This window comes from Castanea sativa, chromosome 3, assembly GCF_040712315.1.
Source record: "Castanea sativa cultivar Marrone di Chiusa Pesio chromosome 3, ASM4071231v1".
In the NCBI taxonomy this organism is placed as follows: Eukaryota; Viridiplantae; Streptophyta; class Magnoliopsida; order Fagales; family Fagaceae; genus Castanea; species Castanea sativa.
In genome coordinates, this window is record NC_134015.1 from 46,067,360 (window position 1) to 46,138,406 (window position 71,047).

The 71,047-nt window shown below is 36.0% G+C and overlaps 6 protein-coding genes across 9 annotated transcripts in view; 3 read left to right on the plus strand and 3 right to left on the minus strand.

The window, feature by feature from the left end:
• Positions 1–4,610, plus strand: part of LOC142626885 (inorganic phosphate transporter 2-1, chloroplastic) — a 4,811-nt gene extending 201 nt beyond the window's left edge. Inside the window, exons 1-3 of the mRNA XM_075800591.1 lie at positions 1–828; positions 2,671–2,862; positions 3,720–4,610. The exon at positions 1–828 is cut by the window's left edge and continues 201 nt beyond it. Coding sequence (XP_075656706.1) covers positions 58–828; positions 2,671–2,862; positions 3,720–4,544 — 1,788 coding nt within the window. The 5' untranslated portion in view covers positions 1–57 and the 3' untranslated portion in view covers positions 4,545–4,610. The remainder of the gene's footprint in view (positions 829–2,670; positions 2,863–3,719) is intronic.
• Positions 4,611–6,374: 1,764 nt separating this feature from the next.
• On the minus strand, positions 6,375–11,909 carry LOC142630013 (beta-arabinofuranosyltransferase RAY1). Of its 2 annotated transcripts, XR_012843187.1 has the most exons (7): positions 11,669–11,909; positions 11,239–11,570; positions 10,158–10,410; positions 9,305–10,078; positions 8,512–8,758; positions 6,739–8,165; positions 6,375–6,601 (listed from the first exon to the last, which is right to left on the minus strand). XR_012843187.1 is itself a non-coding variant. In XM_075804068.1 (6 exons), exons 1-6 carry the CDS (start codon positions 11,672–11,674, stop codon positions 7,726–7,728), a joined length of 2,052 nt encoding a protein of 683 aa, XP_075660183.1. In that variant the 5' UTR covers positions 11,675–11,909; the 3' UTR covers positions 6,375–7,725. The 2 variants fall into 2 exon arrangements, 1 of the variants encoding a protein (XP_075660183.1); XM_075804068.1 differs by having other exon boundaries at positions 6,375–8,165.
• Positions 11,910–13,340: 1,431 nt separating this feature from the next.
• LOC142627225 (uncharacterized) lies at positions 13,341–24,923 on the minus strand. Of its 2 annotated transcripts, none has more exons than XM_075801043.1 (13): positions 24,358–24,923; positions 23,960–24,008; positions 22,744–22,965; positions 22,528–22,665; positions 20,254–20,606; positions 19,956–20,156; positions 19,679–19,867; positions 19,425–19,499; positions 19,281–19,347; positions 18,073–19,153; positions 17,935–17,991; positions 13,963–14,037; positions 13,341–13,812 (listed from the first exon to the last, which is right to left on the minus strand). In XM_075801043.1, the coding sequence occupies exons 1-13, from the start codon at positions 24,763–24,765 to the stop codon at positions 13,767–13,769; spliced, it is 2,961 nt and encodes a 986-aa protein (XP_075657158.1). In that variant the 5' UTR covers positions 24,766–24,923; the 3' UTR covers positions 13,341–13,766. The 2 variants fall into 2 exon arrangements, with proteins under 2 accessions (XP_075657158.1, XP_075657157.1); XM_075801042.1 differs by having other exon boundaries at positions 19,956–20,159.
• Positions 24,924–29,902: 4,979 nt separating this feature from the next.
• LOC142628273 (ABC transporter B family member 26, chloroplastic) lies at positions 29,903–40,665 on the minus strand. Of its 2 annotated transcripts, none has more exons than XM_075802351.1 (18): positions 39,901–40,665; positions 39,661–39,788; positions 38,204–38,246; positions 37,921–37,965; positions 37,703–37,825; positions 37,510–37,613; positions 37,043–37,097; positions 36,881–36,951; positions 36,616–36,718; positions 35,860–36,070; positions 34,605–34,678; positions 33,962–34,018; positions 33,796–33,870; positions 31,704–31,778; positions 31,348–31,629; positions 31,134–31,198; positions 31,000–31,060; positions 29,903–30,545 (listed from the first exon to the last, which is right to left on the minus strand). In XM_075802351.1, the coding sequence occupies exons 1-18, from the start codon at positions 40,348–40,350 to the stop codon at positions 30,465–30,467; spliced, it is 2,103 nt and encodes a 700-aa protein (XP_075658466.1). In that variant the 5' UTR covers positions 40,351–40,665; the 3' UTR covers positions 29,903–30,464. The 2 variants fall into 2 exon arrangements, with proteins under 2 accessions (XP_075658466.1, XP_075658467.1); XM_075802352.1 differs by having other exon boundaries at positions 39,650–39,788; positions 39,901–39,921.
• Positions 40,666–49,259: 8,594 nt separating this feature from the next.
• LOC142628240 (uncharacterized) lies at positions 49,260–55,594 on the plus strand. Its single transcript, XM_075802300.1, has 4 exons — positions 49,260–49,967; positions 50,098–50,250; positions 50,404–50,609; positions 55,230–55,594. The coding sequence occupies exons 1-4, from the start codon at positions 49,491–49,493 to the stop codon at positions 55,435–55,437; spliced, it is 1,044 nt and encodes a 347-aa protein (XP_075658415.1). The 5' UTR covers positions 49,260–49,490; the 3' UTR covers positions 55,438–55,594.
• A 1,386-nt stretch (positions 55,595–56,980) lies between these two features.
• LOC142629667 (protein CHLORORESPIRATORY REDUCTION 42, chloroplastic) lies at positions 56,981–57,915 on the plus strand. Its single transcript, XM_075803695.1, has 2 exons — positions 56,981–57,337; positions 57,526–57,915. The coding sequence occupies exons 1-2, from the start codon at positions 57,039–57,041 to the stop codon at positions 57,626–57,628; spliced, it is 402 nt and encodes a 133-aa protein (XP_075659810.1). The 5' UTR covers positions 56,981–57,038; the 3' UTR covers positions 57,629–57,915.
• Positions 57,916–71,047: the final 13,132 nt, after the last annotated feature.

A 71,047-nucleotide genomic window follows, 5' to 3' on the forward strand; every position in this document is an offset into this window, starting at 1 on the left:
CTGAATAATAAAACCTTCCATAAAATTCCACTCTCTCATCCACTTATCTTTTGAGAAATGACTCCCTCTTATTGCTTATCTTCAACTAGAAACACTACTACATCTGGAGGAGCAGCATTCTTTCTGCATAATTCTCATCTCTACCTTCCCAAACATCGGTCTCTCTTGGTTCCCAATCATGAAACCCAACTCCCCAAGAGGGAGACTTTATTTCTCAAGCCTCAAGTACTATCACCCAAGTCTTGTTTTCCCACCTTGAGGCTAAAAAACTCTAAATTCATACACCCTTTTGCAAGCATATCGTCTTTTGCTGAAGCTGAAGGAGAAGAAGAACAAAAAGAAGAAATCAAAGTTAATGAACATCGTCATGAAGTTGAGAAAAGTGAAAAGGAAGATGAGGAATACTTGCCCGGAATGGCTCAGGCCTTTCATATATCTTCAAGCACTGCTTCTGCTATAGGTATATGCATAGCATTTATGGCTCTAAGTCTTCCACTGTTCATGAAGTCTTTGGGGCAGGGTTTGTCCCTGAAGACCAAGCTGTTATCCTATGTAACCCTGCTATCTGGGTTTTACATGGCTTGGAACATTGGAGCCAATGATGTGGCCAATGCTATGGGGACCTCGGTGGGTTCAGGGGCGTTGACACTTCGGCAGGCTGTGTTGACAGCTGCGGTGTTGGAGTTCTCTGGGGCATTGTCGATGGGCACACATGTGACAAGTACAATGCAGAAAGGTATTCTTGTTGCTACTATGTTTCAAGGAAAGGATACTCTACTTTTCGCTGGCTTGCTGTCTTCTTTGGCTGCTGCTGGTACTTGGTTACAGGTACATCGATATAATTGTGGTTTTTAAAGTATGTTACTATGTTTTGCAATTTAGTTTTGAAGTTCTGTTGGTTGGTAATTACTTTCTTTCTGGGATGATACATGGCTATCACCAACCAAACATGGCAATGGAAATTAAGTTAATCCAATGCTTATCACCAACCAAACATGGCAATGGAAATTAAGTTAATCCAATGCTATATTTTCAGGCTATAAATACTTATAAACGATTATGGGAGTCTAATGTCTACAGTATATGATTGTAAACACATAACTACATTGAATTTAATTTTTATTGGAAATGTAGTACTTTTCATGTTTCATTGGTCAATGCAACTATATTTGAATTTAACTGAAAAATCTAATGTATGAACCTAAATTTTATCCTAGTAATCAGATTATATTTGTCGAAATCATTGATAGTGCTTGCAATCGTGCAGTCATGCTATATCATATTAGTATCTTGTTCAAATAAGTATGATATATGGTATTAGGTGGTTGAAATTCTATCGTATATTAGTATTTTGTTCATTACAATTCCCTGGATTGTTGTTGTTTATGTTAATCGTTAGATGCTTATTAACAGTTTGGTTAGGTTGATTCTGTCTTTGGCCATTTCGTTTGCTCTTAACTTAATGGAACTAATCACTCAACGAGACAGAAAGTGAATATAATAATATAATATCAATAAGTCTTTGTGGATATGGCACAGATCTAAATGGGGACAAAAGCTATGCGTGACTAAGAACATTTTGTAATAAAAAAACTGTTCTCTATGGGATTAAACACAGTAGTTGAATACTAGGAATCCGTTTCTATTTATGTGTGCGCACAGGAGTTTATTATACTGAAGGTAGAATGTGGTGCTAGTCTTCCAGCTATGTCTGAAATTCCTTAAATGAGCATTTGCTTTCAATTTCCATATATAAATATATAAAAAAAATGTATCTACCTTCAAAGATATTTGGATCTTAAGAATATAAAGTTTCTTTAGTAACAGACTAAAATAGTTTACAATTTCTTTCGTCTGAGGGCATTGCATTTATTTTTAGTGTACTATTTATAGGCAAAGACCATAGAAAGAAGCATCCTGATACTAAGATGCATTTTTCTTCCCTTGAAATCATCAGCATGAAAAATTCCTTGAGATCTACATCTGAAGATAGACGGGAATAACAATGAAATTTGGTTAAATGATCTAAACAAGTTGCTTAGTACAGCTTGTTTTTCTTAGCAAGATATGTCCCTATTCAAAATTTTTCCAAGAGTACTAGGAGTTTCATAATCTCATCGTGGCCTTGCAAGTCACTATTTTGGATATGATTGCATGTATGATATCTCCAAAGCTGCATGTATGATATCTCCAAAGCTGCATGTATGATATCTTTAAGAAATGGAGAAAAAAGAAAATATATCTTTTAACTTTATGAAATAGAATATAATTTTCAACATTCAACACTGGCATTTGTACCAGAGACTACGGCTTTGAATAACATTCTACTAAATTCTTGATTAAACTTGTATTTCCTTTCTATAGTTCCTTTTCCATAGAATATCCAGAACTAATGGTACCGAAGGAGGATGAATATCCTAAAATTTCATGATAAATAGTTATTGGAACTGCAATAATAGTCAATCGCTTCCTGACTCACAAAACATTCAAAAATTTGTACATTTCAGCATTACTCACTAGATCAACATAGAGACTTCTCTAAATTAGAAAATTTACTCTTAGGTGTACTTGCTTGTCAGGTCACATGGGATATGCTAGATACGGCTTCTCTTTAGTTTTACAGTTGAACTATAGTCTTTGATTTATAATTATTTATCGGGTGTTATGCAGGTTGCATCATATTACGGATGGCCGGTCTCAACCACGCATTGTATAGTAGGATCGATGGTCGGATTTGGACTTGCATATGGAGGAGTTGGTGCCGTTTTCTGGAGTTCACTGGCAAGGGTGATTTCTTCATGGGTGATCTCACCGATAATGGGAGCACTGGTGTCATTTCTTGTCTACAAATGCATCCGTAGGGTATGTTCTCAATCTCTGGGACTTTAATAATAAGAAAGCTCACAGCCTTACATCCTATGTGGATTTACCTTGACTAACCTGCTTACAGCGCTTTTGTAAGGCAGCATAAATCCTGCTCCTTAGTTTGCTGACTTTGAAACCTTGAGTCATTTTAGGCATTGTATGGAGATACTTTGTCAACAACAAAAAAATTATATATCAAATGACAAGAGGCTTGAATCTTAAGACTCCTAAAAAAAATCATAATCCATAAGCATTGTGGGTGACTTGTTGTACCTTATGCTTCCTCGTTATTACTTTCAACAAGCGGCACAAGCCAAACATAAAGAAGCTACTGCTTAATCATAAAGTATGTATAAGCAGCTATTAGCTTTCATTGAAACATGAGTAATTGACAAATGGCCTGTTTGGATGTTTAAAAAAGGAGGGGGAGTAGAGTAGAGGGAAGGGGAGTAATTCAATTACCTTATTTGGGAGTTTTTTAAGGAAGGAGGGGGAGGGGTTTGGAAGGGTTTGAAGGGGTTTCAACTACCTCCAACCCCCTCATTTTTAATTCCCCCAAATTGAAGAGATTTGGAGGGAGAGTAGAGCACATAAAATTATTGATAAAGTAAATTACCTAATTTACCCTTATTATATTTATAAAATTACAATGTTAAAAACAAGAGAAAGGGCTAATTACTCCCTTCCCCCTTACTAATTATAAAAACATCCAAACAAGGTAGAGGGTAATCATTTTCCTCTACTCTCCTCCCCACTACTCCCCTCCCCTCTACTCCCCTCTACTCTCCTCCCTCTCTAAACTCCCAAACAGGCCAAAAATGATTACATTCTTACAATCCTAATTTCTTTTCCAGTTTGTGTACAGTGCTCCAAATCCAGGACAAGCTGCAGCTGCAGCTGCACCAGTTGCTGTGTTTGCTGGTGTAACTGGAATCTCTTTTGCAGCCTTCCCGCTTAGCAAGAGCTTGCCTTTGGCAACGACTCAGGCTTTAGCCTTCGGAACTGCTGGGGCAGTCCTTGTAAACAGGATTATCCGAAAACAGCTAGGCCATCTCCTTCTTCAGCCAACTACATCACTAGCAGAGCCAAAAGAGGGAACCGTCCCCAGCAAAAATATAGGGTTTCTCTCTGATATTGCAGGTCCAAAGGGTACCCAGCTAGAGATAGTATATGGGGTCTTTGGGTACATGCAGATACTATCAGCCTGCTTCATGTCATTTGCCCATGGAGGAAATGATGTCTCCAATGCAATAGGTCCTCTGGCTGCTGCATTATCCATACTTCAAGGAGGTGCCAGTGGAACTGAGATTGTTATTCCACTAGATGTTCTTGCATGGGGAGGATTTGGTATTGTTGCAGGGCTTGCAATGTGGGGGTATAGAGTGATTGCAACAATTGGGAAGAAAATAACAGAACTCACACCAACTAGGGGATTTGCAGCGGAGTTTGCTGCAGCCTCTGTGGTTCTATTTGCATCAAAGCTGGGACTACCCATCTCAGCAACCCATACTCTAGTGGGTGCAGTCATGGGGGTGGGGTTTGCAAGAGGACTTAACAGTGTTAGAACGGAAACAGTGAGAGAGATTGTGGTTTCTTGGGCTGTGACAATTCCAGTTGGTGCTACTCTTTCTGTTCTCTATACATGGATCTTGACCAAGCTTTTGTCTTATATTTTGTGAGTGTACATTCAAAAGATTTTAAGCTACCTGTGTGATTAATTAAATTACAAAAACTTTTTTTTCCCAGTGATTTGTAGAATAATGTCCTTGTCTGAGCTAACATGCTTTCCTCCATATGGAAGTCAAGTGTCGCTATTTATTTGGAACTGAGCAACAAATTTGGTTTTCTTGCATAATGAGTTCAAAAACCGTTTTTAATATCCTACACTGTGTGATATACCTATATATCGAGCACCTCTTAAAGGACCACATATATATATATATATATATATAGACAAAGTTTAGCTACAAAATTGATTGTAGCCTAAGGCTACAACCTTATTCAATAAAATAAACATTATTATGTATTTTGAAAATCTTACCGTTAGATTACATGTTATTTACACTCTTGATACACATATCAAATTTTGTATCAATCAGATATTATTTACTATATGATCTATAAGTTTACATTTTATGCATAATTTTATACTACAAAATCTTGCAATTTAAACACTTTATTGATGACATACCTATTAATCTTCAATTTTTTAGAAATTTTGCAAGTATGGAGTATATATATAAGAAGAAAATATAATCTAATGGTGGATTTTTCAAAATTCACCTCCAATAAAAAGATATTAAGGAAGATTGTAACATTAGGCTACAACCGATTTTATAGCTAAACTTTTATATATATATATATATGAAAGCAACCAATATATAATAGCTATAACTGTCTAAAATTGTCGTTCGAAACAGTACATATGTTGGAAATTAAGGACTAAGAAGATATGACATCCATAAATGTTACATGGTATGTTATCAATCTAGCAAGGAATATGTTCAAGTATCTGATAGGTAAGATGAGGTATCTATTTATTTCAGTTTTAGCTTCCAAATACTGTGTTAAAGTCAAGAGGAATGACTGTCAGACAGCATCTAAGTTTCATTCATTCCTGTTTAGATAATCCTCTTCGTTTTCTCTTCGACTGATGTACAACTATGACCTAGTCACATAAAGGGTTTCAGCAGCAGTATGGTGCTTTGCAGATAATTGTTGTTATCAGAGACAGTAGTAATCTCTAAACTACAAGTTGATTTCAGCAAGCTCATGCTCTATATACAGTACAGAGCAAGCGGGTTCAATGGCCAGTAGAGCTAAGAATGTAGTTTTTGAAGTTTTATTTTGAAGACACTGGGAGCAGTTTTATTAAGTACTATCTCAACATTGTTATCATTGCTAAAACCCTACTTTATTCACAAAGAGAAACCATTGTGATCACTGTTGCTAAGCATCTTTACACTGCATGTCATTAATATCCAGTAAAGCTTGGTATTAAATAATGATCTAAATTCTTAACAAAATTTCCGTATATTTGGACTACTTTTACGTTTCTTGAACTCATATAAATTAATATAGGCAACCTTGGAGCCATGCTGCAGGACCATATTTCAAACTATGGTACAAGAGAACAATTCCTAAATGAGATGAGCTAGTTAGTAGAAGCTAGTACACTAGGAAGCCAAGCCATAGCCACAAGGCTTTCATCCTGGGCAGAAATTTAATTTTACTAGATAAACTACCTCTTGGTCCAAAAATTTAAGCTCCTACTTTAATACTATGATAAAATACCACTAAGCTCAAAAGCTTAAGCTAATAGAAAATGATGAATTTCACTGCATAACAATTTTTGTTAAACACTCCATTTTATATTTTTTGGGACAAGCAGGATAAGTAGACAAGAAATAACACTAGTAATATGTGTTATATAAAAACTACCACAGGAACAAAATGAAACCAAATGGAGGAAAATTAAACAAAAAGAAAAAAGAATAAACACTTAGAGATCCAGTGAAATTTTGGGATACCAGAAGATTTTGACAAAATTTATCCATAGTGTCTAGAAATATAGTAATAAATACTATAAAAAAAAAGTGTTTAGAAATATACTGATGAGTCCTATAATCTAGGGTACAGCACCTTAAGCATATTATAGCACTGAAAATAGTGAACTTTCAATTCACCATAGTGAGTACATTTCCCGTCAGGTTTCTCCATGCATTTTTTTAGAAATCTGTAAAAATAATCAGAATTTTATTCAAAAGAGGAGACTCCTTACGTACACAAAGCTCATATAAAAGCTCTCGTAACTTTCTCCATGCAATCAACACATTTATATTAGCTATTCACTTGCTCGGAAAGACCACGTACCACATGTGGAGAAGCATCTCATAGAACCAAGTCATGGAGAGAGCTCCTGTACAGAAGTTAGGCTGGGCTCCCATGGAAATCCTCTGAATGATTTTGCCTTTGGGAGGGGGGGTACAAAAGGTGTTTTATTTCTTATACCTTTTTCTTTGAATATTTTGACCACCTCTCCCTCGATAGATAAAATTCTTTTGCAGAACAAACAGATTCCTCCATACTTACTTCACCTGCATCAATGATGATCTTTAAATCCCACTCTCCTTCTTCAGAAATTTCTTTGACTTGGGCCTTCTCTGGGTATCTATGCTTCAGTTTCTGTACGGTCCTGGATGGGATTATATAATATTCTGACCAGGCAAGAGATTCTCTTCTGGGTGTAAGAGGGGCTTATGTGGATTTGTGAAAACTTCTGTCCGTGCAACAAACATCCCAGGATATTTTTCCATCAATGGAGATGCAGGAACCGCATCTTGATACCGCTCCTCTCGCCCACCTGCTGAAGTATCCTCACAAAAATATTCTTCGATTGTAGGCTAATGTCCAATGATATGGAAACTCCCGATATTCTTCTAAATTCTGTGTCCTTAGAAGCTCCTTCCAAGTATTTCTTCCTTCTAGTTTCTCTGTTGTGACCCATACCCAGCAACTGAACGCACCCCTTCATCATAGCCAGCAATCAAATGTCATATATCCAAATGTTTCATTATATTCCACTGGCAGGGAATATGGAGCACTTTTATTTGCCAGAGGTATACTAGCACCAATGAGCATTGACAAATGTATATTCAATTTTATTTTTCATGGCCGGCTCTTATAACTAATAATTTCCAATAGGCAGCAGTGATGAAACCAAGGCTCAGCAAAGTCAAAAACATGGAAGAAGGAACGGCTTCATCTGTATCTCTTCTTGGAGTAATTTTTGTCTCTTCTTGGAAGTGAAAACGAAAGTGAGCCTTGTATAAAGGATGATAAATCATCACCTAGGCCCCATTAGCTTGTCAATTTGAAATTGTGCCAACTTTGCAAGCACATCCTTGTACCAGACTCATAATCCCATAAGCCTGACAATACCTGGCGTTCCAGCTTCTTCAGTCTCCCACTAATCCAATTGTTGTGGAGAATAAGACAACCCTTCTTCACACAGGCAGATTTAACATTTTTCTTCCTCCACAGATCTAGGTAAGCACCATTGGGGAAGAGGTCTCTGTCCAAAAAATAAACAGTCAGATTTGTTTCAGGTTCCACACATCTATTGTCACCCACACGATAAGATCCACCTTCCCCGCATAACGTGTCATAGAAGCTTGGCTGCTCAGAGAGGCCAGAAGTTGCAGCATGCTTCACCACCCTCTCCATAGCAGCAATTGTTGAATCATCACAACGAGCAAAGTAGAAACCAGAGTTTAAGCGCCTAGGTAAGTTTATTGGTCCTGCATATTAGCAAAGAGGGATGAGCATGTCACACTAAATATAAATTAATCCTCATAATAGAAGAATCACTAAAAATTGACCCCACTAAAAATATTTCAGACTATGAAGAATAAAAATAAAAATAAATAAATAAAACAACCTCCATCTATTTCTGTAAACCTACCAAACAATAGAAGAAAAAAAATTAAGAAATATGATTTTTAAGTGATCACACCAATGTCAATCAGATATTCAAGTTATCCAATCAATTAATATTTTCCTCCCTTAACAGTATATTTGTATTCTGTACCTTTTACCCATCAAAAAAGGAGTGATTATTTTAAGTTTGAGATGCTTAGAGTATACCTGTTGTTTTGTATTCATCCGACTGTGCCACAAGAAAAGCAGGGCCAAAAGTGTAAAGCAATGGCAATGGATTTTCAAACCAATATACATCCACATCACTAAGCAGTACATTGTAACCAAGCTTCAGTATCGTCAAAACCATTCTGGACTTTACTTTGGTCACCCTTTGAAAGCATTTTGTTCCGAAGTGGCAATCATTGAAGCTGATGTTACTTGGAGCTAATGGATCCTTGAAAACTGGCAGGCCCTATCAGTAAATACCAAGTACTTAAATTTAGATTTCACACACCTTAGGGGCAATCTTCCAACAGCACAATGGAATGCAAGGCACAACTCAGCTTATTCCATTTGGACCCATTAGAAGCTATCCCCCCCCCCCCCCCCAACAAACAAAAAGAAAAAAAGAGCAATTGGTTTTACTACCTGAAGATACAGCACTAAAGTAAGAACAGCTTTAAGATTCTATTAAAAATATGAAGACATATGGAGATTAGTCCCAACAACACAAACAAGCTTCAAGATGTGAGATCAAGCAGAGTGTTCGTAGTAATATAGTACACAAGTTTCCCCAGACTTGGCTCCAACATGTTGTTAACCAAACTCACTCTGCTTGATGAATAAATTAGATTCCTTATTCTATTTGCATGTGCATATGCATGTACATAAACATGTGCAACAAAAGAAGTTGGTTAGATAAAAAAGAAAGTCAATTAGCAAAATAATTAAATTTAATTATCAAAAAAGTGCATAAATAAATAAATAAATAAAAAGAACTGCAGTGAAGCAGAAATACCTGCAAGACAGAGAACTGATAGGTTTCCTGGTCAAGAGCACAAATCATAAAATTTGTAATCAGGAGGCGGCGTAACCTGCACACCCAACTCATTAACATGTCCTTGTAACTATATCCAACAACTGCAAGAACAATTGTCTTGTTCTTGTCTGCAATAAAAGGAAGGAGCGACTCCAAGGAGAATGAAAATTCTAATGGTGCTGAGAGCTTCATATGATCCTTCAGAGAGCAATCCGGTATTTTTTCCAGTGAATTTATACCATCAATACAAGCCATGATCCTCCTTTTCCTCCAGGGATGCAAGATCCTTTCCTTCCATAATCTGAATGAACTCTGGTATCCATATGGATAAACAAAGTTTTCCGTTGGGTTGAAGAAAATATATTTTCTGTCACACTTCAATAGTTTTACAAGGCTAGAATAATTAGCTTCTTGATACAACAAGGATCCATACAGTGCCCCAATATGGGAATTTCCAACGTACTCCCAGCTTCTCATCTCAATACCTGAAACTTTGGAATTTCCAACTACTCCACTAGACCAAGGCTCTGGATCATATAGGTGGAAACTTGAGATGGTCCAACTGGAGTCAAACACAAACCTGAAATCAGATGACATGGCCTCGTTAATAACCCAATTGTTGTGAATCCCTTTCCCATACAAGAAAGGAGGAAGAACTCCAGCATGTAAGGGCAAATCCCCGCTGTTCCATGCCATAAGCATTCTCCCTTTACAATGATTCCACTGCCAACTTTGACATAGTATCTCCTGCAACTGAATGAACAGAGTACAATTAAATGGAGTTGTCTCACATGGCCCAGAAACTTTCAATCTGGAACAGGTTCTTTTGTACCTCCTGGGTTCTCATCCACTTGCCATCCCCTCTTAACCAACGTTTCCCAGCCTCATCCAAGTAGAATGGGAAGTGGGAAATATTTTGTGAAGAAGCAACAAGGAGCCAATCACGGTCAAGTTCATAAGCATAGCTAAGAGTGGAAATGAAGTCATTGAGAAGAATGGTCTCAGGATCGATGAGAACAAAAATATCTGACGTGAATGACTGCGATCTTGCTATCATGGAATGGAAGAATGGAGTACCAAGAAACCTAGATACATACAGGCAGATCATAAGGCAATGTATTCAATGTTTTTCCTTGTAAATAAGGCAAGAAACGGTTCACTAACATGCAAGAGTACAAAATCATAACCATTATCTATCATATCTTCTCATATCTTCTTTAAAATGTTTTTTGTAAAGTTTAATTATAAAAAATAAAAAAATAGAAAAAGTTTTTTGTAAAGAAAATCTCATAGGATGCTGTTCATTATTGTCTATAAGATTGTATAATATAAGCATCTGGACATTCAGTTCATACGCCTGGTAGACTTGCTCACAGGATATATTGTTTTTATATGTTTGATGTATTTGAAATCAAATTAAATCAATAACAAAATCTTCCCTAAAACAATATATATTTGTAGGAAAAAAAAATTTCTTGTATGTGATTTACATAACAGGGGGGAATTTTAGTTCAATATGACACAAGTAAAAAAAAGGTATCCAAAATCTTGTGCTGGAAAACAAATTACTTTCCCGTTTATAAAATACCAATGATCCTAAAAGTGTAAGCTGTTTATAATTAGTAAATGTAATCATTTATAATACTGGAACAAATTACAGATTGTCCCAAAAACTTAAGCGGATGTAGTTTATTTAATCACCATTATTTTAACACTATACTGTTCCCAGTCAGACAGCAGTCTGCTATGTTAGCAACTAGAGGGAACTGCATCCATATATAAATCATCTAGTTGTTCTGAAGCCCAGCACAAGATATCAAATCGAAGCTCTATACATATAGCAATTGCCTTCAAATTAATGCAGTCAATCAACTTAATGGATAAAGAAATCAAAAACTAACTCATTTGCTTACGTGAAATCAATGTTGGATTCAACCAAAACCCGTGAACCGAAATCACCAGCGAAGGAAACAACAGAAGGGTGTTGGCTGAAGAGAACAACAGAAATTTGTGGGGACAGAGCAAGCCATGACCGAATAGCTAGACTCTGCCTAGCCCCAACAGAGCCATTAAATGGGCTAGTAGCTGAGAAAATGGTAATTCTGGGTTTTCCCAGATCACCAAGATTGAGTTTTGACACTTTGATCCGATCATTGAGAGAAGGTAACCTCTGAGTAACATAGAGGGAGAGAGCAATCAACACAAACCCAGATAGCCAAATTGAGCATAGTCCAACTTGAAATGCCTGTGAAACAAAAAAAACAAAAAAAAAAAAAAACAAACTGCTTAGCAGTTAGCAACAATACATATGAACATAGAGAGAGAAGTGAAAAGAGAAAGAACCTTCATTGCTGTATTATGGAGAAGAATGAAATGAAGTTTGTGATGGGTTTGTTTTGTTTAGTTTATTTATGAAGCCGGTGCTGAGTTAGTGGGAGAGAGAGAGAGAGAGATGGAAGTGAAACTTTAACCGAAAGAAACAAAATGTACAAGTAACGAACTTGCCACTACTGTACTATGACTATCAGCGCCACCAAGTCCGGGAAGGCCATTAGCCATGTGAGCGTTTTGTCGTTGTGGACACGTCAGTTTCCACTTTCCATTGAAAAGTGAACCTTTTTTTTTTCCATTTGAATAAGCGAACTGCGTCAACGAAGTTAGAGACAAAGAGATTTGTTTGCCGACGGAAAAATGGTATTACCGTAATAAAATACACAACTTTTATCACTGCTCTTTTATCACAACTCGCGCGCATATAGCAAGTTGTGGCTTGTGTTGTGAGCGGTGAAAAAAAAAATGGGTGGGTTTATAAGTTCACCGTTCACAACTCGTTCCATAGTAAAGTTGTACATTATATTGTGATCCTAGCATTGTTCTTGTTTAGGAGGTAAAGCAGATTAGAAGTTCGGGCTCTTGTTTTTGACAAAATAATGTGTTTGAATCTTCTCTACATAAAAACTAATACTAAATCTTTTTACATAATTCCTCCAAAAAAAAAAAATCTATTTACGCCTTTCTTATTGCACACTGCCTTACACTCACTGTAAAATCATTTGAAAATTGTGAAAGTTTGAACTCGTGTTTTAAAAATATAATTTTAATTGAAACACAGCAGTTTGTGTTCTGTGAATGCTAAAATATGTGCAATTTTGAGACTATCTTCATAGAGGTCATAGAAGAATAGAATGGATAAATTATTGAAGAATGAAATGAGATGATATATTCAATTATGCATGTGTGAGGGAATTTATAAAAGGATATGAAAGTAAATGAGTATATACTTTTACCATTATGCTCATTGTCAATGTGGATGCTCTTTGAAGTAATTGCTCTTTGTATCTGCTCATTGTCCAAGTTTTTAAGGAAGCCGAACTCCAGCACTGCTACAGGGAAGTTCGAGGCTGCTGATGCCCTTGCCAGAATTGGTTTTAGGCAACCAGAATCTTTTATTGCCTATGATCACCCTCCCTTCGTGCTTATGGAGGCTTTACATTTGGATTAAAAAATACAAGGATAAAAGTATATTTTGATTACTTTCTCTCGATTAATGAGGGGGAAACGATTGTTTGCGCTCTTTCAAGAGTAGTGCAAATAAGAGAATAGAATACAATTAACGACTACCACTTTACCCTTCCATTTCATCACACAAAATTCTCATACAATGAAACATATGTAAACTATTCCATAATAATTATTTCTCATTTCATTCCATTCATTTCCCAGTTTCCTCTTTAGGCCTTGTAGCGTTGCAGAGGTGGGTGAGGGGAAGTTGGGTCAGAGGGGTTTTGGGTAAGTCGTGGACCATGGGTCGCAAAAATGGACGTACTAATTGCAATTGAAATTGAATGAAAAGATTTTTTGAAGCCAAAAAAAAAAATGAATGAAAAGATTATCATGATTGTGAATCAAAACAAATTGTGTTTTGTTCTTAAAAAAATTTCCTGCCCTAATCTCTCTCTCTCTCTCTCTCTCTCACATACACACACACAATGTTGGTTTTCTCCTTCAAGAACAATTTTTAAGAACATGACAAATCAAAATCAAAATGGAAATACAATAACCAAAAACCTCTGGGAATGACTTCCACGCTGTAAATACAGTTACAAATGATAAAACACTAAAAAAAAGTGCAATCCTAAAGACCACAAAACTGGAATACAAATTTCTCCAGAAGTAGGAAAGCTAAGAGATAAGATATCTGCCTACCTTGATGCATCATTAACCTGTCTAAAATGTAATTTTCATGCAATTATACTACCAACTAAAGATTACAGGATACCAGGACCCATTCAAGTTCCCTCACACCCACATGATGTCAACCAAGTACATCATTCAACCCCTGATGCGCACCAGATTTACGAGTGCACTCGAGCTTCAAGGCTGATCGAAAATATTTCCACCAGAAATTCCCATCAAAGCCCATAATCTTCCTTTTCTTCAATTATCTATGCCGTCGAACAGGTGATCTGGATCTTGACCTTCTTCCCCTGCATTTAAATTTGTAGCATAAATAGACTAGATGATGTTAAAGAGTTAAAATTCAGAAGCCTAACACTTTCACCTGATTTTCTTATTGTTATGATGATGGGTGTGTGTGTCACAAAATTAACACAATCTTAATTTAAGAGACAACATACCTGGTAGTATCAAGAGAAGAGTAGGGAGAATGCCTGCGCTGAGAATGCTTGCTATGTGGGGACCGCGAAACTTGTCTAGAAATGAAAACACCCATCATACTGATTTGGTGAGTTAAATGTATTCAGAGGAGAAATGTTCAACCTTTTGCATAGTCAAACTTGATAAGCAGCTTCCAGTTAGCATAAAAATATTATGCTTCTAATATAAAACTGGAGAAATATAATTAAAACACCAAAACGAAAAATGGGAGAATGTTGCCAAATCCTGGGCAAGAACTGTAGATCCCACCTACCGAGGATTTTTGGCTTAACAATCAAATGAAAACATGAGAAATTTGCTCCATAGAATCCAGCTTTCACATTTACTAAAAATTGCACTCAGTTGCAACTGTCCATATATTTTAGCCTCAAGCACAAATGACACCTCCTTCTCTTGTAAGAGCAAGGTGAGGGTGACGCCATAGGTTTGAAACTCAAACGTGCGTGTATAGTTACCAATAAAAAAAATTGTCCATTTATTATCAGACAGAATAAACCATATGCACGTGTCAGATGCATCAAAATGAAATGACGTAACTGTAGATATTTGTCCATACCTGACCATATCACTAAATTTATGAAGATCAATTATTAAGTAGAAGAACGCAGTGAAAAGGTAAAACCATAATCAGTAGCACCAAGAGTGGTAGAAATAATAATAATAATAATAATAATAATAATAAGAGATTAATTGATTAGAGAAACACCCCAAATTCACCAAAAAATTAAGAGTGTCCTCTATAATGATGGAGGGGAAACTGGCCTCATGCCTATAATGAGAAATTTTTTTATATTAAGTAAATTATTTCAGTTAAAAGTGCAAAAGGGGCATAACCATGGTTTCGAGGACTGTAACCAGTTTGACCCATTCAACTGTGAACCAGCTAGTATTCCAGTCCAATTATCAATAAAAATCAGAAATATCTCAGAATTGCTGAGAACCAGAGAATTTACGGTTAAACCATCAAAACCGAAAACTGGACCGGTCAAACAGGTTGTCAAGGGAGAGTGATAAGTAAGAAAATATCAGATAATTGGGAATATGCTGAAGCAAGGAGGATTCAGTGGAGAGTCAGCAAAGTCTCACCCCCCCTTATCAAGAAAATCAGTCAATCCCAACTGCATGGACTCTACCATCGCTTGGAGAGTCGATCCAGAGGAGAATTAACTGCTATTACTAGAGATTTCTTGGATCAGTGGTGGCGGCTTACCAGCATGCTTTGTGGAGTGCACCTGTGCACTGTGACATTCAAAGAAACAATGGTGGCATCTCTGGAAATTAAAAAGAAGCTAACCTAAAGTCTTATTGTGGATGGCTTTATATTGGCCATTGTATAGGAGCGAAGTGGGAATGGAGGGTGGAGACTAGGATGGTATTGTATTTGTTTAATATTTTTTAAATATAACCGTTTGTTATATATTTGTTTTTGGTTAAAATAAATGAGGATTTATTGTTTGCCACATTTTCTTTATTTGGACAGTTCGAATTTTTTTTTTTTTTGATAGGTAATAACAAGCTTTATTGATAATAAAAGTACAATGAATCTACGATAGTAAACTCACTGCACTGAAAAGAATTTGGACAGTTCGAATATATGTATTGAATTAAAAATATATATTATTTTTCTAATGATAATTTGGTTATTTATAGTTAGTGTTTTGTTATTTCCACTTTCTTAACTTTAATAAGATTTAAGATTCACTTTTTTGATAAGTAAGAATTATATATAAACGAGCGGCTACTCTATGCCTGAAGAACACAGAGCAACCCAGAAAATACAAGAGGAAAAACAAAGAGAGACAAGAGAGAGAACCAAACAACTAAGAAATTACAAAAGGAAAAGGGAGCATAGAAAAGAAGGGAGGGAGTCACTAGACGTGAGTCCTCACGCCCGAGACCAATCAAAGAGAATTCCACTAAAAGAAGCGAGCAACTGATCATTAGAGCAATCCAAATCCTCAAAAGTCCTCCGATTCCGCTCCTTCCAAATACACCAAAAGAGGCACAACGGGACTAAATTCCAGATCTGAGACGAATGCTTTCCCAGCCAATTCCACCAACCAAAGAGCAAGTCTGAAATCAATCTAGGCATAACCCAAGCCAGGCCGAAAGTTCCGAAAACAAAGCTCCATAACCGATAGGACACCTCACAATAAAGGAGTAAGTGATCTACCGTCTCTCCACAATGACGACACATAATGCACCAATCCACAAAATTCAAACTCCTCAATCTCAGATTGTCTCCCGTTAGGATCTTATTCCAAGCTACACACCAAACGAAAAAAGAAACTCGCCTAGGGGCCTTTACTCTCCAAATCGCTTTCCAAGGAAAGATAGTTGAAGGGGAGTTTCTTAATTTGTAATAGTACGACCGGATGTCAAAAGCCCCATTAGGCTTCAATTTCCATCGCATCCGGTCTCCAACATCCATAGGAGGGGTTAAAGCACCCAAAATACGAAGAAATTGCAGCCCTTCATCCATCTCCCAATCATTAAAGAATCTGCTAAAACGAACATTCCAAGATCTTCTACCCTCCACCCCCTGCCAATGCAGAGAAGCTTCAATAGAAGCCTCCTTATCAATGGCAATGCCATACAGCCTTGGAAAAGCCAATTGAAAAGATTGATCCCCATACCACCCATCCTGCCAGAATCTCACCCTATTCCCCAATCCGGCCACAAACTGACAATTTTTGCTGAAATCCTCCCAACCCATGCCATGCGGATACTTCTCCACAAACCACACCCAATTTAAGATTCACTTACAAATTGTTTTTAAGTTTTTGAATTTTTTGGTAAATATTATTAGTTATTATTTAGTTAATATAGAATAATTTACTAATTATTAACTTAAATTATTTTATTTATGACATCACCGGTTTGATCACCAACCTTGGTTGAACCAGAAAACCGAGGGCCACTCTATTTTCCAGTTCTTTCTCCAGTCCAGATTTTAAAATCAGTCCACTCTATACAAGATACACACCAGAAACTAAGAAAAAAAATAACAAAGAACAAGCATTTCAAGTAAATTGAAGAAGAAAATTTTCCCTGAAGTGTTCATCCACTCAAATAAAGATTTGCATAATGAAAGTTTCAGGTCTATAATTGAACAGCTATAATTAGAATTTCAAGATTAATGTTGAGAGTTTATATATAAACAGAAGGGCATGGGTCACTATTTGCAACCAAATAAAAATAGAGGTAGGGGGAGAGAATATGTATGGGAAAGAGAGAGATTTGACAACACCTTATGCAGAATTAACAAATATATAAGATATAAGCAAATGGTTAAGTCAACTCAACTAGGTTTTATTCATTTAAAACTAGGCATAAAGAAAGTCTTATAGCACAAACCTCACAACTCTCACAAATCAAGTAACAAAAACTTCTTTTTTTATAAGTACAAATCGGATAACAAAAAACTAAAAGACCAATAATTCTGTTTTCATTCTAATGTATCTCTATGCAAGATTGCACCACTAGCTGCCTCCACAGAAAACATGATTGATATCATAAATTAATGATAAATCTGCCTTTAGATAGAATTTAAATGATAAACCTTTACTGAAAATTGAATGTGTATTACCACTAATAAATGTACTGAATCAGTTAACTTCCCAATTTGAAACCACGAAATAATTTGTGCATAAATTAAGTAATATGCTGGATTTAAACATTGAACAGGTGTTGAACTAGACCATTGCATTTCTGGTTCCTTGAAAAATACCAAATAATAAAGCTACTCATCCCTTTTTAAAATTAACTCGGTGACTATGATAATAGCTCCATGTCATACAATCAAGTATTTTGTTTTTAGTGCTACTTATAATATGGGTTCAATTTGATATTCATAGGATGTCCAAACACTCCCTTGATGTTTCACAACGCAAACCTGGATAAAAAGTAAAGAGATCTTAATAAATACATACCTTCTCCTAGACCTGACAGGTGATGGTGACAAGTTACGTTTTCTCGATTGCAGCTTCCTGCAGTATATGATCATGTATAAGGAACATATAACAAAACAGAAAGAAGAGAGGCAGAATCAGAAGATTTTAATGGTGAACCTTTTAGAATTGTCTGAGGCGTCATCGCTTGAATCATTGGCATGACTAACTGAGTTGTCTTTACTGTTTCTACCCTTACTGCTGATGGAAGAAGAACGCCTTCTTTTGTGCCTGCTTGACTCGCTTGCATTTTTATGTCTAGATCTATCTTCCTCCTCATCCGTTCTGCATTCTTGTTTTCTTTTGGTATCTTCTTTAGCACTAGCTCTATGGAGCCTCTCTGTTTCTTTTCTGCCATCCTTGACCTCAAGACGGTCAGACCTTTTTCTTGACTCAGAATCCTTTGTTTTTTCCCCAGGCTTAGAACTTTGATCTTTTTTTCTCTCCTTTGACCCATCATCTTCTTTTCCCCTTCTTGAATGCCTTTCATTTTGTCTCCTGCGCTCATCTCCATTCTCATCTGCCCTTATCTTACTACCATCCTTCCCAGAACTCTTTTTACTCTCGTGTCGATCACTTTTATCTAACTTCCTTCTCGTTTCACTGTGGTGGGGATCATCTGTTGATGATCTCTTAACATTGACATACTCTCCAGAATGTTCAGATTCCATTACTCCTGCAGTGTTCTTCGATCTAGAGGAATTGGTTCCATCTAGCATTTTTCCACCAACATTGATTCTGTCATCAGTATCTTCAGAAACCACCTTGGAAGAATATGAGTGTCCCATATCTCTATCCACCCTATTATTATTCATCTCACTAATAGTATCACCATTGTTGCTCTCCTTTGTTTTCTGACTTCTATTGTCCTCTTTCAGTTCTACCTTGGAAATTCCATTCTCAGTGGCGCCATATGCATCTTCTGAAAGCTTTTCAATGCTTGACTGCTGAAGAACAGGATTAGAATTTGGTACACTGGAGCTCTTGATTTCATCATCTCCATCATCATCATCAGAAGCATAATTTGCAAGACCTAAAATATTTCCTGGGGAACTGGTACTAGATTTTTCACCGACACTTTTAGTGTCAAAATCCTTTGCTAGGGTGGGAATTAGAACTTTTGCAGATGGCTTAGGAACTGGGACTGCTGGGTGAGATGATGGCGATACCTTATGATTGTAAGTGACAGTGTTCTGGTCAACTATAACAACAAAAAATCACATCCTAGTCATTATATTTTTTTAAAATGGCAGAGTTTGAGAACTTCAAATCCAGCATCAAAGATATATAGAAACTGACAGAAAATTTAGAGGTCATGATACAATTACCATCAGCTGTTAGATCATCTTCACTAAGAACCTTAGTTGCAATTTCATCAAACAGCTCGTCAGTAACCTAATAAAAAACACTAAAGTTAGCACTACAGTAGAAAGAAATTAAAAAAGACAAACATCACTCTCAGCAGCTGTAACCTTTAAAAGAACTTCAGTTAGAACACGTTTTATTTCCTGGTTAATTGCTGCCGTTCTTGCTGCTCCCACATAATCCTGCAGAGCAATTATGGCAAATCAATAACAAAAGACTAATGAGTGCAACCAATAACTATATTATAAAGGGAAAAAAAAAAAACCCTAAACCAAAGAGGGGGGGAAGGGGGAAGCAAGGGAGTCTTTTTTAATATAAATAAACATCGGAGAATCACAAGGCAAAACAGGTAAAATAAAACCTCATCATCATCATCTTCTTCGGTTGACCTAGAAGAATCGATGCTTTTACTATCTGCCTGATCAGCCTTCCCAAAAGATTTATCAATGCCTTCATCCTCGTTGGATTGTGTTTCCTCCTTAAGATGGTCTACAGTAGTTGTAATGACTGCTTTCTTTATTTCTTCTTTAATCCAATTAGGCACTGACGGCTGGCAACAATTCCAAAGCATTTTAAATAGTGAGACAAATTCAACAACAGCTATGCTACTTTTAAGGCATTAACACTGACAAAATTACCTTTTTAGGGCGTTCAGGAATAGTTGAAATTCCATATGCATCAGCAGAGAAGGTTGTCGTAGGATGAAGTGCAGTTCCAGCACTTAGGGCAAAGGGTGCACCACCAGATGGAATTGTAGGCTGACCTGGTCCAGGGAATCTTCCAAATGGTGGTGCAGCATGTGCAGGAATGGAGGAATGTATGGCTATGGAAGGATCATGCTGCTACATGAAACAAATGTCAGCAAATTCTTTGATACGAAGGTTCTAGAGTCTAGAGTCTAGAATTGAAGGACAACTCAGAAAGCCAGAATAAGACCTGTGCCCCTGATGCAATATCTGGAGAAATTGAAGGATAAACCAAACCAGGTGTAACAGGGGGATTCCAATTATTTAATTGCCCTGCTGCAACAGGGTCAACACCTCTTACAGGTCCAACTGAATCATGATGAGCATAACTGGATTGCATGTGTGAATCATAATCATGGTTAAACCTAGGTGCAAAATCCAAAGGCTGATCAGCAGGATTAACTGTGGAATCAGCCGACTGATTGCCATACATGAAGGGTGCAGGCAGTGGATGCACATGGTGCTGTCCCTCCTGAGCTGAGGAATTTGGAGGAGGCAACAATTTGTATGACTGCTGATTTTGATCTGCAGTATCTTCTTTACCTGCCAATTAAGTGAGTAGTCAAAAAGCAAACAAGAAAAAGTATCAGTGTGTGCATGTGCCTGTATTGGGTGGAGTCATGGGGGATTGAAGTTCAAACAGCTATCAAGAATCAAAAACTTAAGGGTAATGCAAACAAATCTTGGCTTGTTTAGACTTCAAATTTTGATGTAATTTAAAGACAAGTGAAGTAAACATCCTCTAATGAAATTCTCTGATGTAGACCAATAGAAGCTTACATTGCTTCTCATCATAATTACAGCAAAAGTTGTAAATAAACTTGAAACATAAAAATAATTTCTTTTATAAGTGTAAAGTCAGAATAAAAAAAAGGGGACAGATGGAGTATATTAAATATATACCCAGAAGAGCCCCTTAGTAGTCAAGAGTACAAAAGAGTCAATAAAATCATACAAAGTTGGAGGTCTACCCCCATCCAAAGATATCTAAAAGAAAGAGACCAAACAAACTGAGATTTCAATCTCTCTACAGACAACTCTTGCCCCCTCAAAAATCGTCATTTTCCTCTTCCTCCAAATATGCCACATCAAGCATGATGGCACCACATTGTATACTCGACTACTGAAAGATTTAGGACTACAACAAATCAATGAAGCAATTCACAAACCAGTCTTCAGCATAACCCATTTCACTCCAAAAAAAATACAAAGACAAAGGCTCATAGCTCCCTCGCTATTGAGCAATGCAACAACAAATGATCAACAATCTCACCACATTACTTACACATACAACTATGATTCACTTTTTTTTTTTTTTAAATTATGATTCACTAAAGGCATAACCCATTTGACAAGCTTGTATATAGTTAAAATCTTCCCCAATGAAGCAGTCCACAAAGGAACCTTCATGCACCATATTGCCTTCCATGGAAAATCTAAAAGGGTCAGACCCTCTTAGCACCTCATACTATGATCAAACACTAAAACAGCCAATCTTGCTCAACTTTCACCACATATCTTACCTCTCTATTCTTGCACAAGCTGAATACAACACCTAAAAGAAATTGGCAAAAATCCACTTCCCAATCTTGAGCAGGCCTCACAAACATAAAATAATTATAAAAGAAGGCAGGTCTCTATAATCTGTATAGCCCATTTACATTGCCAAGCATCAAACACAGCAATTTTCCATTTAAAAAAAAAAGAATGCACCATTCTTCCATACATTCATAACTGTTCCTCACTAGCAGAGTCAATTCCACATGGATAATTTTTTCTAGGAACAAAGATCAGTCTTCACAACTTTGGATGTTCTAATATAATGCCAGTTAACATACTCAATGCTTGTTACAAAATAAAAATTGTCAAATTATTAGATTATTGTAACAAAAAGGAATCCACGTATGGGACATAGACCTGCAGAAGAGTATGTCAATGTAAAACATCACAGTGCACTGGCTATCGTGATATCACTGGTATAAATTATTCTACAAGAATTTCCAATTGTAAAACTGCATATAAAGAAGAGGGCATGAATCACACATAGAGCACAAAGAGAACTAAAATCAAGTGTTTAGGACAGTAACAGAGAACTATTATTTCAAACAAACTTTGAGAAAGAAACACTTCATACCACAGCTTAGATATCTGCTAAACAACAACTTGCCAATAACCATATTGAATAAGGGATTGGGTGATAGAAGGAACTATAGCAGGAGAACCAACATCACCCCATCTCCAAAACCCACCAAAAGCAAAGGTGAAAGGAAATTCCAATTAAATATAACATACATGCAGATAAGAGTCTTGAAAGTCAAAAAAATTCATGCACTTCAGTGATTGCTCTATGAAAGTACCCAATTATGGATTAATGACAGAATTGGAATATAGAATTAATTAGTAATAGAAGCATTTCTTCAAAACAAGTTTCGCATGCAAGCTCAATATGCTAGTGAATTATTACCTGTAATAGAGGAATAACTAGAAGGTACCTCCTGCTGATGAACAGATGAACTTGCGGGCATATTTCCTTGTTGGTGAAACATAGCACTTGAATCTCCAGCCAAAGTCCCGTCTCTAACATTGTAAGGCAGGTGTGCATCTGGAACATGAGAAAATGGTTCAGAACTGAATACATTCTCCTGGGTATGAAGTACTGATGGCCAGAGTAGAGGCGCACCTGATACTGGAAACTGTTGATAGCTTGATGCAAGATGAGATTGATTTTGAATATCCGAATAATGAGAATCAACAGATTGTGGATACTGATCATAATAATGACTTTGGTCTTCTATCCTGCCAGCTGGTGTAAATTGAGACTGTGAATGCTGATTCTCCATTGCAGTTTTAGCATCTGCCCATGCTCTAGCCCTAGCAGCCCAATCTTCTTCATTGCTATGGACTGTCATTATAAAAATCATGAAAAGTTAAAGCCAATTTCGTTGACATACAGAAGGGGATGCTCAATTTGAGATAAACTTAATAAAAGTATTACATAAAAGGTAAGATATGGCTCACCCTCAAACCATAAGTAGCAGAACTAGATAACTGTTTCACCTTAAGAGTCTAACAAATTGCAGGTATGTATTGTTTATTGTGATTAGAAATTCTTTTTTGATAAATAGGATTCTCACTGTGAGAACCTATAGAAAGTAACATGTATGATGACCATCACCACTTTAATAATCAAGCCCTCTCTTTTACCTGTCAAAAAACTAAAACCCCACATACTTCCTTCTACCACATAAACATCAAATAACTCATCAAACCACTTATTAATTCCTAACACAACCACAAAAACACAATCTTTCACAATACTAAACTTTAGACCCACAAGTTCTCCTAACCCTAATTCCACCCCAAGCACACAAAGATAAATTTCCCTTTCCCTATTTGTCCTACATCAAATCAGGGACATCTAGAAATTCTGATAACATTGGTGCAGTGCATATGCTCACCATCAACACCTCAAATACATTGCATACCCCTAAAACTTAAGAAAAGAAGGGGTACCAGAATATGTCAATCATTCATTTCTACGTAACCAATTACAAATTTAAAAACCACAGATATCAACCCAACTAAAGAGATGCCAATTTAGCAGTCGCGCATGTTATATACATCACCGATGCTCATCTCAAATGATGCAGCCATCACCTTCTCAATTTCATTTCAAAACATAACAACTATCATTCAGTCATTTCAGAACAAGCTACCGACACGTCAGTCCAGATGCAGATTTAAGACTTGAGACAATCCAATAGCAAAGTTACTCAAAATTTGACACCAAAATTTATGTTATCCATTAACTTGCAAGTTGGTCAAAGGAAAACATGGTGTGAACAATGATAAAGCAATGCATTTCCATGCGAATAAACTTGTATACAAAAACTTACCAGGATAATTATAACTTTGTTGTTGACCCCAATTTGAAGTGCCCCATTCCTACAAAACAAGATTATGAGCTAAAAACCATTCAATAAGCGAAATTAATTACGATTCAACTAAAAGAACTCACAAATCTACCATTAAAGAAACGGCAACTAATCACAGCTCAATAAAGTTCATAATCTAACGTGAAAGTATAGAGATTGATAGATAAAAATGACAGACTCAAGTCAACACCAGAGTCCTTAACATACATAACATTATGAAAAGAAAAGAAAAAAAAAAAAAAAGCTGGTAAAGAAAACTAAAACCCTAGAAAGAGAATCACAAAGGCAAAAAGATTAGAATAAAACAAAAACCAAAGGCTAAACAACAAAAAGACTTTAAAAGAGAAAGCAAGAAGTACCTGATTGGCCTGAGGATAAGACTGAGGAACCTGGGAATGAGGTGGCGGAGGAGGAGGAGGAAGGTGTGGACGAGGAGGAGGAGGAGGAGGAGGGAACTGGTTGTGGTGGACGGGGGGGTGCGTAGGATAAGGGTTAGGTGGAGGAGGAGGATAAGAAGGAGGAGGAGGGAGGTGGTCGGAGTGAGGAGGAGGAGGAGGAGGCGGAGGCCACTGTGGCGGAGGCGACGGGGACTGAGAAGAGTGGTATTGGAATTGGTTAGGGAACCATGGGGCTTGTGGCCTTTGCGGCTGGAATTGTTGGTGTTGGTGGTGGTGGAGGTGGTGGTGGGGATCCGACGTGGACGGCGGAAGTGGTGGCTGTGGTGGCCTCATATTCATGTACATCTGAGACTGTTGGTACGCGTCCATGCGGTTTCGAGTTTTTTTTTTTAGAATAGGATGAGATGGCTTGGAGGGAAAGGGTTTACAGGAGTGGTAGTGCAGGTTGTGAATTAATGGATGAATGAAACAACGAAGATTAAGGCAAAAAAGATTCTAGGTGGTGAGGGAGTAGGGAAGTTTCCAGTAAGGTTTACAGTTTGGAATTACTACCCTTTTACAACTTCTGAGGACTTTCTGGCCTACTAGGTCAATGGACCATTTTTTGGAATCCAATAGTCACCTCTTATTAGGATTGATTGAATTAGTTCATATTACTTTTTTCCGCAATAATCTTTCACTCCTTACCTTAGGGTTTGTTTGATAATGTTATTATAATAACGTTATTTATATTTTTTTAAAATACGTGTAAGTAAAAAAGTACATAGAAATATATATAATATTGTATTAAACATTGAAAACTGTTGTTTAAAATATACTACCAAACAACCCCTTAGGTTGCGTATGGGCTTAGAGATTAAGGTCAGTTTATTTTCTTATGGGAAATGCTAATGAATACCCTCAAGGCAATGATTAATAATTTATTTAAATAAAGTTTTTGTGGAAAAATGAATAAAAACAATTAATATTTTAACAATTTTTTGCATTTCTCATAAAAGTGGTATCAAAATTTTCTTAAAATAGATTGTTAACCATTGCCCTGAGGGCACCCATTAGCATGACATTTTTACTATTTAGCTTTTTTTTTTTTATAAAATGCATATTCATTCAAAAAACTTACAAAGGAAAACAAGAGGGGCTATCTCCTTTACAAACTACCTCAATGGCTGGGGGAGCATACCTTCAGAATAACAAAATGATTAAGAGCAAATCTTGCAGCTACATTGGCTACAGAGTTGCTACTCCTATGCACCCAACCAAAACTACAAGAAGATAAGCTACGGATATTATAGATGAAAGTGTCAATAGACCAATTATGAGCCTGATCAAGGTGGTTCAAAGCGTTGAAGCAAATTTTTTAGTCTCCCTCGAACATGACAAGTTACCAACGGTTTTGGATGGCGAGATGGACAGCCCAAAGAAGTGCCAGAGCTTCTGCTTGTAAAGGAGAGCAGAGTTGGTTCACTTTTCCCCAAACGAAGAGCACCTTCCCAAGGTGATTTCAAGCAACCACAGCTAGAGCAGACTTTGATAAGTTTAGAGCCACATCCACATTAATTTTGATGTAATCTGGTGGAGGAGGTGACCAGTAGGTAGAGCATGAACTCTGGATGGGGAGGCTGGTTGGGACGAAAACTTTCGAGATTTCTTGAAACCTTACTGCACACGATACTTGGCATTGATCAAGTCGGCTTGCTCTTGTTTGAAAAGCTTGCAGTTTCTAGAATTCCAGATTTCATCCATGATGAGTGTCATGTTTAAAGTAACAATCCATTGCTCATTTGTTGGAATTGGTGCATTAGGTGGGTTAATGATAAACTTTAATAAGTCTTCACCTGAGATAAGAGGTGCAGTTTCAATCCTGATGCCTCAACCTGCAACTGCCCAAAGGGCTTAAGCAAACTGACATTCTAAAAAAAGGTGGATGTTGCTCTCAACTTCATTATTGCAAAAAGTGCAGGCCGGATCTATATGTTGCATTCTTCGTTGGAGGTTCTCTTTAGTGGGAATGACATTGGCTCCGATTCTCCATAAAAACATTTTCAATCATTCCGGAAGCCTCGCTTTTCACAAATCCTTCCAATGGGAGTTAACTGGGCTTCCATCACGACCTTGGGTAAAAGCCGCACAGTGAACAGATTTTACAATAAAGGTTCCCTTGGGGTCAGGCAGCCAAATGAGTCTATCTTGCTTAGGGTGGTGTGGGATTGGGATTGAGAGGATTGCCTATGCATCTTCAGCTGAGAAGACTTCTTTTACCATGTCTTCATCCCATGCTTTAGAGGTATGGTCAATGAAATGGTGTGCCTTGATTGGGAGCTGGAGGTAGTCACCTATCCTTGGCTTCGGCTTAAAATCCTCAATCCAAGGCACCCACGGATCGGCCCATGCGTTAATGGATTTCCCATCTCCTACCAGGAAGCAAGCTCCTTTTTCAATCAACTTCTTTGCTCTTTCTATCGCACGCCATGTAGGAGAAGCAGATTTACTTGGCTCTACACTAAGTCAATCCTCCTTAACTTTATACTTTGACCGCTATACTTCCATACATAGGCTTTGTTTGCCAGAAGCCACCATCCAAGCAAACTTGGCTAGAAGTGCTTCGTTAATCTCTCTTGTTTTTTTTGCTTATTTTTGTTACTATTCAACATATTTTTGCTACTATTCATGACTTTCACTACACTTTTTAATACTATTCATGAGTCTCACTATACTATTTCAGCTAGCTTTTACTTTTATCTACAGTACTTTCAGCAAAAAAAAATTAATTTCAACTAAATAAGTTATTCCTAAACGGACTCTTAATTTTCTAAAATTATCCACAATTTAGCAAAAAAAAAAAAAAAAAATTTATTTGCAATAGTCTTTTACCTCATTGCACTTAACTTTCTAGAATTATATGGGTTCTGATTAGTTTAACTAATAAAGTATCTAGTTGTTCAATAAGAGATTTGGATCCGATGCCCACTTTCATCAAAACCAACTGGTGCCTTGATGTGATGATAGAAAACAATCATCAAGAGCAACATAAGTCAAAATTATATCTATATAAATAAAATAAAAATAAAATTTATAGAATTAAAGTAATAACTCTATTTTGATGGTCCCTCCATTTTTATTTTGATGTTAAATCTAACACAACTGATGTTAAATCTAACACGATTTAGTATCAAGAAACCAAATTACCCCTCTTTTCCCATAAAAATCAAAAATAAAATTTACCCCTCTTTGTCTTAGTAAAAACATGACTCACTAAAGACAAATGATGTTTTCATCAATTTATCACCTCAATTAGAAGTCTTACAAAAGCGCACGCATATATATATCCCTGCAAACAAGCGTGTTCAGGTTACCAATTGCACTATGTGATGAGATGACTTCAATGGTTCGTAAATTCTGGTGGGGGCATAATCAAAAGCGGTCTAAAATTGCATGACTAAGTTGGGACAAGATGTGTCTACCTAAGGAAGGAGGTTTAGGTTTTTGAGATTTAAAGGCATTCAATATTGCCTTATTGGCAAAGCAAGGTTGGCGTTTACAAACATGCACAAATTCTTTGGTTCACCGAGTGTTTAAAGCTTGATACTTCCCTCATGGTGACTTCCTATCCATTGAATTAGGTCACCACCCATCATATGCTTGGAGAAGCATTTTCTCAGCTCATTCAGTTGTCTGTAATGGTCACTGGTGGCAGGTGGGGAATGGGAAATCTATTAGGGTTTGGCATGATATATAGATGGCTTCCAAATCCATCCACTTTCAAGCTCACTTCACAACTGGTTGGACTACCTTTTGATGCATAGGTGAGCTCCCTGGTTGACCCTTTGGATAAATGCTAGCATACAGACATGGTTAGACAAACTTTCTCTCCTGATGATGCCACCACAATCTTAAGCAACCCCCTGAGTGCTAGATTATCAGCTAATCGATTAGTATAGGCTTATTCCGCCAAAGAAAATTTCACGGTTCATAGTGCGTACAAGTTGCTTTATCCTCTTCCCATAAAAATAAAAAATAAAGTTGCTTTATCCTCTACTTTTGGTTCAGTTCCCGGACCTTCTAATGGGCAGAACAGTGGAGGGTTCTGGAAATCTTTGTGGGGCCTTAATGTTCCAAACAAGATTAAAAACTTTGCATGGCATGCAAGCCGTAATATACTTTCAACCAAAGCCAACCTTTGTCATAGGAAAGTCTTAGATAATCCAACATGTGAGGCTTGCGGAATGGAAGCCGAAAGTAGTGGGCACTTATTTTGGCAATGTAACAAAGCTTGAGGAATATGGACAACCTCTAGAATTCCGATTGACTCAAGTGGGGCACATTTCAATGAATTCGTTGATCTCTTATGGCATTTAAAGTTTGTGCAGCATGTTGGCGATGAAATCCTGGAATTATTCATTACTATTGCTTGGAGCATTTGGTTCAATTGAAACCTAGTTCAGCAAGGGAAAGCTGATCAATCAGCTAGTATGATTATTCATAAAGCCAGATCAGTGATTAGGGAATTTCAGGTGGCGAACTTTCGGCCTTCAGGATCATCTGTGAAAGAAGTGGATCTGTGGATCAACCCAAAACCTCCATGGTATAAAATCAACATAGATGGAGCAATTTTTCTTCGGCAGCATGCAATGGGTGCGGGCATAGTTATTTGTGATCATGAAGGCAGGGTGGTGGTTGCGTTAAGTAAGAAGATTCATTACCCTTTGGGGCCTTTAGAATCTGAAACGAAAGCAATGGAGGAAGCTATGGAGTTTGCCTAGGATGTTGGTATTCAGGATGCGCACTTTGAGAGTGACTGACTTAATACTCTCTAATGCTATTCAAGGCCTGCGTAATCCACCAGTAACCATCTAATCTCTAATGTTGTCACTAGTATTTGTCATAGACTACAAGTTTTTAGATCTGTGCTTGTTTCCCATGTTAGGCATAGCAGTAATAAACCCGCACATATTTTAGCTCAAAATGCCAAAGGCATTAGTAGTTTTTTAACTTGGGTAGAGGAGGATCCAACTGTCATTAATTGAGTCGGCTTTGGCTCAGAATGTATTAAATTTATCTTCATCTTAATAAAGTTATCAGCCATTTCAAAAAAATTAAGAATAATATGTGCAACCACATTTCCGGATCACTAGTTTCACACTTTCACAAACAAAAAGAATTATAAAAAAAACATTTCCTGATCACTAAAGCGGCTTGACAATTGATGGGATGATTCCACAAATAATTTATTACGCAAGCTGGCCGATTCATTTGGCAGTTTTGGCTGTTGTAAAAGAAGAGAATGTTTGTGCTTTGGGTAAAGAAGCAACTGTTCTATTCCAAGTGTATCTACACGAAATTTCATAATTATCACAAGTTGTAATAGCTAATTAAAAATTTTATCAAAATATGGCAGAGAATCATAGCGTGCTGATTCTGGAACATCTGACCAAAAAAACTTGAGTCCACAAAATTATCAAATCATTTCAAATAAAAACTGATAACAATATCTGAAAGAAAGAGACCATGAGCCAAAACCAGATTGCCACAATCTGCCAATCATATGAACTTTTAGCATTTGTATAATAACTACGTTAATTACTCAGACAAGCTTCCAAAGTGACTTGTGAGTCTTTGTACAAAGCAGAATGGAAGTCAAAAGTATGATTATACAATTACAACAAAAAATGACAGTGCAATAAAATCAATGAAAGCATGATCCAGGGACCAAATTACATTTATCAGAACCTGTACGCCTGATAGATATGCTGCTAATCAAGATTTGACTGTCATACTTGTCTTGGCTGGCTTTCTTACCTTGGCATCATAAATAATGAATTGAGAATATGATACTGCATATTCTGTTGAAGCTGCCTCCCATAATCTATGGAGGCTAAAAATACATAGCTGCAACTGCTTCAGTAATACATTTGTATACACTCCTTTCCTCTTTTCCAAACCATGCTGAGTTTTTTTCTTTTGGAATATTATGAATACATGTGTTAACAGTGAAAAAGATGCTTGAACTCTATGCCACATCAAAGAAGCCTGTGGAGAAATAAAAAGGGAACATCTAACACAGTCCAAGTTCACGCCACAGCATCAGCCTGTCTTCTAGTCAGTCTAGCATATATGCCATCTTGGAGGAGAAGATCCCTGTGACTGCCCATCTGAGCATTGGAATAGAGGTAGAAGTTACATTCACAGCTTACTTTTTTTTAGGTGGGTTTGGGGGAGAGAATGACAGGGGCACATTAAATTTAAAGCTTACACTTCAGAACAGAATAGAATGTGCACAAAAGACAAGCCAATCACAGTTTTTCAGTAATCTCACAGTAAAGCCATGCAGCTCATGCTTATAACTCTTTCCACAATCTTGTCATATTATAAGAGGGCAACCCTAATATGAGTTCTATATCCACTAAAAAAGGACTATGACACAAATTATTGGCTTCGTTGTCCAGTTATATCTGTCTCATGTTTAGGAACGGGGGAGTGTGGGATCTATTCCCAATAAGGCTTTTTGAGCCTCAATGGACAGTAGTGATACCATTTAAGCAAGGTTTCCCTTGGGTGAGCTCTGCTTTGTTTTAGAGATTCAAAATAAATGGACAGAAAACCAACCTCAACAACTTGACCACCATCCATTACCACAATCCGGTCAGCGGCTTGAATTGTAGAAAGCCTGTTCAAAATGGGTAATAAAAAATTCAGGTTCAAAATTAAAACACTAGAAATGAGCACTTTTGAGAACGCACCTGTGTGCAATAACTATAACACTTCTCTTTGTCGATGAGTCACTTCTGACAGCACGAAGAACACCCTAGACACAAAGGCAAATGATACATCAATATCTTGCTCCATTTTTTTTTTGTAGGTAATGATACAGAAATATCTCTCTTCATTTGTCCTCCATGTGAGAATGAGAGGGTGTGCATGTGTTGACATGGAATTATTGCTAGATGCAGCTACCTTGACATTGTGCTCACTCTCTGCATCTAATGCACTCGTGGCTTCATCAAGGATCAATATGGTAGGGTCCCTAAGAATGGCCCGAGCAATAGCGATTCGCTGCTTTTGTCCCCCACTTAGCAAATCATCATCAACGAGTGTTTGGTAACCATTAGGCAGTGACGAGATAAAGTCATGGGCATATGCCTGCTTGGCAGCCCACTCAATATCCTCCTGCTTTATATCTCGAGTACATCCATATCTGATATTTGAACTAATATCCATACGGAAAAGTCTGGGTTCCTGTTCAAAATTCTTAGTAAGAAGAAAATATCTAAAATTAACTGAATTTATTTGTGTTGAAATTAGATCAGAACCTGTCCCACAAATCCAATTCTTTCCCTCCACCACATGACATCCATCTCTTTAAGAGGGAAACCATCTATCAATATCTGCAATTAAAATCACAATTACAAATGAAAGAATCAACTGATGGGCATCTAGACACCAACTATTATAAAGAAAGATTAATCAATGGCTACCAACGATTATATCCTAAAACCCTCCAAGTAGAGCAGCAATCAAAATCTAGAATTACTAGTAACTGGTAATTAGAGGTTCAACTGACGGACATCCACACCCTGGTTACTTGAATGTAAATAAAAACAAAGAAATGTTGGAATTTGGGACTAGCGGAGGTGTATTCACACAAATAAGAAATTATAACATCCGCATAAAACAAAAAAGTTTAACGCGATTTATCCATGTCTGAATCCATGGGTAATACTAACAAAAAAAAAACAACTATCAACTATACGGATTAAAACTACACTCAACCAAACCTCACAGGCTATACTCACAAACAATACTCATAGACCTCATAAACTTAAACACACTCAAAACCTCTCACAAACACAATCCAAATCCCAATTCACTGAAAACAAACTATCCATACCAACTAACAATCTCACAAAAAAGATACTCACAATCCCAAAACCCCAGTACACCCAATGTTACTCTCTCATTCAAAAAGAATAGACAAAAAAGCATTGTTACAAACCTGATTAAAGCAAAGACCTATGATGAAACTACCAAACTCTTTAGTTCAAGTGGAACCTCCCCGAGTACTAAGTGCTTGGGGACTAAAGGTTTCATGTAGTAGTAGGACATTTCTAACCAATATATAATAAATAAATAAATAAGACCATCATATGCAAAAGAGCCAAACACAATTACATAAATAGGAAATACTTAGAAACCCGTTCTTCATTGCTGAAGTTAGGTCCAAGAATTTTATACGTAATGACTTAGTTGAGAAGCTGACATTAATATGTTTGTGGCCAAGGGTAATCCTCAACAACTTACTCTTAAATGATTCAAGAAGTAATATTTAGCATAAATACCATATCTTCAGGTAATTATTTGTTTCTTTTTAGACCTTTTCCTATTAACACAAAGCAATTGTTTAAACACAAAATCCTTCCAATTTGATATTATTAGAATTGTGGCCAAGTGATTAAATTCACCATTTCACAATAATTTACGTTTTTGGGAAAATTAGTAATTTATCATGATATCAAATTAGGTGATCTTGAGTTCAAAAAAAAAATTAATATCCCACATGTTGGGTGCAGTGTAGTCAAAGGCAAGCCGAGTGCTAGCCTAGATGCCTAGGTGAGGCAAGGCACCACTATGGAGCCTTAAAGGCTCTAAGGTGAGGCTCCTTTAATGAGGCCCTCGCCTTTTCAGCCTAGGCAAGCAAAGCGATTGCCTTAAGCCATAAAAAAGGTGCTAAGGCGATAGCCTCAATGTTGTTGTTGTTGTTGTTTTTTTTCTTTTTTTTCTTTTTTTTTTAGTTTTAAATTTTTAATAGAAGGTTGTTGTATCATTAGATTATTAATTTTAAAAAGCATGTTACCAAACCTATTGATAGATAAATTAATTTACAAGAGTTTGTTGTAAAACGTATGTTAGATTAATTAATTTCTAGTAGAAGCTTGTTGTAAAACCTACTGTTAGAATAACTAATAGAGCCTAAACTATGTTAATCCTACTTTGAAATCATTTGATAGACCTAATTTTTCATGCAACACATTCAAAAAAACTTTATTATAATATTTCAATACATTAGGAATTGTATATGTATAATAAATATATTTAGAATTTGGTGTCTCACTTTACTCAGGCTAGCGCCTTTTTGTCGCCTCGCGCCTTGGGCAATAAAAAGCCTTGGCGCCTTAAGCACGCCTTTCACTTTTGACTACCTTGTTTGGGCCCCACTTATTAAGGGGGAGTCTAAATTCACTCTTGAGGGAATGGCTAGAATTATGGTTATGTGACTAAATCTATTATTTCCTAATAGTTAAAGCTTTTGGAATAATCCGTAATTCATCAAATATGCTAGTGATAAATAACTATAAAAAAAAAAAAAATGCTAGTGATAAATATTACTAAGGTTAAAGAAATTACCTGACCATTTGTTGGCTCATAAAGACGGAGCAAAAGATTCACTAGTGTGCTTTTTCCACTACCACTAAGACCAACCTAATCAATATTAAAACAACTATAAGTTTATTTCTTATGATCATTGTGGGACACAAAGGATCAAATAAAGCAAATAGAAGCACTTTCTTACAATTGCAACCACTTCACTAGGATGCACTGAAATGTTTACATGTCGCAGCACAGGTACCTGTACAGATGTCTAATTATTAGTTCATTCTGAAGTAGCCACACTAGCAATTTTGAGCAAAAGTCCAATCATAAATCCAATTAGGATCAGGTAGCCTAATCAAATAAAGCAAGAAGCATCAGAAGTGCTAGTGGAAGACTCAAATAGCCTGAATTATTGGATTTAACCATCAGTTAGTTTGAACTAGGCTAGTGTCAGATGAACTATGTACTGTTATGATAGGAATTCTTCCCACTAAATGCATTGCAACAAGAAGTAACGACATAGCATCCTAAAGCACTATTGGAAATGCCTTACAAGCTACATGAAAGCTAATTAGGTCCTAGATAATTAAAGATAGTCCTCTTGATATTGACTATAAATGCATGTTCCTAAGACAACCAACACATTGAGATACTCTACCAATTGACTAAAGTTTTTCCTGCACCATAGGGTAGGAAACATCTTCTGAATGCAAGTATTCTTTTCTACTATAGCACCTCAAACTCAAAGATGTTGTAGAGCATAAGAAATGTTATTGAAAACAAGGGTTTTGAAAATCATAAGCTAGATGGAGAATTTATAATATTGAGCATGGGAAAAGTACCGTTGGCCTTGAAGGATAATGAAAAGAAACATTTACGAACTCAATATGTCCCAATATCCTATGCAACTTCAACCCTGTAAAAAAATGACATTAAAATCCACAATTTCACTAAAAAAAAAAAAAAATCTTATAAGTACAAAGTAAGGATTTCTTTCAATTGATTAAATTAAAATTTTGATGCCTCTTATATTAACCATATTTATGCCTCAATTTACTGTTAGCAAGATATTAAGTACTCTACTAATAAGTCTTCTTACAGGAATCATCTTACTGAGATAAATATTCAAATTGTAATCTTAAGCATCATGTGCAAACATTAAATGAAGTATCCAGTCACCTCAAACATCCCATTATAAGTTAGCATCATGTCTAAATGGAAGCGAAATTATTTTGTTTAAATACAGTTATATAATTAAATAAATAAATAAAGTTAAATGTTGTTCAGTGCACTAGGTCAATTAGAGAAATGGAGCTTTTTGAAAATGAAATTTAAAAAAAAAAAATAAAAAAAAAGGTTGATTAGTAAGCTTAAATTGTTTGAATTCACATGTTATCTTCTTCCTTTTTATATCTTTTATCAATTATTTTAAAATATTAGTTCCCTGCTTCATTCATACAAGCGCCTTTATCATGTCCTGCCTTAGGCAATCTTGGGACCTATAGCCGTAGGGCTGCCTTTCATCTTTGAGTCTTTGATGTTCAAGAAATTATGTTGCCAAGGAACATGCAATGAGGAAATATTTCATGAGACGTACACATTCCAGTGGAAAAACAAAAAATGCAAAAGGAATATTCCAATCCAAAATATATAGGATAAGGCTATAATGGCATTTAACTAAGGCAGGACTATTATGTGGTAGTCTACATTTAAATACTTGAAGAACTTCAGAAGAAACAACTTTATGACCGTGAAAAAAGAAAGACTGTTTAAACTGAAAACTTAAATATAATTGACAGTTACATAATAATTACATATTCCTAGTTGGAAAATACTTCAATCACCAATACTTCTTTCACAGTGGTCGTTAAGAAACATGGTAATCGAATGCATCAACAGCGCATTTATTCCTCAATTTGAAAAACCATTGTGATACAAAAGTTAAAGGCAGAATTAAGAATGCATGTGCAGTTTAACACTACAATTCCTAAAAGATAGGTCAATAAATGAATTAAAGAAAGCATGGAAAATGGACTAATTCAACATAAAACAATTTAATTATGTGAGACCTTCTATTTAACTCCATAAAATCCTTACCATTTGATACGAATTGATTACTGGGCAAGAGATCCATCAATTGGAAGACTTTTTCACTTGCCCCAACCGATTGCATCAATGATGATAAATTGTCCCCCACCCACCATGTTGAATAAATTAGCCATTCGCTATACAATATAAACTTTGTAAGTTGCTCTGCTGTTATATGACCAGCTAGAATAGATGTTCCTCCTAACAGAACAGCAATAACCTATAAATCAAATATGCAAATGAAAACATAAGTACCAAAACTTAAAATGGACCCAAAAACACATAAAAAATAAAATTCTCATCTGAATTATCTGATTTTTAAAATAAGTAATATTCTAAAGTTGCTAAAGCTTTAGCATTTATCCATCAAACTATCCATTCATTCATAATATTTGATTTTTTATGCACTAATGGCGAATTACACATGCTTCTTTTTAAGTCCAAAAGATTGCAGCAGAAAATTATTTCTTGGATCCAAGAAACAATTTTCTTAAAACATGATTAGAGACAATAAAAACAAAAACATATTAGCTGGTAAATACTGCAACATAGCTACCTCTATCTGTACCAATAAGAAAATCTGACTTGAAGCCAAAATTCAGAGCAGAAAGCAAAGACTTACATTTAAATCTCATAGATTATTGAGTGTCAATTGAAAATTTTCATTCAAGAATTTTGAAAATTTTGAGCAGGAAAAACATACAGAGGTGATTTTCTGAAACACTAAAAATCTTTTAATTTTGAAAATCACTCAGAAAGCAAGACCTGTGTTGAGTGATAAAGAGTATTGAAGCTCATATTCCAAAAACCATATGCAGCACTTTGTCGCAAGCTTATATCAGCTAACTTCCCCAGCCAATGCTTGTACCTGTACATGTGTTTGGATAATTATCTGTTAAAATCAGTTAACAATACAGCACATGCATGTTTCCATATGTTTCCAATTAAAACGTTTAAGTGCACTGGGGTACAGAAAATTAAGTTTGGAATCGCTATGGAAGAAAGACATGACCACTAATAGCAATTTTACCTTCCAAGTTCATCTTCTTCTGTTCCATAAACGCGAACAGTTCTCATCAGAGAGAATGTCTCTTGAGCAACCTGAAATAGATAATGAAATGCGGCTTTTATAGAAATCATTGAGGAAGCAGAATTTTCAATAACAAACTACAGACAAGGAGTCTTATTCTACTTCATTAGCAGAAGCAGTACATTCTTGGGTTAACTTTGCTGCCTTCTTCTGATAACTACAAAAAGGACACATGAAAAGTCAACAAAATTTCCACAGAAACAGAAACAAAAAAAAGGAGAGAGAAAGAGAGACATTGAAGGAAATAAACAACAGATAAGTGTGTGCGGGTGTTTTGTGTCTCAGCATGTTCAATCAATATCTTCCATAAAGTCAATGGGCATCTTTTTCTCTTAAGCCTTCCCTTCCCATCTCTTTGGGAATCCTATAATTTGAAGAAAATTTACACCTTAAACTGGAACATTCTAGTGTCCTTTACACACGTAGGTCATTTCTAATTTTAGCTTTTCTTATCTTGACATGCTCCCACCTAACTCATTCAGATCACACCATGTTATTTACAAGTACATTCTTTAAGGTAAGGTCACATTTCAACTTAGAAAATCTCAAAAGACAAAATAAAACCTTACCTGCCATAGAGCAGCATAATTGCTGCTAAGGTAGAGCATATCAACAATGTACATAAACCAAGTGGCCAAGACAGAATTATCAAGTAAATCAATGCGCCCATTCCCTAAAACAGAATAATGAGAAACAAAAAATTAATCCGCAAATTGAATGCAAAATCTGAAAGGCACTAATTGTTTGATCAGCGAAAAAAACCTGTAAGAGATTGCGTAATATCAGATTAAGATCATTCCCAATAACCCGTGACACTTGCTGACAATCTGCCCCAAGCCTACTTGTCAAATCACCAACCGTTTCAGTGTCAAAAAAGGATATATCCTACAACAAAGATACTGCCAAAATAAGTTAAACTACGCCAACTCTAAACAGATCTAACTTGCTTGATAGATGCAAATGACAGCGTATTTCAGAACCTGTAGGAGAAGGGAAGAATATAATGTTTCCCTCATTCGCTTGACCTGTGGAATGTTATAAAAACTCTGGTCACTAATGAGTCAATAATCAAAAATTAATGTTTGAACACAAGTAGCAAGTGATGGTAAGACAGAAAGTGAAACAAAATGGAAACTTAATTCATTTCACATCACCTTATACATGACTGCACTAAGAACAAATAAATGGCATAGCAATGTACAATGTTGAATATTTCTTGGATAAATAAAAAAAATATGGTAATTTTGGTTATAGTAGACTCACAAGAATCATATTTGCTATGCCAAAGCAGCAACCTCGGATACCACTGAAGTTCAAATAAACAGAGTATGGGGTCAGCAGCTCAGTCACATCGTTCATCAAGATGGCTCAAATTTCACGCATTGAGAGTGATAAGTATTATTATACACAGCGCAAGTTCAAAGCAAACAGCATAGAATAATATCAATAAATAGCCCATCATAGCGCGTATATTCATGTTCAAAATCCAAAAAAACTGCAGAAATGTTCTGCAATACACACTTTTTTTTTTGAATCATACTGATCTAATCTTAACCGTTAACATACTAAAATTTCTTATTTAATATATATATTTTTATATTATAAAAGAAATTAACAGATAAGAATAGGTAGGTATGGTATATAACTTCATGTTAAAAAAAAAATGTGTACCAAAGAATGATGACATAAAGAATATTCCCATGCATCAAATCAAATCCTTAGTAGGGTTGTAAACTAGGACGCATGGACAATTAATTTAGGGTGTTGTATTCATATCGTACTCGTGTCATACCAGTGTTGTACTAGCCATTTAATGTTATAATTTTTCAGAAATTGCTCGTGTCACCGTGTCATACCCGTATCCATGTCCATGCTTCCTAGGTTGTAAATGAAGCGAGCTATTCATAAACAACTTGGGTTTGGCACAAAAAAAAACTTATTCATATTTGTTTAGCTAGTAAATGAGTCAAGCTCAAGCCTAAGTTTAGGCTCGATTATTAAACAAGCCAAACTCAAACATAGTAATGTGCACGTGAACAATCTTGCAAGTATAAGGATTGATTAAAGTATATATGATAATATAAATATACTTATATAAACTTGAGATTAGCTTTGTGTAAGTTAGTAAAAAACTTCATAAAATATCAAATTATTATTTGTAATTTATTGATAATATGAATTGTTCATTTTGTAGTAAAATTATATATCTTTTTAATAATATGACACACATAATATAAATTCAAATATCATTTAGTTATCAATTATTAGCATATATTTGTGACAACAACAACAACAACAAGATTAGTTAAGGTTGGCCACATATATAATTTTCTTGCATTCTATTCTATCCAAAGTCATATATAAGTTGCTCATGAACAATCCCAAGTTTATACTACAAGAAGAAGACCCAAGCTTAAACATATAAATAAGCTCAAGCTCGGCTCATGTTTGATATGAAATTAATTGAACAGTCCTGAACTTTAAATACTCTTCTCTGACATTAAATTCCTTAGGTACCAGACCAGACACACTGGTTCTATTTATTTTAACCCTCCATCCAAAAAAAAAAGACTTGTTCTACTAATCTCACTACATTTTCATCACAAGATAAGTTCACAATGAACCAACTAAAAAAAAACTAAGGTTTATGGAAAATTAAAAAAAAACAGTAGTTTGACCAAACAAGGAAGAAGGGTACTTTGACCATACAAGATTTTGACCTGCATATTCCTGAAGTGATACACAGCACAATCAAGAGACGCACATTCCGATGGAACACCGCGATTTCACGACTCTGTGCCGTAAATATTGAAGCAGTCAAGTAATGCGGTATCGAAATCTCCGAAAGCTGAACCACCAAATGTTACACAAAATTCTAATTAGTAATTCAATTCCAACTTTCCAAACATGTTCTAACAGAAATGTAAACGATTTACACACCAAAAAATAAAAACACGCACCGCTGCGACAATTAGAGTAGCAAAAGCTGTAAAAATAACCCAACGGTCTTGCGCAACGAGGTGCCACATTCTGATAAGAGCTTGCAACACGGTGACCGGTTTGGCCAATAACTTGACGTCGACGTCGTCGGAGAAGCTCCACCAGCTGCCGCCGGGGAGGACTGTCCGTACGGAGTCAATCCAACGCCGGAGCCGGTCGAATAGCTCGGCATTTTGGCGGTCTCTGGAGACTTCGGGAGCGTTCTGGATGGAGAACCCGTTGATTGAAGAAGCGGATTTGAGAGGAGGCAAGAGAACGCGTTTTGGAGCAGAGGAATTGGGGTTGGGAAGAGAGAGACGGGGTTTTAGGTTGTTGGTGGTTTTAAAACGGTGGCGTTTGTGGTGAGTTTTGAAGATGGGAAGAGAAGAATATGAGGTGGTGAGGTGTATATTGCAGAGAAGCAAAGCCATAGGCGGCGAAATGTAAAGCAATAGAAATGGAAGTTCCGTTAAGGTGGAGAGAGAGCGAAGAAAAAGTGAGATATAGAATAGAGGAGATATTGGTGGCGGAGACGCAAGAAGAAGAAGAAGAAAATTGGGTTGAGGAACTGCTGGCGTGCAAGAATTTGCTAGTTTGGTTGCTACTATTTTCTATTTTCACGCGATAGTACAGTAGCTACAAAAGAAGAGAAGAGAGGCAAGAGGGGGACTGGGGGACCCGGTGCGTTGGTCGGTCCTATATTCTGGGCCAATATTGTTTGTTATTAGACGAGGGGAAGGTGGAGTGACTTTTTTAAGGTTCGTTTGTTTTTTTACAATTTTTTTTATTCAGGAACGTTTGTTTGTTTGCGCTTACTTTCGTTTCCAAAAGATTTTCCCAAGGAGGAAAGGTTTAAGTGGACTCCGTTTTTTTGGGTTTTTTTTTTTTTTTAAGAGAAATACGTGGCAAAGTTAGACCCGTTTACTATTTAATTTAGGAAAATTTTATTTTTTGGACTAACGTTGTGAGAAAGCTACGAAGAAATTACTGCGTACTCTTAGAGCATTATAAATTGTATTTTTTTATCTTATATGAATAGTGATCTCATTAATTAAATTTATGGTAGGACCCATCATTCATGTGAAAGAAGAGAGTACGCATTTATGATACTCCGAGAGTACCTAATAATTTTGCATGGAGATTTGAGGTGAGGTTTCAAATCAAGAGAGAGAGGTTTGGATTGGTCACAAAAAATACCAGAGTTATGACATAGTTCAACACATCAGCAAGAAAGAACTTTGGTTTTGAAACTTGCTAGTTTGATCTGCACAAATCGAGCTTTGGGGCTTCGTTGGTTCAAGAGAAAGAGAGGAAAAGAGAGAGAAAAGGAGAGAAAGCGAGTTAGACAGTTTTGGCAATGAGGATGAGGGAACCGTTTGGTGGTGAGGATGAGAGTAACGTTCGGTGTGGAGGTGGGTGTCGGTTCAAGCTCTCCTCTCTACTTTCTCTCTCTCTCTTTGTTTCGAGTGTGTAAGAGCGTGAGTGTGATAAATGAGGCTGAAAATGAAATGTAGGAAAATAAGGCTACGTTTGTTTCAGCTGGAAATGGACCTCAAAAAATATTTTACACCCTGCCATGTGTTTGGTTGTGCATGTAAAATTTGGTTAAACGGAAAACCATTGCATTGACTACAAAATTCGGCCCGCAGACCCGGAAATTCATTTCAAGACTCATTTTACCTTCAAACCATTTCCGTAATTTTTCACTCCTCACTCACTCCTCTCCCACACTCCTCACACGGTCCGAAATTCATCTCCAAGCTCACCTCAGCTCCACCTCACGCAACAACAAGAGAGAGACAGAGCTCCACCCCATACTCTAACGCCAGACCGAGGTCCACTCCATACTCCGACAAGCAGTGTTGCTGTGTTCCCCTTTACGCCGGTGAGAAGAGAGGATAACACTTACAATGGAGCACGGAGAGAGCAAGAGCCATCAGAAAATAGATCAGACCACCGTGAGTCCATGACCCAATGAACGACCCACCCCTAAGCCAATCATACCGCCATGAGCAACCCACCCCTGAGCCGATTTGTCCACCGTGTAAGCAATCCACTCCTAGATCGAACCACCTAGTGAGTGACCCACTCCTAGATTGAGCCGCCACCTCTAGATCGACCTACCGTGTCCATGTTGCCACTACCGTCACCACCACCAAGTCACCCACGAACCGATCTCTCTCTCTATCACTTAATCTCTCTCTCTCTCTTTGTACCTCTTTCACGATTGGTCTTGTGATTTTGATTTTTTTTTGTTTTGGTTTTTGTTTCTTTGATTGTTTATATATTTTGATTCTTTGTAATAATATTTGTTTGGATCCTAAGAAAATGTGAGAAACATGATAAAAATTGGTTTTCTAGAGCATTTTCAGAAACACAACCAAACACTAGAAAATATTTTCTAAAACATTTTTTGGAATGCAACCAAACACCTAAAAATGTTTATATTTCTGGAAAATATTTTCACCTGAAAATATTTTACATTCAGAAAACATTTTACATTGAACCAAACTCAGCCTAAAAGTGTGATTTATTTCACACCAAAACCAACTCTATTTTACAGTCAAAGAGAAAATATTTTTAGATTGACAGGATTTTCGGTCCAACCAAACACCCGTAAATGTGTTAAAATGTTTTCTATAAAACCTTTTCAGTCCAACCATACACAACCCTAGATGTGAAACAATAATTTTTCAATTTTTAGACCTCAAAAGTCAAAAAGCCCAAATTTTACATTTCAATTGTCTTCCTAGTTACCACCAACGGAGTAAGCAACAAACCAACCCCATTTCATAAGCATCCATTCCAGAACCCCTTCCATAGTGAATGCTTGCCATTATTTCATAACCCTGCATATTTTGTTGGATTTGTGCGCATAATATTATCCATTTTAACTTCTATATATGCTGATGAGTACCTATCCATCAAAGATTTGGCCATTAATAACGTTTCTATAGTTGAACACATTTTTCTCTTGTGGACAACTTGGTTTCTATTAAACCATAAAATCCACAGAGTTATCAGAATGTTGTGCTGTGTAAGTGTAATCCTGGCCAGTCAAGTTTTATCTGCCCAACTAGTTTTCCAGCCATGAATTTAAGGATCCATAGTGGAACGCATCAATCCTTAATGCTAAATCAGATCCCACCATATTGCTCTTGAGAAAAGCCATTTTAATAATAAATGCTCCAAGGATTTTCTCCCATATGCAAGTTAAACACACAATGCATTTTTTGTTCTTACCATGTTAAATAAGTTGCAAACTATGTGGTCTAAAGTGGACCATTTTAAACACCACGTTTAATATTAAAATATAAACATCTTATATGTTCATCTAAATTACTTTGTGTTTGTTTAACTTGAAAAGATGCCAATTTTTTTAATTTCTTTTAAATTAATAATGGCATGGCATTTTTATAATTTTTATAAATGAGATTTAGTCTATGTTTGAATGGAAAGAGATAAAAGAAGCGTAGCTAAAAAGAAAATGAAAAATAACTAGAATATACTAAATTTTAGTATATTCTAACCACACTCCTCTCTACTTCTTTTTCCCTCCATCTCCTTCAATTTCAAACGTACTAATTGATAGTGAACTAAAAAATCAGACCATCTCCAATTCGTCCATAGTGTCGTCCAAAGGCAAAAATATTAACTCAGTGTGAGAAGGTCCTCCATTAGGGAAGGTCGTCCATGGGTATGAAGGTCATCCATCAGGGAAGCACCTAATGTATGACCCCTCGACACTTAGAGATTTTCAAAATAAGTTTATATCTAAAAACTTATAATCTTGACCACATTCTACTATTTTGAATTATTAGCGAAATTCGCATTCATCGCTATAACTTCCTATTAAATACTTAACTTCCAATGACAGTTGCAAGGGATAAGATTGAACATTTCTAATTTCTATAACAGTTGTGGAAGTTAAGTTTGAATCATCTAACTTCCACAAATATTGGGGAAGTTACTAGATAAGTAACCACTCCAAAGCTCACTATATAAGGACTCATTCACATAAAATGAAAGTAAGTTTTCACTGCTTCTAAAAAGTTGGAATTCTTGAGTTCTAGAGAACGACTAACTTAAGCATCAGAGGGTTCTTGGCCGGTTCACTCCGATCTCTTTTGATTCTCGTGTTTTTTTCTTTTCAGGCCTTCCAAGCAATCACTAGCCCATTGAAACCCAGAGCGTTCAGCCTACTAATTTTCTGTGCATCATCAGTTAATGCCGTCTGTAGGAAGATTAATTTTTTGTTTTGCAATTTATCTTCCTTTGACAAAGGGCTACATGGTTCGAACAAGATCAATGACCACTAGTCCAGGCCACCATGAGAGTGGGAATGCTTCTAGTAATCCTAACCGTGATCGCCAATCAGCACCTATCATGCAACCGCCTTCCATACAACACATACAGTCCATGACAGCCGTCATGGCGAAATTAATCCATCAGAACCAAGAGCTGACTAGGGAGATTAATTTAAGGAGGCAACACCAAGAAAGATACATGGAAGGGCAAGCCCAAAGTCAAGAAGTTAGAGAAGGGGCGAAAGGTACCACACTTGGAAAGGGAGATGGATCATATGAGAAAGGCCATGGACGAGATGAGGGAGAACATGAAAAAGGCAAATCCCGTAGATGATTTAGTCCATCAGACAGATTCCCTTTTCGTGCCTTCCATCAATAGTCATCCCCTGCCTTCCAAGTTCAAGATGCCTTCCTTGGACTCATATGATGGAACACGCGACCCTTTTGATCATATTGCTACCTTCAAAACTATAATGCATCTTCAAGGGATTCCAGACGAGATTATGTGTAGGGCCTTTCCTACCACTCTCAAAAGGCCGGCACAAGTGTGGTTTAACAAGATACCTCCAAATATTGTGAGCTCTTTCGAAGAATTGAGTAAGTTGTTTGTCAACAATTTTATCGGAGGACAAAGGAATAAGCGTTTCTTGTCCAGCCTATTGACCATAGAGTAAGGGGAAAATGAAAGCTTGTGGTCCTTCATTACTCGTTTTAACAAGGAAGCCTTGATGGTAGATGAGATGGATGACAAGTTGTTATTGGCAGCCTTCCATAATGGAGTTAATTCTGATTTATTCATCCATAAGCTTTATGAGTAAGAGCCACAAACCATGGCTGAACTCGTCCATTCAGCCTAAAACTTCATGAATGTAGAGGATGCAATCATAGCCAAAAAGAGGAAGAAGGCAAAGCGAATGGAAGCAGATCTCTAGTGCCATCCTGAGCAGGGTCCTCGTCCAAAGAAGGCTCGGGTGGGGGAGAAGAAAGATCGAAACAATAAGAAGGCAAGTTCTTCTTCAGTAAGGAGTTAGCAATTTATGCCCTTAAACATGCCACTCAAACAAGTGCTCATGAAAATCAAGGATGACCCATCCTTGAAGGGGCCGGAAAAAATAAAGGGAGATCCCAATAAGCGTAATAGGAACAAGTATTGCCGCTTCCATAGAGACCATGGGCATGACATGAACAGGTGTTTTAACTTGAAACAGCAGATAGAGAATCTCATCAGGCAAGGAAAATTAAGAAACTTTCTTGAACAAGATCACAAGGACGAGAAGTTGAAGAGAAAGGTAGAAGAATCGTCACGGCCCCGCTTGGACAAATAAGAGTAATTATAGGAGAGACCTCGATAGGGCAATCTTCCAAGTCAAGGAAGACATATCTAAAGGTGGTGCAAAACGTCCAGCTCTCTAGATGACCTCCAAGGACCAGGGGGCAGATGAGCAAACTATTACGTTTACGGACGAGGACGCTGAAAGGGTTCACCATCCACATGACGACGCGATCGTCATCACATTGCTTATTGCCGATTATACGACTAGGAGGGTGTTGGTAGACGATGGAAGTTCGGCAGAATTTTTATATTAGCCTGCCTTCCAACAAATGAGGCTTGGATGAGATCAACTTTGTCTAGTAAATTCACCATTGGTAGGATTTGGAGGGATGAAAGTGTAACCTATGGGTACCATTACATTACTTGTGATGGTAGGAGCGTATCCACAGCAAATAATTAAAGAGGTAAACTTCCTTGTTGTGAACTATTCGTCTTCATACAACTCTATCATTGGAAGACTAATTTTAAATAGTTGGAAGGCACTAACGTCTACCTATCATTTGTCTGTTAAGTTCCTAACAGATTATGGAGTAGGTTAAGTGTAAGGAGACCAATTAGCCGCCAGAGAATGCTATCTAGCCATGCACATGCAGACGATGAGCATAGACGAGAGAAGGGTTACCGCGGAGCCCACGGAAGTGCTAGAAGACATCCCTCTAGAAGAGGGTAATCCCGAGAAGTTTACCAAAATTGGAACGAGTATGAAGGAGAAGACGAAGCAAGACCTCGTCCAGTTCTTAAGGGAGAGTATTGATGTTTTTGCATGGAGTCATGAAGACATGTCGAGAATTGACCCAAGTGTTATCACTCATTGGTTGAATGGTCGCCCATCTTCCAAGCCTGTTCGTCAGAAGAAAAGGATTTTTGCTCTTGAGCAAGACAATGCCATCAAGGAAGAGGTCCAGAAGTTAACCACAACACAATTTATTCGGGAAGTTTATTACCCAGATTGGTTAGCTAATGTGGTAATGGTTAAGAAAGCAAATGACAAGTGGAGGATGTGTGTAGATTTCACTGATTTGAATAAAGTTTGCCCTAAGGATAGTTATCCTTTGCCATGCATTGATCAGTTAGTGGATTCAATAGTAGGTCATCAGTTGCTAAGCTTAATAGACGCCTTCTCAGGATATAATTAGATAAAGATGGACGAGGCAGATCAAAAGAAGACATCCTTCATTATCAGTCAAGATTTGTTTTGTTATAAGGTGATACCTTCTGGTTTGAAGAATGCATGGGAAACTTATCAGAAATTAGTCAATTACATGTTCCGCCCACAGATAGGACAAAATGTAGAGGTGTATGTAGACAATATGCTGGTGAAGAGTTTGGACGAGGAGAAACATCTGGACGATCTACAAGAGACCTTCGATACACTTAGACAATAACAAAATGAAGTAGAATCCAAGCAAGTGTGCCTTTGGGGTTTCGTCGGGGAAGTTTCTAGGATTCATGGTTTCACAAAGGGGAATTGAAGCGCATCCAAATAAGATCTAAGCTATATTGAGCATGGAACCACCAAAGAATATCAAGGAAGTCCAGTCGCTCACTGGACGAGTTACAACTCTAAACAAGTTTGTTTCAAAAACTACAAATAAATGTTTACCTTTCTTCAAAATTCTCAGGAAGACATTTGAATGGTCGGACGAATGCCAAAAAGTCTTCTAGGATCTTAAAGTCTATCTTACCACGGCTCCCCTATTGAGTCCATCCATACCAAGTGAGGAGTTATATTTATATTTAGCAGTGTCCCCACACGCGGTAAGCTCAGCATTAATCAAGGAAGAAGGGAAGGTGCAGAAGCCTGTGTATTACACAAGCCGGGCACTGAAGGGAGCAGAAGAACGATATCCGATGATGGAAAAATTGACTTTTGCATTAGTAACAACTTCCAGAAAGTTAAGGCATTACTTCCAAGCTCACGTCATTAATGTTATGACAGATCATCCGCTTAAGAAGGCGATGAATAAGTTGGAGGCCGCATGACTATTGATCCAATGGGCTATTGAGCTTAGTGAGTTTGATATTAGGTATAAACTAAGGAATACGATAAAGGCTCAAGTTCTAGCAGATTTCATTGCGGAATTCACTCCAGGTCATGGTGACTTAGACAAAGTGGAAGATGTAAAAACATGGGTCGTCCATGTAGATTAGTTGTCTACATTGCATAAAGGAGGAATATGAGTTGTTTTGAAGTCCCCAGAAGGAGATAAGTTGGAGTATAAGGTTCGTCTGCAGTATCAAGCAACCAACAATGGAGTTGAGTACGGAGCCCTTCTTAAAGGGCTAGAATTGGCTAAGTCCTTAGAGGCAGAGTCAATACTTGTCCAGGGAGACTTTTAGTGGGTTGTAGGTCAAGTTAATGGAACGTGTGAAGCTAAGAAAGAGTGGATGAAGAAATATCTTAATAAGGTAAGACGCCTTGTTAAGAAATGAGATTTAGCCTATGTTTGAATGGAAAGAGATAAAAGAAGCGTCGCTAAAAAGAAAATGAAAAATAACTAGAATGTACTAAATTTTAGTATATTCTAACCACACTTCTCTCTACTTCTTTTTCCCTCCATCTCTTTCAATTTCAAACATACTAATTGATAGTGAACTAAAAAATCTGACCATCTCCAATTCGTCCATAGTGTCGTCCAAAGGAAAAAATATTAACTCAGCGTGAAAAGGTCCTCGATCAGGGAAGGTCGTCCATCAGGGAAGCACCTAATGGACGACCCCTCGACACTAAGAGATTTTCAGAATAAGTTTATATCTAAAAACTTATAATTTTGACCACATTCTACTATTCCGAATTATTAGCGAAATCCGCATTCATCGCTATAACTTCCTACTAAGTACTTAACTTCCAATGACAGTTATAGAGGATAAAATTGAATATTTTTAACTTCTATAGCAGTTGTGGAAGTTAGGTCTAAACCATATAACTTCCACATATATTGGGAAAGAAACTAGACAAGTAACCACTTCAAGACTCACTATATAAGCCATAAGAACTCATCCACATCAAATGAAAGTAAGTTTTCACTGCTCTTAAAAAGTTGAAATTCTTGAGTTCTAGAGAAAAATTAACTTAAGCATTGGAGGGTTATTGGCCGGTTCACCCGGTCTCTTTTGATTTTTGTGTTTTTTTTCTTTTTAGGCATTTCAAGCAATCACTAGCCCATTGAAGTTTAGAATGTTCAGTCTACTGATTTTTTGTGTATCATAACTAATGTTTATAATTTGGAATTTAGATTAAGGACACATAAGTTTAAGAGTTTTTCAATTTTCTACGTATATAATCTACTAATCAATAATCATATCCAAGACAAAAGTCCCTCTTTAAATATATACAAGAAAATTTGAAACCGCAAGCTACTCATTTACAAATCAAATTTTTATATATGAACCCGGTTAGTGAGTGTTGAGTAAAATAGTCTCCGAGAGCATCCAGTAAAATTTGGAACGTGAGGAATAATCAATCACAGGCGGGACTGGGTCGTCAATCACGGGACGGCACACACACAACTGACACAAGTAATTGTCGCGTCAAACTTGATCGTTATACTATTCATTTCGTGGCATTTGAACGACGTATCCATCACTGTCTTAAACGGCGTCGTTTTGTCCGATTTGCACTTCCACACTGACGTGTTCAACGTAATAATTATTAAGCTTCCGTTTCCGTAAACACAAAAGCTCAGGGCTGCAACAGTTACCACACGGCTCTCTCTAGTCTCGCCTATATAACGCCACGTTCATATTTCATTCCAGACAATAACACCCTTATCAAATCCACAATTTCCAAAGCCATTGTAAGCCAAAAGAGGGGCCTTTTAGTCCTTTCCAACTTCATCAACTACCCAAATATCTACCCCAACTGTCTTTTCAGCGGGAAACCCCATCTCTCTCTCTCTCTCTCTCTCACTCTATCTCGTTTTCTCAATCCATGGCCGTGGTTATCGGAAATCTAGCTCTGTTACTAGACGTGATTTCGCCTCGTACCGTAATACTAGACCGAAGAACTCGTTCGGTGTCGCTCGACGTCGTTTTGAATTTGCCGAAGAGAGACCCTCACCACCACCAAGCTTACTACGCTTCAATTGCTTCCAAGAGCTTCGATTCGGACGGCGAAGCTCGGCACCAGCGAGTGGTGGCGCGTGGGAAGTCGAACTCGAAGGTGAACGGCGTGGACTTCGACGCGAGCTCTAGCGACGAGGAAGGGAATGGAAACGGGGAGGGAGACGAGGAGAGTTTCGATTGGGAGAAGGAAATGCGGAGGAGAGTGAAGGAGATCGAGGAGACGAAGGAGTTGGAGAAGAAAGCCGAGGAGTTGCAGAGTCGAATGGAGGAGGAAGGCGGCGACGAAGGTAAGGAAGAGACCGAGGAAGAGAAGAGAGCGAGAGTGAGAAAAGAGCTCGAAAAGGTTAGCTAGCTTGTAAATTCAATTCCTCTTTACGTTTTGTTTGGTTCCTCAGAAAAAATTGCGAGAAAAGAAGAAACAAAAGTAAACTTCAGTCTTTTTTTTTTTTTTTTTTAATGTCTTTTCTTTGCAGGTGGCTAAGGAGCAGGCAGAGAGGAGAGCAACGGCACAGTTGATGTTCGAATTGGGCCAAAAGGCTTATGGGAAGGGGATGTACGGACGGGCAATTGAGTTTCTTGAAGGTGCCCTCACTATTATCCCTAGGCCCACACTATTTGGTGGTGAGGTTGGTTTGAATAATTTGATACCCACTACGGATCTCTTTTTTTTTTTTTTTTTTTTTTTTTTGTGTGGGTTTTGAGATGTTTGATGACCCCCTTACTGATAACCGAAAGATGTGTTTCGATTGCGGTTTTTTTCGTGTTTCTCCATTTTGCAGATTCAGATATGGCTTGCTATGGCTTATGAGGCCAATAATCGCCACGCGGATTGCATTGCTCTATACAAGCAATTGGAGAGGCAGCACCCCAGTGTCAGCATCCGACGCCAAGCTTCAGAACTTCGCTACATTTTGCAGGCACCAAAGCTTAAGATAACTCAAGAGGAGATGGTTACCATTCCTCTGATTGGTTCTACTTATGACAGGTATGTTTTGTTTTTATTTTTTTGGGGCTAATTTGTTAGGATTTGTTCTAGTGTTTTTGCTTTGTTGGTGCTAGAGAAATGGATCATGTGAGGCTAGAAGTCACGTTCGAGAGTTTTTCTAGAAATGAGAGGGATAAGAATGAATTGGCCACCTTGTACCCTTTCATGAAGGGTTTCACTCTCATGAAGGGTTGCAATTTTAGGAACAAGTAGTCAACCCTTTGTATAGGTCACCTCCATTCAGTAGAGAAATAAACTACAATAGAAGTTATCACCACTTCTTTAAGAGACAGAGCAGGAAATCTAGTGTGAGGGGGTCATCACCCCTATAATACAAACATCTCTCACTTGATCACACTATAACAATAGGTGATAAACTGTATTTGGTTGGCATGAATACATTGATACCAATTAGGCGAAAATGCTAAATCTTGTCTATGACTCATCATAGATCGGCATTGGATAGAGACAGTGGCCATACATGCGCATACTATTATCAGTTTTGATTGCAACCTTTCTAATATACTTATTTTACTAATGGCATACTTTGGATGTCTTAAAAATCACTATCTTTCAAGCGATCAACATTGGCTTTAATTCCTATTAAAAGCTTGCAACCAGTTACTGCACTTATAATAAGTCCACAACAGAACACAGTTCATACTCTTACAAGAATAAAAAAAGTTAGTTTTACACACCAAGCTATGTGTCGATTTCTGTTTTTCAAGTACTTCCTCTAACGCCCAATTGACAAAAGTTTTCCTTGAATACCTTATCAATGACTTTGGCACAGCTTGGGCTTAGATATCACCCAGTATCATCATAATTTAATTTGTGGACTTTAAATCCATGTGATCTGTGATATCTGTACTCCTTCAGTGTCCTTCTGCCTTTAACTGGCCAATTATGTCCCCCCTAGAAGATGCATTCAATTGTTCATCCAAGCATCCCTGGATCCCCCCAACTATGCAAGCATCCATTAATCATATGGAACATGTAAAATTCAGGCCTCACTCCCTTGTGCCATTTCACCATGCCACTTCACCATTAAACATGTTATGCATTATATTCCTGCATCAGATTCAATCTGTTCTATTTAGTATTCAAGTCTATTGTTTTTGTTTATTGCTGAATAGTATGCAACTCTATTAGATCAATGTCTTTCTGCTCTCAAAGAGGGTTTTTTTGATGATGTGGAACCTCTCCAAGGCAGGGCCCTTTGGACCCACCCTTGGGGATTAAACCACGGATACACAACCCCATCCGCTATAACTGTGTATCAGCCTATCAAGTAATCTAAGGAAACTCTTAGTAGGGATCAAAGTCAGGATGTCTGGGTCTGTAGCTCATTCTAAGCCTCCAACTGCTAGGCTGCACCATGACAGGTCTCCCAAAGCTGGTTGTTAAAGACATGGAGCAGAATTTTTGTAGGTTTCTTTTGAATGCTCGGATGGCATGACCGCTAGTGTTAAGGCGGCTGGGAGTGCAGTTTGTTGCCCAAAGAAGGAAGTGGTTTAGGTTTATAACGATTGGGAGATTGGAACAAGGTGGCCATCATGATGCACATTTGTTTGCACAAGCTGGAGCCTGAATCTATTTGAATTGTCTAGGTTAAAATTTGGTTATTAGGAAACCAAATTTCTGGTGTGTTACCTCAGAACTGTCATGGGGTTGGGAGGAAAATTCTAAAATCTCAGGGAGTAGGTTAGGTCCTTCCTAATGTATCTGGTTGGTGATGGGGCCAACATATCCCTCTGGCATGATCTCTGGCACCACATGGTGTCCTGTATTTCAGATATGACCATTGTGTGATCTATGATGCAGCGAGCAGTTTTAGTGCTAAGTTGTCAAGTGTCCTGCAGAACTGAGCTTGGATGTGGAAGCTAGTAAGTTCAGAAGCATTAGTAATAATCCAAAGCAAGTTCCCAATGGTGCCAATCAGGGAATCTGATAGGACGATTTGTATGACTTCCAAAACAGGAGAATTTTCTTGTGCAGAAGGTTGGGTGCAGATTCCTTTTAAATTCCCTGTGGTAAATTGGTGGAAGATGGTCTGGATTTCCAAAACAAAGGCATGTGTTTAGCTGTTAGTTTGCAGTGAGGAAAAAATTTATAACAAAGGGTAGATTGGCAGCCTGGGGGGCTATAAGGGTGACTTGCTGCGTGTATTTTACAGATTAAAGATGGAAAATAGAAACCATCTCTTCATTTTGAGTGACCTTTTTCTAAGAGAATTCAGAAGACAGTTATGCATCTATGCCTTCATGAGGACCCTAAGGTTGACTGGGAGAAACTTGTTGAGTGGGGTGTTAACACCTGGAAGGGAAAACACTTGAGATCTTTGGTCTGCAGGTTGAGCTTAGGTGCTGTTATTTCTAATGTCTGGAAACAGAGAAGACTATCAAGGGTCTATGTGTTCTGAAGAGAGGGAGGTAGCTGCTATTTAAGCATGAGGTGTAGGCAAAGATAGAGGGAAGTGGTCCTTAGCCAGAGTCTCATCATAATAGGATTGTTTGTTGTAAATGGGGTTGCTGCATTTGTTATTTAAGAAATGGAAGGTAGCCTTTGTAGCTGTGTTTGTTCCTCACAGGATGTCTAATGAGAACTTGTTCATAACTGTTTGTTTGTTTCTGGTTTCAGCGTGTTAATAAAATCCTTCTTGCCAATTAAAATAAAAAGTTTGGGCTTAGAAAGAACTTTCATATTCAGAGTCAAATGTGCCCCCTTTATCAATATTGATTGGATCCAATTTTGTAAGATTTCACAAACATGGCCCAATGACTTAAATGTTGACCCATGAATCAAAATGGTATGTTAGTTCATCAAAGCATCCAACCAATTCGGTTGTGTACTCTTGAGCATTTTCTTCTTTTCTTATGTACGTACTATTATGTCATTCATCACCAATACATCTTTTCCATCAGTCAGTCTCACCATCCTGCTCCCCATGCTTGCCTCCTTTCTGCATCTTTAACTGGCCTTTCTTCTTCATAATTCAAGACCGGTTTTTTGTTGGTCATCAGTTCTCAAGCACTGTCATGACTTCACCTTCACTATGCACGCTATTGTTAGGCCCTTCTCCATTGTGGTGTTCTTCTTGGCCTTTGCGAGTGCCACACAGGATTCATCACAATCACTTCAACCTACATGATTGTGGATGGTTGCTTCCATACTTGTTCCTCATTGATCCTAGAGAAATTGAAGTCTTGTGAGGGTGGAAATCACATGCAATGAGTTTCTCTATAAATGAGAGGGGTAAGAATAAAATCTCCTGAAGACTTGGGGTCTATTTATAGACACCCTTGTATCCTTTCATTAAGAGTTGCAACCCTTAAAGAGGGTGCAACTCTAGGAACAAATAAAACCCCTTGTAAGGGTCACCCATTTACCAAAGAAACTCACTGCATGGGAATCATCACCATTTCTTTAGGAGACGGAGTTGGAAATCTAGTGTGAGAGGGGAGCAATATTGATACGGTGTGATCACCCTCTATAATACCAAAATGTTCACATGCACTGTATGATACTATTGTTGGTTCTAGTTATGACAGGTAAGTTAGATTCTGTATGTTGTTCCATCTTTATTGGGCTATGGCTGTGCCTAGATTGCCTACTGAAGGTTCCTTGTCTTACCCAAAATTCCTTAGTGCTTGTGTCAGTGCTCTCATTTGTCTGTCGATAGCATTGTTGTTGATCAACCTGTCAATCATCAATCGTGAAACAGAAATTTTGTGGTGCTAAAATAGCTAACTGAAGCACCCCCCCCCCCCCCCCCCCCCCTTCTCTCTCCCTCTTCAATTTCCTCTCATTGACATGGCCATTTTTTCCCAATTGACTCTTTTAGAATTTAGGTCCTTGACCAGTCAAAGTACTTAATATGTAACCAGTTTATTTCAGAGGCTTGCTCCATCAATTCTAGAACTTATGAGAGATGCTGTTCCTTGTTGGTATTATTTTGTGAGAAGATATGCTGTATATGATATGTGTTTACTTGACTTGAACAGTGTTTGTAGGCAGCCAACATAACTGAACCAATGAGAAGTATCAAGGACTTCAAGTGGCTCCAAAAATGATATAAACTCATCTTAGGGTTACCCAGTTACTTGGATGCTACTATAATGCCTTCTAGTGAAAAACAAATTCATTTTTATGGACCATCTGCAATTTATATCAAACATTAAGACGTGATGAATAAGTGAATACAACGTTCTTGGATTATTTACTGCCAACAAGAGGGAGCAAACAGTGATGACTTCTAAGTTACTTTCTGTATGAGTTTTATTTCTCTGTGGAATGGGGTGGGGGTTGTCCTGGTGACTGGTGATCAAAGTTGCTGGAAGATTACTGAACTTAGACATTATTTTCTTTTTGGGTGAGTTTATTTATTAAATAGAGGATCTGTGTTTATTACCTTTTGCAAATACTTTTCATCAGTTCTTTTGCTTGTTCATAAATTGAATGACATTGGCCTCGATTAATGCCATCCATGACTTTGTCCTTACGTCTGAGAAGTATTTGAATGCACGTTCACTGACCGGACATATTTCAGATACTGATTTTTGTGACTTCGAGTACATTCCAAACTAATTGGATATATGTTCTTTTGTGTGATTATTTCAGCTATGCTGGAACATGGACTGATAAATACAAGGACAAGGATGAAAGGAGAATGGGGTCAACAACCAATCAGCTTCCATCATCTAGAGATTATCTAGGTGACTTTCTGGTTTGGCGACCGCCTATTGGATTGGAGAAAAATGGAGCTTTCTGGGCAGCTTTGACATTATGGTTGGGCTTGGTTGGAGCTGTCATCTTTCTTCAGAGATAGATCATACTTACATGTCATTTGTATTCGTCAATTCATCGTATGTGTCCAATCAAAATTATAGTAGTTGTTCTTAAGTTCTGTGTAATTTTAAGCCCAAGTCTTTGTGAAAAAGTTGTACGTCTGCAATAGAAGGATTGTTTATATCTTAGTTTTCTTATAATGTGTGTATTCTTTTCATCTACTCTAAATAAGTTCTTTCTTTACTAACACTAGCATCCCTGAAACCTTTATTGACGCACGGTTGAACTTCTTCAAAGAGACTGTCTAATTTTGCGAAGGAATTCTTAGGGCATTCACAACAGACTCCAAACCCCAAACCCAAAATTTGTGAAATTTACGCCTTGCTCCATCGGGCAGGGTACTATAGCTCAATATTTATTTTTGTAATAATTTTTTCCCACAAAATTTATTTATGCTAATGATTTTTTCTTCTCTTAACCATTAAAAATGAGAATTTATAATGCAATTGGTTAGGTATAGTATCACCATAAAAATATATAAAAAGCCCCTTTCCCATGGATCATCCAAAGTTGGAGCCTAAAAATAATTAAAAGACTCAAATTCGTTGGCTCCTCACTAGGGGAAATTTCCCAACCAACATGACATTAGGCAGTAAGTTCAATGTCTTCACTCTTCAATACCCTTAGAACACGATGCATTGATCATCAGCCTAAGACTCATGAACACGCTTTTTTCTTAACTGCTTATACACAAATCATTGTTAGGCCAACTTGGTAGTATGGTCCCTTAACCTGGCCTCCTTCCAACCCAGACCAGTCAGTTAATGAGTCACTTTCAATTAACCTTATGTGATTGCTTAAAATTCTAAATAGCTCCCTTTCAATTTAAATATTGACTCTCATAAAAAAAAAAATAAAAGATTTAATACTGCCAAATTAATTGCAAATTGAAGAGAGTTTTTGTTACATCTTGTTTAATTGATTATTATTTTTGGAGTGTTAATTTTTTTTAGTTATGATTTATTGTTTGTTTTTATTTTTGGAAATAAAATATGAAAACTTAGTGGAAATTTTTTAAATTTGTTATTAGATAATTTTCAGTAAAAAATATTATTTGTTATATTTATTTGTATAATTGAATAAAACAGTAATTTACTTATTTATGATGTTATGGATCGGTTCAACTGATCAGGCTAGAAAATCAAAATTCACTCATTTTGGTTAAAGATGGCCAAGTCCCTTTTGTCATCACCCTATTTTGAACCTCTAATTTTCTTAAACTATTTCATACTATTGGGTGTCATAAAAAATGCCATTTCACCAAGAAAACCAAAAAACATTTTGAGCTTTAACTGAAAATTCAACTGTCTTATAATCGGAGTATAAGTGATTCCATACAAAAAGTGCTAAAAATTTCTTTCGGATTTGATTATTCAAAGTTCAAAGTAGGATTTAAATATATAACTAAAATAAAGAAATTAGACAAATTAGCCAAATTTACAATATAAAAGACGGTAAAATGTGTTGTTCACTGCAGATATTATAAGACTGGTATGAGCGGTATAAAAAGTTGAAACATTGGCTTCTTTTGACAACCACATACAAAATATCCTATTTCTTTGACAGATAGATTTCCTGGTCATGGCAGCATTATCTCTATCATTTACTACCTCTATTCCATGCTCTAAGTTTCGTAGTTGTTCAACATCACAATTTGATAGCTTAAACAGTCAGATTCGCCGTCCAAGTGTGGTTACATTTACAACAGTGTGTGAATCGAAAGAGCCACCAGCTGAGGCAGGGCTGCCGGGAAAAAATTCAAAACTTGAGATAGGGTCACCTGTTATTGTCATTGAGGCTCCCAAAATGATAAAGACTTTTGCATCAGTTCCATGCCTTAGGGTGAATTCTGGTTTAGTCAAGCCTGGTGATGTGGGAAGGTACTCTTCTATATATATCTATCTCTTCAATGTTTGAATTGTTGGCTTTTTTTGTGTTGTCTTGTGGGCTAGCATTGTGGTTCTTAGTTTAAGTTTTTATCAACATGAATGTGAACAAACTACATCAATGTGTGAATATGATGCACACTACATATTATTACATTCTTATTCAGGTAAGACTTTTGCAGGATTGTGTCAAGAAAGCCTAAAGATGTATGGGCAGTTCGTCTTACCATTGGTACGTATCTCATAGACAGGAAATATTTCAAGCCCTTGGAGCTTGATGAATGATTCGGTAGGCTATGAAAAAAGTGGAGTATTAGAGGACGCCTTCTTCAAGCATAAGCTGTGACAAACTTTATGGGGAAAAAATGATTGATACTTTGGGATTGTTTTCTTTCTGCTCTAGATTTTAGGTTTTTTTTATGGAAATACTTTATACTAGTTGTCCTCCTATTCATGCATTCAAGGCTCACGGCTGAGCCCTTTGTTTCCACAGAGGCGCAGAGCATGTAATTGATTTTATAAGACCTTGTTAACAATGATGCATTAATGGTGCAAATATCTTTATTGATGTATACAAAAAATGCGACATACTATAATGTTGACTATCAATAAAAAATACATATAAAAAAACAGAAAACTAGTTGCAAGAGAGTGGCCTCAAAATATAAATCTATTGCGGTGATAATCCCATCATGCTAATTAGCCAACTAAAGCATACTCAATACAATTGTCAATAAACAAACAACTATTTTTGTATTTAAAGTGGCTTACCTTTGTTTCCTAAAACAAAAATTCTCTTCTTCTACAGTTTCATGTAACTATATATTTCTGAGTTTAATATGCATGTTACATAGATCAGTATATTTTCCACAGGCTTCTTCTCTCTTAACTTGATGCCAAGACCCAGCTGAGATGGGTGTGCATCATTAAGAATTTGTAAATTTCATGAAAGCATTCTTGAAAAGAGAAAATTTCATTGAGAATGTTTAAATTTCATGAAGATAAATCGACATGCTAACTATTGACTTGTTGACAAATATGCCAGAGTTTCAAAGATAGATCATCTGGTTACATCAATGATGAAAAAAAAAATAAAAATAAAGAACTAAAACTGAGAAGAATAAAGAATCTGTGCAAGACTGAAAAAAGAATCTGTCCAAGACCATAAAAACTCATAAAGAAAATAATCAACTCAATGCTTCATCCGGGATGTGAGATCAGCAAACCATGCAACAAGTTATTCATCAGTATCAGCATTAACAACAGGGTCAGATTTGGATTGACTGCATACTTCAACCAGGGGCGGTAGATCAGAAAATATTTGAGTCAATGCTTCATCTGGGGGTGTGAGATTAGCAATCCATGCATCAAGATCTTCACCAATGCCAGCATCAAGAATATGGTCAGATTTTGATTGATGACATACTTCAACCATGAGTGGTAGATCAGATAATATTTGACTCAATGCTTCATCTAGGGGTGGGAGATTAGCCATCCATGCATCAAGCTCTTTATCAATGTCAGCATCAATTACAAGGTCAGATTTTGGTTGATGACATACTTCGACCATGAGTGGTAGATCAGAAAATATTTGACTCAATGTTTCATCTGGGGATGGGAGATCAGCAGTCCATCCAGCAAACTCGTCATCATCAGCACCAGCATCCAAACTAGGCATCTCAGGCTCAAGGCGCAGCCTTTTTTTGGGTTCTTGGGCTTGGGCATCTACTTGTTCATGTGATATCACAGAAGTTGTATTGAAGCTTGAGGCCTCTTCATCAGCAGCAGCAGTAGAATAAAAACATCTTTTGAACCCTCTTCCTTTGGCCTCCTCACAAACTGAACCTTTATTTTGTTGATCAGCAATATTCCATGCAACAAGTTTTTCACAACTTAGCATTTCAAGCCATATTTTTCTATGTTCTTGGGTTTGAGCTTCTTCATGTTCATCAAGTGACATCATAGCAGTTGTTCCGTTGTCCTCCTCAAAAACCGACCCTTTGTTTTGTTTATAGATGACGCAAAGGACCGTGTTGAGTCTTTCAGATCCTTGAACTGCTGTTTTGCCAGCAAGGGAGAATTCATGCATTATCCAATCAGTCTTGTTGAATTTTCCCGAACCAACATCCTTGGCCTTAAAAGAGAGCATCCTGTCGATCCCAATAAGACCGCCCTTAGAATCATGGATTCTTTTGGGCTTGCTTTTTGCAAGCCAGGTTCCACAAGAGGCAGCCCTGCACACACGATTGCCGGTTGTTTTGAGGTTGGTGAACACGTAGAGCTTGCGCCGGAAGGTGTGTAAATGATAGTACGAATGAGAATCATATATTTCCCATGGAGGAATTTTGCCGTATACCTCACAATCATTGACAACACAACGATTTAGGTGACGGTGTTCTGTACCGTCTACCTTGCTATTCAAAATGTATATCAACTCTTCGTCCTTAGGATCAAATCTAAAACCCAAACTCATCTTTCCACCAAAACAAATGAAAATTTCAAGAAACCAAAGAAACTTTCTTTTCACTGGGAAAATAAACAAAACCCTCTTTTTGAATCCTTGCCTTGCGTAGAAAGTCTCAAACAAGAATTACGTTAGAAAAATATATATCATATATATAGGAACTTAGGGCGGTTGGGATAAAAGGCGGTTCAAAGTGATTAAAACTTAGTTTAAAAAATTAATTACTTTTTAAATAATTAAATAATTTTTTTATTTGTTTATTAACTGATTAGGCTAGTATTATTTATGAGTGAGAAAATAGAACTTTAGTTTTCAAGTATGAGTAGGAATAAAAACGTATCCGCTTAAGAAAAAAAAAAAAAACGTATCATTCAAGTAGAATGAATTTGAGTCAATATAGCCGAAAGCCCGAAACCCCTCTTTTTGCTGAATTATAGTCCTATATTCTTCTGACCCTCGAATGAATAAAGAAGTACTTGTCACAACTTTTCAAAAAAAAAAGAAAAAGAAGAGAAGTCTTAAACCACCCAAAACACTCACGCAGTCATTAGAGTGTGTTCTTCATGGCGCGATTAAAAAACATGAACGAACTCTTTTTCCTCCAATTCTCCCTCTGAAATCCCTTATGGGTTCAGTCCCTTTCCATTCTAGTTAATCTGTTTCTGTTGAATTGGATACTGGGCCTTCAACTCCCTCTCAATCATATAAAATACATAAAATATTAAATAAAAGCTCACAATTTAAAAGTTCCGATGAAAATGGCCAAATATCACCATTTCGCAAAATTTGTAACAAACTAGCACTGTTTCAGAAATATTTAGCAATTTATCACTTTTTTAGTACTCAAGTTTCACAAAATCAAGTTCTAAACAGTATTCGAGTTTAGTGAACTTGAGTTCCTAAGGAGTCGCCAGCTTGGCATTGCTGACCTGGAATTTGTGCAATTAAAAAAAATAATGTGGTACTCGAGCTTGTTAACTCGAGTTCTATGCAACACAATACTCGAGCATACTAGGCTCGAGTATGTTTATTTTTATGTTTATGTTAATTTTTTTTATGGTACTTGAGCTTGGTGAGCTCGAGTTCCATAGAGTTCCTTGTAATATGGAACTCGAGTTCCTTATAACTATTTTTTTTTTTGGGATAATCGACAAATAAACATAAACATAAAAAGAAGCAGTTTTTTTATGTTTTTATTTATTTAAATAAAAGTATTGTATAATATAGAGATTTTAATTTCAAAATATGAATTTTTAGGCCACTCATATCCTTGTTCATTCATTTTTAACACACTCATCAATTTCTAACCTCTCGGAAGCGTTATAGTCAAATTGGTTAAAATATTGGAGGTTACAATGAGAAATTTGAACAACATGTAAAAGAAAAATCTCACTCCATTTTAAGTCATGGGCACACCGAAAGAAGTTTAAGCTACATCTGGATATGTAAGTTCTTGACTAGTAGTGTTTCTAAGAGGAATATGTAACATTTTTTTTATGTATATCTAAATGTTTGGCTGTTGATGTGAAAGTCGCTTTGGCAACTTTTTTTCTTGGCGAGTTGTAGCACCCCATGTTTAGATATTGTTCACTGTTTTCTCATAAAACACCTCTTGAAATTGTGTCCTCTAAATTTAAAAGCCAAATCTGTATGCTTTTTCATTTTTAAATTTCACAATAATCTAATCTGTTTTTCTACATTGATAAAATTTGGTTCTACATTAATAAAATTTGCTCTCTGCACATTGTGTTTATTGTATATTCAAATTTGCTTACTGCATTCATAAAATTTGTTTTCTACATTAATTAAAATTGTTCATTGTTTTCTCATAAGACTTGTTCACTGTTTTCTGCATAAACTATTTCTAGAATTTTGCATAAAATTATTTTCTGTTCAGCATTATTTAAAAAATTGTTCACTCTCTTTTCTGCATAAATTATTCTTCGTTCACTGCATAAATTGTTCACTGTTTTCTCATAAAACACCTAGTGAAATTGTGTTTTCTAAATTTAAAAGCCAAATCTAATGCTTTTTCATGTTTGAATTTCACAATAATCGAATCTATTTTTCTGCATTGATAAAATCTGTTTCTACATTAATAAATTTGCTCTCTGCGCATCATGTTTACTGTATATTCAAATCTGCTTACTGCATTCATAAAATCTATTTTCTACATTAATTAAAACTATTCATTGTTTTCTCATAAAAATTGTTCATTGTTTTCTGCATAAACTACTTCTAGGATTTTGCGTAAAATTATTTTCTGTCCAACATTATTTAAAAAATTGTTCACTCTCTTTTCTGCGTAAATTATCCTTTGTTCACTATTTAAAAAATTATTCACTATTTTCTCATTAAACACCCCCTCAAATTGTGTTCTCTAAATTTAAAAGCCAAATCTGAATGCTTTTTCATATTTAAATTTCACAATAATCGAATCTATTTTTCTGCATTGATAAAATCTATTTCTACATTAATAAAATTTGCTCTCTGCACATCATGTTTACTAGTTTTTGTGTATTTTTTTAAAAATATGTAACCATATGAATAATGGACAAACTCCATGAAAGAAAAATGAATGATTCGTATAAATCACCTAATGGTAAATGCCTTGAATAACTCGAATTTGTAAAAAAGTTTGAATTAGTTGAGTGTAGAAATTTGGGAAAAATTGAAGGAAAATCAATAAACGTACCAAATCGTGAAGGTGTACATAAGATGTACAGATAGTCTAGACTTGTTAAGAAATTTGATTTCATTGAAAGTACAAAATAATGAAAATTCAATGGAAAAGTATGTACGTTAGATGTACAGATCGTATGAATTTGTTTAAAAATTTGAATTCGTTGAATGTACAAAATCGTGAAAATTCAATGGACATACATATTGTGAAAATTCAAGTGAAAATTGTACATTAGATGTACAGATATTCAAAATTTGTTGAAAAATTCGAATTCGTTGAATGTGTAAAATCGTGAAAATTCAATGGAAAATTGACGAACATACCAAATCGTGAAAATTCATTGGAAAATTTTGTACTTTAGATATACAGATCGTTCAAATTAGTAAAAGAATTCGAATTCATTGTTTGTACTTTCAACTAAAACAATTTTTTGCAACAAGTCCTAAGTACAAATTTGGAATCGTTGTTCAAATTCATTCGTTGAATGTACAAATTTGGAAAAAATCGATGGAAAATCAATGAACGTACCAAATAGTGAAGGTGTACATAAGATGTACAGATAGTCTAGACTTGTTGAGAAATTTGATTTCATTGAAAGTACGAATTCATGAAAATTTTATGGAAAATTATGTATGTTAGATGTACAGATTGTATGAATTTGTTTAAAAATTTGAATACGTTGAATGTACGAAGACGTGAAAATTTGATGGAAAATCAAAGAACATACCAAATCATGAAAATTCTATGGAAAATTGTGTACATTAGATATACAAATAGTCCAAACTTGTTGAGAAATTTGATTTTGTAGAAAGTACAAAATCATGAAAACTAAATGTGTTAGGACATATGTGATTTGATGTTAGGAACATATGTCAACATTTTATGTATTGGCTAATCCTTTGACAAAACGCAATTTACTTGTAATTGAGTAGATCTAGGATGTGTTTAATGCTTCAAGAAACAAGGTTTCATGTTCAAGTGTTAAAACTATGCAAGTTTGTCCAAGGAACAAGGAAGGAAGTGCTGGATTTTAAATCTCAACAGCTAGTATCTATCGAGGTTTAAAAGCTGTTGAAACCTGTGGCTTGACAGCTAGCTCAATAGATGGCTATCTATTGAGGTTTATGAAACTTAATTTTTTAGAGCTGTTTTTCATCCAATCCGTGAGTATGTGTTTAGGTTTTCTTTTCTCACAACCCTAAACATATATAAGGATTATTTTAAGGGCCGTCACACATTGCACAATTGCACAAGAGTATAATTGCACAAGAGTGAAGAAAAATGTGACTGGAAACTTAGTTTGCCCTAGTTCTTGAAGAAGCTACTGTGTTTGTACACCATAGGGTTTTGTGACCAAGCAACTTCGTGATCTTTATTGGTTGATGAACAGAAGAACTTTGCAACCAACATCCTTCTCAAGTTGGTGATCAAGTCGCGTACTGGGATCCACGCATCTATTGGTTAGTCACGTACTGAGAGCCGTGCAATATAAGGAGAGATTGTCACTACAAAACAAGTCCAATTGGGTATTGGTGTAAGGGATCAACTGTAGGTTGGTATAAGGTACTGGGATTCCTTTACTTGTAACCGCTTGTTTTGATAATAGTGAATTCTCGGGAGTGGTGACTTTAAAATCACCCGGTAGGGTTTTTGCCTCAGAGATTTTCCCCATTCGTAAACAAATCACTGTGTCATTTAATTTCCACTGCACATTTAGTTGTTTGGTGATTTGTTTGTGCTACCACGCTCATTGCATGTAATTGAACCTAATTAATTCACTTGGCTAATTAATTGGTAAATTCATCACAAGGGGTTAATACATTCTTGGCCTATCAAAATGAAAAATTATGTACGTTAGATGTACAGATCATATGAATTTGTTTAAAAATTTGAATTCGTTGAATGTACACAATCATGAAAATTCAATGGATGTATAGATCATGTACATTAGATGTACAAATCGTAAAATTCAAGGGAAAATTGTGTACATTAGATGTATAGATATTCAAAATTTGTTGAAAAATTCAAATTCATTGAATGTGTAAAATCTTGAAAATTCAATGGAAAATTGAAGAATGTACCAAATCGTGAAAATTCAATGGAAAATTATATACATTAGATGTACAGATCGTTCCAATTTGTTTAAAAATTCGAATTCGTTGAATGTACAAATTCGTGAAAATTTGATGGAAAATCGAAGAACGTACCAAATCATGAAAATTCAATGGAAAATTGTGTACATTTGATATACAAATAGTTTGGACTTGTTGAGAAATTTGGTTTCGTTGAAAGTACAAAATCTTGAAAATTCAATGATAAAATTGTCTACATTAAATGTATAGATCATTTGAATTTGTAAAAAAGTTCGAATTTGTTGAATGTACAAATTCGGAAAAAATCGATGGAAAATCAATTAATGTACCAATTCGTGAAGGCGTACATAAGATGTACAGATGGTCCAAACATGGAAAATGCTTGAGTACGTAAACATAGGCAAAATCCATCAACATGTAAACAATTTGTTAAAAAAAAAAAGCTAAGCATGTGAATTTGTTTCTATTTATTTTGGGTTAAGGCTTTTTATATGCCTTTTTGGGCTTTGGCTTCACTGTTCAAAATCTTTGAACAGTGAATAATTTATGCAGAAAAACAGTGAACAATTTTTTAAATAATGTTGAACAGAAAATAATTTTATGTAGAATGCTAAAAATAGTTTATGCAGAAAACATTGAACAATTTTTATGAGAGAACAATAAACACTTTTAATTAATGCAAAAAACAGATTTTATGAATGTAGTAAGCAAATTTGAATATACTATAAACATGATGTGCGGTTTTATTAATGTAGAAATAGATTTTATCAATGTAGAAACAGATTTTATCAATGCGGAAAAATAGATTCGATTATTGTGAAATTCAAACATGAAAAAGCATTTAAATTTGACTTTTAAATTTAGAAAACACGATTTCACTAAGTGTTTTGTGAAAAAACAGTGAACAATTTATGCAGTGAACATAGAATAATTTATGCAGAAAAAGAGAGTGAACAATTTTTTAAATAATACTGAACAAAAAATAATATTATGCAAAATGCTAGAAATAGTTTATGCTGAAAACAGTGAACAATTTTTATGAGAAAACAATGAATAGTTTTAATTAATGCAGAAAACAGATTTTATGAATGCCAATAAGCAGATTTGAATGTACAGTAAACATGATGTGCAGAGAGCAAATTTTATTAATGTAGAAACAGATTTTATTAATACAGAAAAATAGATTAGATTACTGTGAAATTTAAACATGAAAAAGCATATAGATTTGACTTTTAAATTTAGAGAACACAATTTCAGGAGGTGTTTTATGAGAAAATAGTGAACAATATCTAAATATGGGGTGTTACAACTCGCCAAGAAAAAAAGTTGCTAAAGTGACTTTCACATCATCAGCCAAACATTTAGATATACATAAAAAAAAAAAAATGTTTCACATTCCTTTTAGAAACATTACAAGTCAAGAACTTACATATCCAGATGTAGCTTAAACTTCTTTCGGTGTGCCCATGGCTAAAAATGGAGTGAGATTTTTCTTTTACGTGTTGTTCTAATTTCTCATTGTAAGAGCATCCACACCAGTTTGTTTATAGTCTTCTAAAATAGAAGAAAGTACAAATTTTACACATTTTGAATTTTTGAGCAAAAAAAACCCACACCAGTGGGTGTAAAAATGTGCAAAATATACAGCTGGCTGTGTAAATGAACAGTAACCGTGTAAATATACACGGTTACTGTTCATTTGTAAACGATTTTTAAAATTTTTTTTCTCTCTCCTCTATCAAACTACTTCTCTTCCCCAACAATTACAACAACCCAGCGCACCAGAATAACCACCCAACCACCAAACCCAGCGCCACCACCAAACACCGCAACCTAGCACAGAGAATTAATCCAAAATCAACAGAACATCCACCCAAAATCAATGGAAAAGCAATTAGAAAACCCAACTCAAAATCAAGACAAACCACTAGAAAACCCAACTCAAAATCAATCAAAACTCACCGGGAAACCCAACCCAAAATCATCACGGACACACCACAAAATCATCAAAATCGTTCTAAATCTAGATACAAATTCATCAAACCCATATACAAATTCATATAAATAATCAAACCGAAATTGAAAAAAGAAAGAAGGAGAAGAAGAAGAAAGAAAGAAGAAGATGCTGAAGAAGAGGAAGAAAAACCCATATCGAAATTTTGCTTTCTCCACCCAAAATCACTGCCCTTAATCAAACCCAACCCAAAATCATCATCTATAATAAAAGCATAAAACTAAAATTGTAAAAGAAGCAGAGGAAAGAAAAGATTCTCAAAAAAAAAAAAAAGAAAAAAAAAAAGAAGGAGAAGAAAGAGAGGCGGAGATAGAGATAAGGATTGAAGAAGGGAGTGTTGACTCAGAGAAAAAAGAAGGGGGGTGTTAGGTGGGGGTAGGTGGGAAATAATAAAAAAATGGAGGAGAAATATTATTTTAATAAAAAAAGTGTGTATAATAGATAAACTGATGTGGGTGTTTTGTAAAAGTGATGACGTAAAATAGAAAAAGTAAGTTTTTTGTGTAAAATATACAAAATCTTTTAAATAGACTGGTGTGGATGCTCTAACCCCCAATATTTTAACCAATTTGACCATAATGCTTCCGAGAAGTTAGAAATTGATGAGTGTGTTAAAAATGAATGAAAAAGGGGTATGAGTGGCCTAAAAATTCATATTTTGAAATTAAAATCTCTATATTTTACAATGCTTCTATTTAAATAAAAATAAAAAAAACTACTTATTTTTATTTTTATGTTTATTTGTCGATTATCCAAAAAACAAATGTTATAAGGAACTAGAGCTTAGCAAACTTGAGTTCCATATTACAACTCGAGCTCACCAAGATCGAGTACTGTAGAAAAACTCGAATACTATTTAGAACTCGATTTTGTGAAACTCGAGTACTAAAAAAGTAGTAGATTGCTAAGTATTTCCGAAACAGTGCTAGTTTGCTACAAATTTTGCGAAATGGTGGTATTTGGCCATTTTCACCTAAAAGCTCCTACTAAACAAGAATTTACACTCTATTTTTCTCGTGGATCTCTTATCTTTTTTACACACCCTATTTTTTTCTTACTTTTTTCACATTTTTTTAACAGAAAATGTTTTAAGCATTCAGCAAACTCAAATTCACCACATAGATTTCAGTGCATGAAAGGAGATGAATGAATGAAAAATTATGATACTAAAAAAAAGAAAAAAAGCCTCATTGTACAAAGAGCATGTAATGAGGCTAGTATTATTTATGATGTCATAGAAAGTTGAACAAAAAAAAAAGGACAAATTCACTTCTTATTTTAAACAAAAATGAAATCAATCACATAATTTTTAAAATAATTTTTTTTTTTTTTTTGTGGTTGATAAAATCCATGCAGTCATAAATAAACACTACAACTAAGCTGACTTTTTTGAAGGTCAACTTCCTTAAAAAATGTATTAAAAAACCTTGAGAAAACTTATTTTAAGAGTTTAATAGACCCTTGATAACCTTCGAAATTTATACCAACGAAAATGAAATTTTGAAGTCCTTCGTGGCCCTCAAAATAAGTGCTCTATCTTATTTTGAGGGTCAAGAGACCCTTAAATAACTTGTTACTTAGGATTAAAAGATTTACATGTACAACTCTCGATAAATAAGGTTATTTAAGGGTCTTTTGACCCTCAAAATAATATTTTCTTAAAAAAAAAAACCAAAATCATACACAAAAACCACATACTACAACAAATACATTAAAAGTCTAATGTATACAACCAAACACACCAAAAGTCCAATAACAAAAAAAATCTAAATATACAGAAAAATTCACAATTGTTGAGATGATATGCTATGATATTGATTTATTGTAAAAGTGATATCAATAGCCTCATATATTGTGAAATAAATTGTAAAATTGATTGTTCATAGCTTGATTGAAGCAATGCTGCCAAGTATCTAACCAAAGAATATCCAAAACGGAGAGATATTTAAGCACCACTAATCCCTTTATCAAGGTATATTGCTTCAATTACACTTTCTTTGATCTCTAAACACGAACCTACAAAGACCTATGATGTGTATCAATTTCAATATTGACATTACTTACTAAAAATAGAGATTCAATATTGAAATCGAGGATACAAACAATAAAGAGAAGTAATCCTTAAAGGTGTATTCAAATGAAATCTAAAATGAATCTTTCATCACTACCTATCATTTGAATATAAGAGGGGAAACACCATTTGTAGTACCTACAGATAAACAACATAACCTTGTTCACAGCAGTTGAAAGCACTAACATACTAACTATGCACCCATTAGGCCAAACTAAAGTATGCAAGAATCAAAAGAAGATATCAGGGTGCATGGGAGCGTTGCGTTTGGTTGGAGTTGCTTAGCTGAATCTATTGTAGTTGCTAGGCCAATTCATTAATCCTCTTCTAGAGAAATCAAACAATGGTCATCAGGCTAGAGAAAATTTAGAAAGAATAGTATAGTTAATTTAATCAATGATAATCCAAATGAGCAATGAAGGTAGACTAAATGCACAATTTTTTATGAATGCAAAGTTCTTTCAAATGCAACACAACATATATACAAAACCACAACACAACCAATTGGCAACAGCATTGACTGCAGAGAAGTCCCTGATAGGCAGGTAAAGCAACAAATTGCATTTTAAAAACCTTCAACAGCATAATATACCCTTTGCAGATATACAAACATTAAAACTAAAATGAATTTTGATACAAAGAGACTGAAATCTATTAAATTTTAGTATATTACAACCGTATTCCTCTCTACTCTTCTTTCTAGTCCCTTCATCTCTCTTTCTTTCAAACATTATCTCCTAAAGAATTTTAATCTTTAAAGACAAAATTCGCTTGAGGGCTAAAGTTTATCAACCAACAAACTAATGTTTTTTACCACGTTCATTGCATAAATTATGAAGAAATAAGTGCCTTACTCTTTTTCTTTTCTTTTTGCCAATTATGATCTCCTAAAGAAATATTAAATGCCTAAGGGTTTTACCACCACGAAAGAAAAAAAATTTAGAAACTAGGGAAAAAAACTGCAATACTTTCAACAAGTTCATGTGTAGCAAAGTGTTGCAACAACAAAATTTGAATTTTCCTTCAAGTGTATCCATATTACATGGTACAATGGTTTTCAATTTGATATCTTGAAGAGAAAACCATCAAATTATACAAGCTTCATTTTCAAGCTTGAAGATTCTTAGACTAGCTTAAAGACATGATTTTTTTTTCTAACAATTAAAACATGTTAATTTAATTTATTGAGGGAAATAAGGTTTCAAGCAAATTTAACTAGCACAAAAATCATCCTGTAGGAGTGAGAATGAAGATCAGAACAAAGGCTTAAAGAGAAGTGCTTTTCTTGGAATTCCCATCTCTCATTGTTGCACCAACTTCATATAGCTATCCAGATTTACAGAACCTAATTTCGACTGTTTACTTGGAAAGGGAATTTGAATGTGGGCAAAAAAGAAAAAAAAAAAGAAAAGAAAACTAGGACTATATAGCGAAATCAAACTCTTAAGAACCAAAAAGAAATATCCAGAAACTGGGTTTGTATTTTTTCTCTAGAATCAACCAAGAAATGAAGCAAACCCCCTAGTTAATGCTCAAAACAATGGGAGAAAACTCACTGATTTTCAATAGAATAAAAGAGAACGTTGTTTCTTCAACTAATGAAGTAAAAAAACAAATAAGGGAAGAGGGAAAATCCCAGTATCTTGGCATTTTCTTTCCTGGGTTTCCACACACAACCATAAAACCCAACAAAACCCATTGTATACTATCAATGCTCATTTACTACCTCTCCATTTCACAAAGACTTCATTTCTGATTACGTGATTACTACATGGATTTTTTTTTATGACGATTAAATTTTGTAAAGTCTCAGGTTATCTTTCCATTTTATTGAGATTAAAAGCTATAACTGACGTAAAAGTTCAATTTTACTAAGTTAAAGTCAAAGAGTACTAGTTCTCCTACATTGTGATCTTTCATGGGGGGAGGTATTTGGCTATGTCGTAACTGTGCTTACATCTGGACGTTTGCTTATATAACTGCCTTTGTTTACTGATGTATCAATGACATTGTTTAAAATTAGCACTAAGGTGATGGGCATTATGTTTTGAAATGAATGAACAAAGTGCCTTACTATGTCAAATGGAATAGGGAATTGGGAATCAAAGGCAGTTGTCTTACATTGTACTGTTTATGTGTAGCCATGCTTATTTGTGTATGCACATTTGGAAAAAGAATGGCTGTAGATTCATTTTAATTGATTACTATAAATTGTAAATGAGATCTAGTGACTTTAAATATACCTTTCCATTAGCCACTACTGGTGTTTAATATTTTGTGTAGCATTAGTAGTTTCAATATATCTAGAAATAAGACTTGATGCTGTTAATGAAAGAGTGTTTTTAAATTCACGATTATTTATGCTTCATACCATTTTCT

Coding starts and splice junctions, on each gene's coding strand:
- LOC142630013 (XM_075804068.1), bottom strand. Junction 10,079..10,157: donor AGTGGATGAGAACCCAGGAG/GTACAAAAGAAC, acceptor CTGTTCATTCAG/TTGCAGGAGATACTATGTCA. Junction 8,759..9,304: donor ATCAGTTCTCTGTCTTGCAG/GTATTTCTGCTT, acceptor ATTTACTGATAG/GGCCTGCCAGTTTTCAAGGA.
- LOC142627225 (XM_075801042.1), bottom strand. CDS start 24,765: ATGGACGCGTACCAACAGTCTCAGATGTACATGAATATGAGGCCACCA. Junction 22,666..22,743: donor TCAACAGTTTCCAGTATCAG/GTGCGCCTCTAC, acceptor CTCATGTTCCAG/ATGCACACCTGCCTTACAAT. Junction 13,813..13,962: donor TCTTCTCTTGATACTACCAG/GTATGTTGTCTC, acceptor ATTTAAATGCAG/GGGAAGAAGGTCAAGATCCA.
- LOC142628273 (XM_075802351.1), bottom strand. CDS start 40,350: ATGGCTTTGCTTCTCTGCAATATACACCTCACCACCTCATATTCTTCT. Junction 39,789..39,900: donor CTACTCTAATTGTCGCAGCG/GTGCGTGTTTTT, acceptor TTGGTGGTTCAG/CTTTCGGAGATTTCGATACC. Junction 37,098..37,509: donor ATTATGCTGCTCTATGGCAG/GTAAGGTTTTAT, acceptor TCCTTTTTGTAG/TTATCAGAAGAAGGCAGCAA.
- LOC142628240 (XM_075802300.1), top strand. CDS start 49,491: ATGGCCGTGGTTATCGGAAATCTAGCTCTGTTACTAGACGTGATTTCG. Junction 49,968..50,097: donor TGAGAAAAGAGCTCGAAAAG/GTTAGCTAGCTT, acceptor TTTTCTTTGCAG/GTGGCTAAGGAGCAGGCAGA. Junction 50,610..55,229: donor ATTGGTTCTACTTATGACAG/GTATGTTTTGTT, acceptor TGATTATTTCAG/CTATGCTGGAACATGGACTG.
- LOC142629667 (XM_075803695.1), top strand. CDS start 57,039: ATGGCAGCATTATCTCTATCATTTACTACCTCTATTCCATGCTCTAAG. Junction 57,338..57,525: donor AAGCCTGGTGATGTGGGAAG/GTACTCTTCTAT, acceptor AGACTTTTGCAG/GATTGTGTCAAGAAAGCCTA.